Raw genomic sequence first — 72,089 nt, forward strand, 5'->3', positions numbered from 1 at the left:
TTCTGACATTTCTCCTCTTGATCCTTCTCGCACTGACACTTCGGCTTCATCAGATCCCACAATTCTTTCATTGCATTCAAGATTCACATTCATTGGTGTGGGGGTCAGATCAGATATTAATAGAGAAGCATCATGGACTTTCACAGGTATGTCCATATGATTTTCAGTGCTCATAATCGGTATATCAATCAGTGCCGTCCCTTCAGCTCTTTCATCAAAAAGCTCATTATCCATAAGAGATGTATTACCTGGATAATGGTGTGTGTCATATACTGACCTTTGTAGAGCTAACTGAAGTGATATCTCATTTTGTCTTTCTTGTTCGGCTAAACTGTTTTGAGCCGTACCTCCTTCTCTGATTGGTGCTTTCCCTCTGCGTCTGACTGCCTTTTCATGTAGCTTCAAGTGATAGACTTGATTTAAATCCATGTTGAGTGCTTCAAGCATCACATTTGTTCCGCACCATTCCAAAGAGAAATCTTCACTCTGTATCAACTCTGGGGTGATTTTTGACATGAAAGAGTGATATCTTTCAAGCTTCCATTCTCTCCAAGTTTGCACTTGCATTAACTCCTTTAACAATTCTGGATCATCTTGAATAAGTTCTGAGTCAAACATCATCGGTCCTGCACTTCCTTCGGCAGAGTGACTTGAGAGTCTTCTTTGTAGATTATTTGAGATTTGTACATCAACTCCTGCAAACTCCATTCTTATTGTATCATCAACTTCTTCAGGTAACATGTCTGGTTCGGCATGTTTGATTGGAGTTACTGCCATAGCCGTACTAATGGCTTCTTGATCTCTTCCTGATCGATTGCTTGATCCGACTTGATTACTTGAGGCGGAGATTGCTCTGCTATTTCTCGGTCTGGAACTCTGAGGTGTTCTTGAACTTGTAGAGCTGCCACCTTCTCTTCTTTGACTCGATCTTTTTCCAAAATTCGGACTGAATTTTCTGAACAAAAATCTGTAGATTCCAACATTCTTGTGCTTTCTCATTGGAATTTTCTTCTGTCTCAGTAATTCTCCAATGATGAGACCATAACCAACATTTTGATAGAATCGATCCACCACTGCAGGTTTGTTCTTCGGTTTGGCAGATTCCACAAACAACATCATCTTCCTGTAAATGAATCTCGCCCATTTGAATTTGATTCCCTTCATAATTCCGTCCATCAGACATACGGTTGATGCAGTCAAATCTTCAGTACTTCCCAATCTATTTTCAAGAATTTTGTAGATCATGTCCACCAACATCTCATATTCAAACTTCAAAATATTTTTGTGGCCGGATACATCAGAAAATATCGGAGCTGTAGGGCCACGAATCTCATTCCAAAAATTTTGAACAACATAGCTGTGAGATTCTGGCATTAACTGAGATTCAGGAAAGTTGAAGCACTTGTGAATATCATTCTCAGTTATTGAAACTTCCGATTCTCCAACTCTAGATTTGATTGAGTCCTTTTCCACGACTGCATGTAGATAAAATTCAGCAACATCTTCTTCAAAAGTTCCAAAATAATTGAAGGTGAAGAAATCATATAGTCCGCAGTCCCTTAGAGCTTGAAGAATTTTCTCGGCCGTGACTTTGTTGGTAGAACCCAGCTTGAAGAACTCGGGATTGAGTACCATCCCATTAGATATCTGTTGTGAGAGTGACAGAATGGGGTCGACTTGCTTTCTTCCAGATTGCGCCATGATGATCAGATCGGTTTAGAAGGGGGATAATTTTCAGGAGAGGGTTTTCTGATATTCTGAAAGTCTTGAAAGAATTTTTGAGAAATAAGAGTGGGGTTTATATGAGGAGGGTGACTCGAAGGGGTTTTTCGATTTTAAGAGAGATGAGAATTCTCAATTGTATCCTTTGGTTGAGGTGTGTCGATTGGGTGAGCTTAGGATAGATGAGTCATCTTTTTAGATGGTGTTACAAGGAAAGAGAAGATGTCATCATTATCAGACAAGAGCATTTAATGCTCACACTTCTTTAGAAATACCCTATGCACGTAAGGTGTAGAGGGTGGAGATTTGAAGAGACACTTAGAGATTAAGAAGGGATTTGGGTTCTGATCTCCTTGAGATTTGTTTATGGGGATCAATTGATATGATTTTACTGACAGGTGAGATGTGGGTGTCGATTGAGAGAGAGGGGGTAAATCTATTTGGAAAGATTTGATCTAGGAGAGGATTATGGGGGGAGGTTTTAGGTTGGGTGGAGGTTTAGAAAGGGTAGGAGTTTATGGGTGGAGGTTTGATACCCAATTAAACTCTTAATTTTCCTCCTTTATCTCCTGATTTCCTTCTCAAATTCGTGTACCACAGATATAACAACACTCAAACATCTCGTTAGAAGCAAAAATTACTCCACAAATAATTAACACTCATACCAAAATATTAAACACATATACACGGCATATACCATATAAAACACATAAATTTTGGAAAATAACACAATTAAAACACATATTCCTAATTTAAATTTAGAAACAACTTTATATAAAATAAACATGCAAAATTAGATTCTAAAAATTTTAGAAACTAACAAAAAGCATTTTAACAAATTATATCATATATATGTACGAAAAACATATAAACATATTGAATCACATTAAGCACATATATAATTAAACAAACACGGTAAATCATTTTTAGAGCAAATTGTTCATGCAAAAAGGTTAGTTTATTTACAGAAACATGAACACATGCTTAAAAATTGATTAACACATCAAAACATGAAATTTAAAGCATATTAGCAAATAAATCACGAATTGCACATTTCATCAAAATAATTTGCATGGCATATGATCTTACGTTAAATAACACATGCAAATACACAAATAGATTCCTAACACATATTGCAATTTTATCACATAAAAATTTTGAATAAAAACATGCATAAAAACACATAAAACAATTTATTCACATAAAACAATTTACTTTGAGCACAAGTATCAATTTAAATTGAGAAATTAAGATCAGTGATACTTAGCTCATTTCGATCATTCCCAACTCGTGCCTTAAGGTTGAAAATCTCGTTTCGCATAAAGGCTTCGTGAGAATATCAGCAACTTGGTTCTCCGTAGGGATATATTCGATCTTCAGATTTTTCTTTTCAACGTGATCCCTTATGAAATGGTGTCGAATGTCGATATGTTTGGTTCTTGAGTGAAGCACCGGATTGTGAGTGATAGCGATTGCACTAGTATTATCACAATAAATACTAACGTCATCACAATTAACTCCGTAATCCTTCAATTGTTGCTTCATCCACAGAATTTGCGCACAACAACTTCCTGCAGCAATATATTCGGCCTCGGCGGTACTAGTTGCGATGGAATTTTGCTTTTTGCTGAACCAAGAAACAAGCCTTCCCCCCAAGAACTGGCATGTCCCGGAAGTGCTTTTTCTGTCTATTTTGCAACCTGCAAAATCCGCATCTGAAAAACCAGTTAGTGTAAAATCTGTACCTTTTGGATACCACAATCCAACATTGATTGTGCCTTTCAGATATCGTATGATCTTCTTCGTTGCGGTGAGGTGGCTTTCTTTAGGATTTGCTTGGAATCTTGCACACACTCCCACAGCATAAGAAATGTCCGGCCTGCTTGCAGTAAGATATAGAAGAGAACCAATCATTCCTCTATATTTTGTTTGATCGACAACCTTTCCATCTTCATCTTTGTCTAGCCTTGTTGATGTGCTCATTGGAATTTTGATCGATGATTTTCCTTCAAGGCCAAACTTCTTTATCAAGTCGCGAGTGTACTTTGCTTGATTGATGAATACTCCTTCTTTCAGTTGTTTGACTTGTAAGCCCAAGAAGTAATTTAATTCACCCATCATGCTCATTTCGAATTTGTTCTGCATAAGCTTCGAAAATTTCTCACACAAAGAATTGTTAGTGCTTCCAAAAATAATATCATCAACATAAATTTGCACTAATAAAATATGATCACCATCTTGAATTCTAAATAAAGTTTTGTCAACAAGGCCTTTGGTGAATCCACAGCTTATCAAGAACATTGACAAAGTATCATACCAAGCTCTAGGTGCTTGTTTCAACCCATACAATGCCTTTTTAAGTTTGTAGACTTTGTCACCTTCGCCTTTTACCTCAAAACCTGTGGGTTGTTCGACATAAACTTCTTCTTCGAGTAGTCCATTCAAGAATGCGCTTTTCACGTCCATTTGATAAACAGTGAAATCTTTGTGTGCGGCGTAGGCTAGGAAAATTCTGATTGCTTCAAGTCGGGCCACCGGTGCAAAAGTTTCATCAAAATCTATTCCTTCTTCTTGAGAGTATCCTTTTGCAACGAGCCTTGCTTTATTCCTAACAATCACGCCTTCTTCGTTTACTTTGTGCCGGAAGACCCATTTGGTTCCTACAATGTTGTGGTTCGCCGGTCTTGGAACAAGTTCCCAAACATCATTTCTTTTGAATTGATCGAGCTCTTCTTGCATAGCATTTATCCAATCCGGATCATTAAGAGCTTCTTCCACTTCTTTCAGTTCAATCTGGGATAAATAACACGTGAACAATGCTTCCATGGTAGATGATCTTGTTTTCACGCCTTCATGGACATTCCCAATAATTAATTCTGGAGGGTGATTTTTGAGCCATCTTAAATCTGGTTGAAATGGGTGCATGGTACTGGGTGGATCCACTTGTTGTGAATTTGCAGTGTTGGTTCAAATTTCATCAATTAAATTGTCTTGAAATTGATTACCAACATCACATGCAATTTGATCATTAATTGGATCACCAACTTGTACTGCATCCTCATTCCCACGTGAGGCATCACTCCCAAAATTATTATTTAAAGAATTTCCAACTTCTTCTAGATGAGGGATGGGATTTTCTAGAGAATTAATTTCCAACTCATCCATTCCCTGCAAAACATCATCTTCACACGTATCATTAGTATCACAAAAATCAATATGACACTTGTTACCATTTTGTGCAATTTCTTCGTCCAGTGCATCATTCTTGATCTGTGATTTTTCATCAAATACCACGTGTATGGATTCTTCAACCACCATTGATCTTTTATTCAGAACTCTGTACGCCTTGCTGGTAGCTGAATATCCTAGAAAAATTCCTTCATCTGCACGCTCATCAAAAGCTTTTAGATGCAATTTATCATTAATATGAATAAAACATTTGCATCCAAAAATATGAAAATAACCAATATTTGGTTTTCTCCCTTTATAAAGCTCATATGGCGTCTTCTTGTACTGCTTATGGATCATGCTTCGATTTTGCGTGTAGCAAGCAGTGTTGATAGCTTCCGCCCAATAGCGTTTCGGGAGACTGGCAGCACTAATCATCACTCGTGCGGCTTCTTTGAGTGTCCGGTTTCTTCTTTCGGCAACACCGCTTTGTTGCGGTGTTCTTGCGGCAGATAATTGATGAGAAATTCCATGTGAATTGCAAAAAGCTTGTATAACTCCATTCACGAACTCGGTTCCGCGATCCGTTCGAATTTTTGATATTTGCAATTCTTTCTCATTTTGTAGTTGCTTCAACAGCTTCGGTAGAACTTGCTCAATTTCATTTTTCTTCTTGATGAACACGGTCCAAGTGTACCTGGAAAAATCATCAACAACAACGAGAGTATATTTCTTACCACTTACACTTATTGGATCAACCGGTCCAAATAAGTCCATATGTAGCAAGCTTAGCGGTCTTGACGTTGACTCGTGTGTCTTTGATTTGAATGACGATTTGATTTGCTTTCCGCGTTGGCATGCGTCACACACTTGGTCCTTCTTGAAGATAATATCTGGCAAGCCATCAACTAGATTCTTCTTTGCAAGTTGATTGATAGTCTTGAAGTTTAAGTGGTTGAGCTTTCTGTGCCATTCCCAATTTGCTTCATTCGAATTTCTGGCCATTAAGCATACTGAATCTTTGCTTGTGCTCCAATCCACAATATACATATTCTTTTGCCGTTTTCCAGATAAAACAATCTCATTTGTGAGCTCATTTTTTATTAGGCAATTATCTTTAGAAAATTCTACAAGATAGCCTTTATCCCAAAATTGACTAGTGCTCAACAAATTAAATTTTAATCCTTCAACGAAAGAAACATCTTCAATCTTCAAACCATTTTTCTTGATCGTGCCAACTCCTTTTGTAATTCCATAATTTTGATTTCCACAGAAAATAACTTTTGGTCCATCGATTTCTTTGAAATTCACTAGATATGATTTATTTCTAGTCATGTGGCGTGAGCAACCACTATCGATGTACCAAACATCCTGCAAAAAAGATTAATTAACTTTAGGTACCCATACTTGCTTGGGTCCTTTATTGTTAGTGATTTTTGGTAACCAAACCCACCTAGATCTTATTGAATTAAGATTGGGTGATTTGTAACCATTTGAAACATGATAATCATAACTCACTTTCGAAAACATTTTCGGTGCCGGGTTTTGAAAAACATTTTTATATTTTGGCACTTGGGAAGAGGATTGTTGCTTTGGTCTATAAAAAGCATTACATCTATTGCACAATCAATCCTTTTGAGTGGGATAAAATCTCCCAACTTTATTTCTAGAAAAGCTTCCCTCTTTTCTATGAAATCTTTTTGCACTTGACTCTTTGGCATATCTTTGCTTGTAGAATTTTTGTTGCTTAGCCGTATAATTGAATTGTTTCGGCTTTTCAACATTCAACTTTGCATTTGTTTGATAGCCAAGTCCTTGTCTCATCGTGCTATTCTGACTCTTAACAAATTTTACCACTTGAACTTTATTATTTAAAGTAGTAGTAGAATTAGTCAGATTTTGAGGGGTTTGAGAACATGTGGAGTCATAACCGATTCCGGTTCTATCTCCTGATGGCTTTTGCATGCTCACCATCTTATCCATAATTTTGGATGAGTTAGTGAACGTAGCAATGGTTGCTCGAAGATTATGTTCTCTAACCTCTCTTGCTTTACACTCTTCTTGAAGATGAATATTTTCATTCTTCAACGTACTCACTTCAAGTAAAGCATCTTGCAATTTTTTATTCATTTCTTCTTTTTCAAGAATTAGAATATTATTGCGCTCCTTGAGTTGAGGATGAGTGAGCATAATCTCTTGACAATCTCGCATTAGATTATCAACAGATTCACGAGAAAAAGAGGAATTAACAGAATTGAAAGAATTAGAAGTTACCTCTTCTTCCTCTGCTTCAAGAGCCATAAGACAATCTTCACTTGTACTCAACTCCATTAGCTTACATAATAGCGCCGTATCATCGTCCGAACTTGAACTTTCATCGCTTGATGATGATTCCTCCGAATCACCATTTTCATTTGGTTCATTGCTAACGAGAGCTTTTCTTTTGTCGCGCTTGAACCTTTTGCTTTCAGATTTGTTCGGTGTAGAATCAACATTCTTGCCTTGATACTTGCTAACGATCGGATATGGACAATTTATTTTAAAATGTCCGGGTTTGCGGCAATTGTAGCACAGATTGTTGTTTTCTTCGACTTTTTCATCTTGTGGTATGCGAGAGATGAATTTTCCACGAGCAGAATTTTTGTTGTCTCCTTTTCGCATAAACCTTTTAAATCTTTTCACAAAAAGAGCAAACTGTTCGTCAGTCATAAAATCAACATTATTTTCTACTGACCTGGAGGTTGACGGTTGTTCGGCCATTAGAGCAGAATTTCGAGCTTCATGAACATCATCATCTTTGGCCTTCATTTCGAACTCATATGCTTTTAGATCACTAAATAATTTGTCTGTTGACAACATTCTTAGATCTCGGTGATCGCGCATAGCCGTAACCTTCATATCCCATGCAGATGGTAAGCCTCGTAGGATTTTGAGATTAATTTCTTTTTGGCTAATATTTTTGCCAAGATCACTAATCTCTCCAAGAACTTTGATCATTCGAGCTTCCATGTCTGCAACACTTTCATTTGAGAGCATCTTGAAATCTTCAAATTTCTACATGGCGATTGTGAGCTTATTATCCTTTTCTTGTTCATCTCCTTCGCCAATCTTGATGAGAGTTTCCCATATATCTTTTGCTGTAGCACACTTTCGGATCTTCGGAAATATTGTATCATCTACGGCTTTGAATAGAATATCCTTGGCAATATTGTCAAGATTATTCCGCGTTCTATCATCCGATGTCCATTCCGGTTTAGGCTTTTGTACGTACTGTGGAGCATCCGGGGATAGGACAAATGCCGTATTGACTTTTAATATTTCGATAGGGCCAGTGGAAATAACTTCCCACATTTCATCGTGTAAAGCCGATAAGTGTACCTGCATACGAACTTTCCAATCATCAAATTTATCAAGTGAGAATAATAGATTTTGAGCTAAATCTTTCTTCATCATCATCACGTGAGATATGAATGATTAATCCAGTTCACACACTTTGTAGACTTTCAAACTTTTTCGCACAGCACAACAATGGCTAAGACAGAGATAAACCAAAACTCATAACTAGATTGTTAGAGTATGGTGCACAGCGGAAATTAAATAACGATAAAGTGTGTGTGAGATCGTGTGATGATATATCTTCGTGAGAGCGAATATGTAAAGAGCAGTAAGTAAAGAAAGCAGTAAAGAACACAAGACAATTATAGTGGTTCGCGAGGTGGTGTAATCCTCCTACTCCACTTGTTCTTCTCTCCAAGAGCCAATTCACTATATCTACCACTTCTTGGTTCCAAGATACAATGAATATCCGTGATCTAGTGCTTTGATCACAAAGCCCGTACTAATCACGCCCAGTGACACCACACTGCTGCTTCGGGTTTCACGTTGCCGCGCTACTATCCCAGGATTTCACGACTCCGCGTTACTTTCCCCCCGTCTTCCACACTCCGGTAGAAACGTATTCGTGATCTGGTGCTTTGATCACCAAGCCCACACCAATCACGCCCAGTGCCTCGGACACTGCTGCTTCGGATCTCACAGCTCCGTGTGACAATCCAGGATTTCATAGCTCCGTGCTACTTTCCTCCCTTCTCTTGTTTTGCTCCAAAACAAGTGTTGTCTTGCTTCCAATTTCTGAGACTCTGTAGATGATCTTCAATGATGTGCAGGTCTCTTTGATGAAGATAAACACTCTGGAATGATTTCTCTTGATAGATCTGAGTGTTTTCTCTCTTTTGATGAATCAAGTAAAGCACTTGATTTCTATGCTCTGTTTTGCTCTGTTTAAGAACTCTCAGAATATTTTTCTCTTTGAAGCTCTCTGAGTTCTTTTTCTCACTTCTCACTTGAAGATTTTTGGTATGCTCTGTACCAAATGGGATTTTTGCTCTATGCTCTTTGATGAGTTCGTATTGATCCGTTTTTCTTCAAGTCTTCACATCTTCATCATTTTATAGCCGGTGATGGGAATTTGTCCGTTGGATAGAGACGCTCCCATGTCAGAGATCTTATCTTATCTTCTGCAAAAATGTCAGAAAGAGATAAGCTAGCCGTTTGAAAAGATCTTCATCTCCATTGTAAATGAGCTTCCAAACTTCATCTGATATTCCTCTGTTTTAACGTTGAGTGGAGATATCTGGGTTTCTGTTTTGGTGTAGAACGGCTTCTCTGATCAGCTTTGAAATGGTCCTTGTACCTTTGGGATTCAAAAATAATCTTTATTTTAATCCCATACTAGTTAAACTAGTATTTTCCTTGTGAGAATATTTTTCACTGTAAGTTCATCTTCATCTTCTTCATTCTCACGTCTGGGTGTTCTCAGATATCAAATTGGCTTTGAACTTCCACCCAATTTGAATTTCTCCTTTGTAATTGACACCCAATGTTAATTGACTTGTAATTGGCACCCAATTTGAATTTCTCCTTTGTAATTGGCTCCCAATTGACTTTAACTTGCAATTGGCTCCCAACATCTCCTGGTGCTTCAATTACTTCTTCAATGTTGACTTCGAAATTGGACTTCTCTTGAATTTTATCTCAATTCAATTGCTCCTCAATGTCTTCCTTTAATTGGTCCCCAATCTGAATTGCATCCCATACTACAACTTGAATTGGCTCCCAATTTCAATTCTACATTGCATCCCATACTACAACTTGAATTGGCTCCCAATTTCAATTCTACATTGGCTCCCAACTTGAATTGATTCCATTTGAAACTTGCTCCCAACTTCAATTTCTCTGAACTAGCTCCCAATTCCAATTGATTTCAATTTCCCTGAAACTGGCTCCCAACTTCAATTGCCTCCCAATTTCGATTGAATTGGCTCCCAAGTGAAATTGCTTCTCAATTGCCACTTGCATCGGCGCCCATAGGTAGACTAGCGCCCAACTCCATCTGATTAAATTAATTTGGCTTCCCAAATTTTACCTTGTAAAATTGTTGATGGTGAGTTTTGAACTTGAGCCATTTCGCATAATATATCAAGCATCATCCACTTTGTCCGTACACCTCATTGAGTAAATCTCCAATCTTCTTTGATGTACTCCTTTCTTTCCATAGATGCTTGATCTCCAAGTTAATTTCATGCATTCTTCAATTCGTAATTTTCTTCACGAAAATTCTTCTGGGATATCTTCTTTAGCAGCTTTGACGTGAATATTACACCATTAATCTTCTTCTTCAATTTGCCATTTTCTCCAGACAAATTCTTGATTTTAGGCTTGATATCCTCTTCTTCCATTTTCATGCATCTTCCTCTGTTTTTCTCTTTTGCAACTTAAATAATTTCCCGATCATGGTCTAAGACTCTACTAGACCTATAAAATAAAATTGGGGGATCTACAAATACATATTTGGCATATCAAAACCATTACACTTTATTCCTAACATAGTGGCTTATATGATGTGAGTGTGTTAAATCTCACTGAAATAAGTCAAGATCAAAATGCCATGCAAGCCAGCCAACACACGGAGGAAATTCAGTCTATTAATGCAGAAAGTGCACATGGTGACACGCACGTGTTACACACTCCGGAAAGGGAAGGAAATCTAGTGAAAAATCAAGCTCAATCTCACATGCTTGAAGCCAATTTTGCTCAAGAAGGAGCAAGATGCTTTCCCTCATCCCAAGAAAAGCAAGACCTTGATGGCACACCTACAAATGAGAAATTAAAAAATCTGGAGAATGTTGTCTTAAGCCTTGTTGACCGAATGGAGAGCATGTTCCAAGGGATCTACACTCATGTGGATCAAGTTGTCAACACTCAAGGTGGAAAATTCGAAGCATCCTTTGATGAAAATCGGAGAAGTCAACAACATTTGATTGATACTCACCAAGCACTTGAAAGACAAGTTGGAGGATTAAATAACAATGTAGAGGGGCAACTCAATGGGTTCTACATCCAACTTTCTCAAATCCTCAAGAATTCTTGAAAGGCAAATGAAGCAATTGACGTGAATCAAAGCCAAGGTATTCTCAATGTTTTTCATCAACATGAAAAGCAGATTAGTGATGTCCACACGGATCTCATTTCAGTTAACACCAAAGTGGGCTGTCTTCGGGGTTCTTATGAGAATATTTCTGAATCCATTTCATCTCTTCGTGAATCGGTTCATACACTTCTTGATTACGCCAAAAAGGGGGAAGAGAGATTCAGTCATTTGGAGAGCATGATTGAGATGATGATGACTGCCATGGCTAGCAGAAATGTTGGCACAAGCAGTAGTAGAGGTGGAGGAGGCAGATCTGCTGGAAGAAATGTTTCAAGAAGAGGAGGATTAGAGTATTGGTTCGGTGGTGGTGAAGCTGGCAGTCCAGGAGGATTAAGCAGTGCAAATACCACTAACCGTTCTTTTCGTGACATTGTTTGTGCAGGAGGAAACATTGAGCAAATAAATTGGTACAACCGTGCAGCTCTTTATTTGGAATCCACACCAAGAGATGGTAGAGTTGAAATGCCAAAGTTGGTGACTTTGAATGATCTACCAAAAGGAATGAAGAAGAGTGGTCCTAGTGATCAAAACATGTGGGTTTCAAGTGAGAATTTCATAAGAATTCAAAGCTATGCTAGAGCTTTGATGATTATGGTTCTAAGGGACTATATCAAGGTCAATGATGCCGAGCTACAAGATGGAAAAAGTCTAGAAGATTGCATCATATGGTATGAAGAAGGTATACTGCCCGGAAGCAACATCACTGAAGCTTTCAACTATTATTCAGTTGGGCAGGTATGCAACAACTATGCCATTTGTGACAATTTCGTTGATGTTCAGAACCATATTAACAATGTGCTTAAAGAGAAGAGAAACAAAGTCATTAGATGATTTGTATGATTGTTACAATTTTTTTGTGGTCCACGGGTACATGAACCCATGAACAATTTGGAATGATTTGAATTATCTGTTTATGATGCTATTAAGTTGTTTCTTAATTTTATTATTTTTCTTGAAAGGTAACATTTTTAGCTTAGAGTGTATCAAATCGCATGAATTGGAAAAATGCAAAAATTCATTATCATTAAATTCCAAAAATGCGAAATAGGAATATAGTGGCTAAAAATACCTTTCCTAGAGTCAAAATCATTTGTTAAACTCATCTTGGCTATGTCAATGATAATAAAATCTTTTGAAAAATAATTGTTTTAAAAGACAAGCTAAATGACTGAGTATAGGTTTTGGCGTCATCAAAAAGGGAGAAAATTGATAGGAATATTTTTGTAAGTTTTGATGAGCCAAATGTACTTTAGATCCCCTTAGTTTTTAGGTCTTTTAGTACAAGCATCATAAATCAGAATATTGAAATAAGAAGGAATCTACCATAGGAAGAACAAAATTAATTTGGGAAATTAATTTTGGTCCTACGAGTATTCATCCGTGAAAGAAGCATAAAGCAATGGCGTTGCAAGGAAAGATCGGATGAGCCTAACGGTGAAATGGTAGAGGACCTTACTCTAAATGATCACACCTGAGATCGATTCCCCTCAAGGACCTATTTTTTATAAGGCAGATTTTCGAAGGAGCACGATGTGTCTAAAAGAGCACAATGTGGTCTAAGGAGCACGATGCTTACTAAAGAGCACAATGTGACCAAATCTGAACTGGAGCACAATGTTGTCAAAAGAGCACAATGTTCAAAGTCAAGGAGCACGATGTTCAAGTCAAAGGAGCACAATGTGGCAAAAGAGCAAGATGATCAAAAATTGGATAAATTCGAAGGAATTTATTCTAAGTCTACCCACATGCCACAAGACTCCAAAATTGCCTGAAAGACATTTGATCAGAACGGAAAAATATTTATGAAGGCATGAATATAAAAACTTATCCTAGAAATAAATTCTATCAGATGAATTTATTTCAAAGATTCGTTGGATATTCAAATTGACAATTAAAGTAATATTTTTTAGAAACAACTAGAAAATCAAAGTTGTGATAAAAAAAAATTTACTTTGTCAGGCAAGTTGACAAATCAAATCAAAATTGAAGATCTACTACTGTCAACAATATCAGGCTATGAAGATTCAAATTTCAAAATATCAAATTATCCTACTCCAACGGATATATTTGATTAACTATAAAAAGCCATGAAGACTTGAAGACAAAAAAAGAAGAAGAGATAGAAGTGAACGAGATACAAGTGCAAAATTCAAAAGTGCTAGTGCTCAAAATATTCTAAGAGACTTAGTCTGAATAGTCTCAAATCTAGTTGGAGAGAGAAATACAAATCCTTGTATTTGTAAATTGTAGAAAGAGTATAGCTGTGTGCAAAATACTCTAGTGAGTGTAGCTGTGTGCAAAATACTCGTAGTTGCTAAGTGTAGCTATGTGCAAAATACTCGTAGTTGCTAAGTGTAGCTGTGTGCAAGACACTTAGTTGGCGTTGAGTATAGCTGTGTGCGAAATACTCGGAGTTGAGTGTAGCTGTGTGCGAGACACTTGGAGCAGAGTGTAGCTGTGTGCAAGACATCCGGAAGAAGTGTCTGTGTAGCACTTGTTCACTATTGTAACTGTGTGTGGAAAATAGTGAATTTCTCCTAGACGTGAAAGGAGAAAAGTGTACTAGGAAGATTACGCCACTTCCGAACCACTATAAATTGCCTCTCTCATTTACATACCGCACTTACATTATTTGCTATATCTATCTATCTCATCCGACTAACCCGTTTACTATTTACAGTTAATCTTAATCATCCGGGTTTAGTTTGTGTTCACGTATGCATGTGACTCAAACTTCTCGAGCTTAAATATTGATTTATTCTAAGCAAGTTTGACGTGTTGCATGTAACATTCGTCACACGGACGAAGTGATACGATATTTATTTACAATCTTGAATATTGTTATTATATATTGAGTGCACCATCTCCTTTATATATATTCAAGATATCTCTGACACTTTACATATCACCTGTACCTATCTTACTTATACATGCACATTTAATTTACTAGTTGGGCGTAACTCTTTACTATTATTCCGCTGTGCAGTTCTAACTTACTCTATTTACTTGCTACTTAGAGTTAAAGTTACCAAAGAGTTATTTAATTTGAAAAGGCTTGAAAGTCTATTCACCCCCCCCCCCCCTCTAGACTTTCACCACCCTATCGGGAGCAACACATTCCTTCATTGTGTCCTTAAGCTCCCATGTTGCTTCTTCGGTCCCGTGGTTGGTCCAGAGGACTTTCACCATTTCTATGGTTCGATTCCGAGTGTTCTTTGTCTTGGTGTCCAGGATTCTCACGGGTTCCTCTTCGTACACTAGTGACTCGTCGAGGTCTACGGCCTTGGGTTGGAGTACGTGGCTTGGGTCGTACACGTATTTCTTTAGCTGGGATACGTGGAACACGTTGTGTACTCGTTCTAGTTCGATGGGTAAGGCGAGGCGGTAGGCCAAGTCCCCGATTCTTTCTACGATTTCGTAAGGGCCGATGAATCGGGGGCTGAGTTTCCCTTTCCTTCCGAAACTTATTACCCCTCGTGTGGGCGAGATCCTTAACCAGATCTTGTCCCCGAGGCTGAATTCGGCTTGTTTCCTCTTTAGGTCGGCGTAAGACTTCTGGCGGTCTTGGGCGGCCTTCATCCTTTCCTGGATGTGTTTGACCTTGGCTATGGTGTCTTGTAGGTATTGGGGGCCCAGTGTTACTGGGTTGACCATTTCTTCCCAACATAAGGGGGTTCTACACTTTTGACCGTATAATGCTTCGTAGGGCGCCATGCGAATGCTTGCGTGGTAGCTGTTGTTGTATGAGAATTCAATGAGATCTAGGTGTTCTTCCCACGTCCCTCGAAAGTCTAGCACGCAGGCTCTTAGCATGTCTTCGAGGGTTTGGATGGTTCTCTCGGTTTGGCCGTCCGTGGTGGGGTGGAAGGAAGTGCCTAGTTTTAGTTGCGTCCCCAAGGCCGATTGTAACGATTTGTAGAATTGTGAGAGGAACCTGGAATCCCTATCGGACACAATGTTTCGGGGGACTCCGTGGTATTTCACTACCCGGTTTATGTAGGCTTGGGCCAGTTGCGTCATTGTCCATGTTTCCTTCATGCCAATGAATCGTGCCGTTTTGGTTAGCCGGTCCACTATGACCCAGATTTTATCCTTGCCGGTCTTTGTTGGGGGTAATCCTCCGACGAAGTCCATGGATATGGAATCCCACTTTCCTTGTGGTATCTCAAGGGGTTGTATGAACCCCTTGGGCTTGCATCGTTCGGCCTTCACCCTTTGGCAATTTAGGCATTTGGCCACGAAATCTGCGATTTCCTTCTTCATGTTTGGCCACCAAAACGATCTCTTTACGTCTTGGTATAGTTTGTCACCCCCTGGATGAACCGAGTACGGGGAGTTGTGCCCTTCCTTCAAGATCCGTTGTTTCAAGTGGGGGTGCGTGGAGGATACACACCACCTCCCTTTGTAACGGAGGCTGTCGTCCCAGTGTATTTCGAAGGAACCTTCCTTTCCTTGGGTTAGGTCGTGGCGAATCTTATCTAGTTCTGGATCCTGTTGTTGCCCCGTCTTGATTTCCTCGAAGAGGGTGGGTACGGCCCGCGTGTTAAGTAAGTAGACATCGGAGTGGGTTTGTCCTTGCTCTATTATTTCTAAGTGCAGTTTTTGGAAGTCCCTATACAGTTGGTCCGGTAGGACCCAGGTGGTGTTGAGGGAATGGTTAGTCTTTCGACTTAGGGCGTCTGCCACGACGTTAGCTTTTCCCTCTTGGTATTGAATGTCTAGGTCGTAGTCCTTTATGAGTTCTAGCCACCTTCGTTGTCTCATGTTTAGGTCTTTCTGGGTGAAGATGTACCTTAGGCTCATATGGTCGGTGTAGATCTTGCATTGTACCCCATACAAGTAGTGCCTCCAGATTTTCAGTGGGAACACGATAGCGGCTAGTTCGAGGTCATGGGTTGGGTAATTCTCTTCGTGGGTTTTGAGTTGCCTGGACGCGTATGCTATTACCCTGCCCTTTTGCATTAGCACGCATCCCAACCCTTTCTTGGATGCGTCGCTGTAGACTTCGAATCCTTTCGACCCGGAGGGGATGGCTAGTACGGGTGCCGTGGTTAGTTTGTCTTTTAGTTCTTGGAAGGCAGAGATGCAGTCGTTGTCCCATCGGAAGGGGGTTTCCTTTTTCATGAGCTTAATGAGGGGTTGGGCTATCTTGGTGAAGTCGGGTACAAACCTCTTGTAGTAGCCGGCCAAGCCCAGGAAGCTTCGGACTTCTGAAAGTGAGCTCGGCGTGGTCCATTCTCTAACGGCGCGAATCTTAGCGGGGTCCACCCTAATCCCCTCTTTGGTTATCACGTGGCCCAAGAAGGCTACGCTGTCTTGCCAAAATTCGCACTTGGAGAATTTGGCGTAAAGTTGGTGTTCTCTGAGAGTTTGCAAGGTTATGCGAAGGTGCTTTTCATGTTCTTCTTTATTTCGGGAGTAGACTAGGATGTCGTGAATGAACACAATGACGAAGTCATCCAGGTGGGGTCGGAATACTCGGTTCATGAGGTCCATGAATATGGCGGGCGCGTTGGTGAGACCGAAGGGCATTACGGTAAACTCGTAGCGGCCGTAACGTGTTCGGAAGGCCGTCTTCTGAATGTTTGGTTTGGCCACTTGGATTTGATGATACCCGGATCTTAGGTCGATCTTCGAGAATACCCCTGCCCCTTTAAGATGGTCGAATAAGTTATCTATTCGGGGAAGGGGGTACCTATTCTTTATTGTAACTTGGTTGAGTTCCCTGTAGTCGATGCACAGGAGCATGCTTCCATCCTTTTTCTTAACGAATAGTACCGGCGCTCCCCATGGGGAGGTGCTGGGTCGGATGTAACCCTTATCTAGTAATTCCTGAAGTTGTGTTTTCAGTTCTTTCATTTCTTTTGGTGCCAGTCTGTAGGGTGGTTTAGAGATCGGGGCGGCGCCAGGTATGAGGTCTATGGTGAACTCGACCTCTCTAGCCGGGGGTGCCCCGGGGATTTCATCTGGGAAGACGTCGGTGAACTCGTTTACCACTGGGATGGTTTGTGGCTCGAGTGTTTTGGCGTTGAGGTCTTCGACTGAGCATAAGAAGGCCTCGTTTCCTTGGTTTAGGTACTTCTTAATTTTCATCATGTTCACAAGCTTGATCCCCGGATCCTGGCGGGTACCGCGGTACGACACCCTTTTACCGTTTGGTCCTCGTAGGACCACTTTCTGCTCTCCGCACAGGATTTGTGCTTGGAATTTCCCTAGCCAGTCCATGCCCAAGATTACTTGCACCCTATCCAGTTGGAACTGAATCAGGTTGCTGGGAAATTCCACTCCTTGAATGGTGATCATTATGCTCTCGTACATGCGATCGCATTTTATGATCTCGGCAGAGGCCACCTTGACTTGGAGTCGGACCTTGGTGCTGGTGTTAAGGCCGAGCTGGGCGGCAAACTCGGTTGCTATAAACGAGTTGGTAGCCCCTGAGTCGAATAGTATGGTGGCTGGGGTGGCGTGCACTAGGAAGGTGCCGCAGACTATGTTGTTGTATCCGATCCTGGCTTTGCTTAGGGTAAGGATCCTTCCCTGAGCAGTTTGCGTGATGGCCTAGTCAAGTGAGACGGTCTTGGGGTTTTTAGGCTCTCTGATGGGAATTGGGTGATTTCCTTCGGATTTCCTTTTGTACCCCAGTTGTGTCTCTTGGGGTGGGTTCGTTACCTGTTGTAGTTGAGACGCCTTGGCATAGGCTTCCCCGAGGGTCTTTGGTTCTTGTGTGGCCAAGGCCCTCTGGTGTTCGGGGTTAAGGCCTGCTAAGAACTTCCCGACTTTGATCCCCTCGGTGGATACTAGTTCGGGGGTGAGGCGAGCCAGTTGACAGAATTGTTGGTTGTATTCCGAGACTGGGGCTGCCCCTTGTCTTAGGTGGAGGAATTCTTCGTATGTGGCGGCTTTCAGGTGGTTGGGGTAGAATTGTTCTCGTAGCCGTGTTTTTAGGCATTCCCAGTTGAATCCGGGACTCTGTTCGCACGTGGGTCCCTAACGGGCCCACCAGATGTCGGCCTCATGTCTGAAGTAGAAGGAGGCTATCCTGACTTGGTGATGTTCGGGGCATTTGGTTGCCCTGAATACCTCGTCGAAGGTCCCGATCCACTCTTCGAGGGTCGTGGGGTCTTCGCCCCCCGAGAAGGTGGGTGGTTGGTGTGCCGAGACCTGGTGGTGGATTTCCAAGTTCTCGTTCGTTGGTAAAGGTTGGGGGGTGGCAGTACTTAGTGCCTGGGCAATTTGGGCCAGGCGTTGTAAATTCTGAGTCAGGAATTCCTGAGTGGGGCGTTTCGGGTTCCTGTCTGCTTTCTCTTGGGTGCCATCCTGGTGGTTAAAGGTCGATATTACTTTGTGTTTTCACCATGATGCAATAAGCGAAGGGGAGTTTCTTAATGTTAAAGAGGGATAAAGTGAGGGGAGGTTATGTGTAGGTTTCACAATCTCACCGCGCGTCCTAAGATTCCTAAGTCCTACGTCCCTAAGTCCCTAGAGTTCAAGCCTATCGTCTTAAGGTCTGGTCTTAACGGTCTTATCCTAGGGTCAAACTTAGGCTCTGATACCAACTGTAACACCCCAGATTTTCAAGACATTTAAAACTTATGTAATAAAGATAACATCTCATTAAATCCCAAAGTATAACACATGCGTACGGGGTGCTATGCCACACCTGGGCTAGAGAACCCAGGTGCACAGGCTAACTAGCTAATATCCTCAGAAATATAAATACATAACATGGCACGCAGGCCGAAAGGGAACTACTCTACTTCTACGCTCCAGTTCTAGCGCGCTCCAGTGCTCTAATCCTCTGTGCCTGAAAGCCAAATATATCTGTTCAGCGAGAGGTGCTGGTAACCCACTCCAACGCGTTGAAATACAATACATCATATAGAGATATATATAGATATACGAAAACCATTTTGAGCATGAAGATATATCCTACGAACTCTAGCTTTTAAAACCGGGAATGACTCGACAGATAAGGCCAGACACAAGCAACAGTCATAACAAGCATATTCAGTTCACAATAGGCCAGGCAGATAAGCTAAGCACAATTAATAATCACAACGCAACATAGCAATCCCCAACATAAATCCCGTAGTCACAACCCCAAGATACTCATAACCACAACTCATCCATATCTCATCACACAGGACCAATCGCATACCCATACATGAGGGTCAGCGCATATAGCTCTGACACGGCCCCGCAGCACCCTGCCCCGTATCGCAACACGGAGGGGTCGATCGCAACCGACCGATGAATCGCGGCTCATCATAGTTTGATCGCAACCAAACAGTGGACCGCAGCCCAAGAGAATGTCATCTGACCGCAGCCAGGAAATATGAACCGCAGCTCATGTAGAAACGTTTGATCGCAACCAAACGGTGGACCGCAGCCCAAGAGTATCAATCTGACCGCAGCCAGCTTCTGAACCGCAGCTCAGGAATAACCAATCCGATCGCAACCGAATTGGGGTAACACACACACATAACACATAGCAAGTACATGCAACCCACATTACACATTGGGAAGGGGGAGAAAACGTATAACAAAACCTATGCGTGATCCTTCACATACTAAGAATAGTCCTAAGGGGTTCATACTTCTTCCACCTAGGTCAACGGGATACCAATTCAACTAGCATGCAATATAATAGACTCATAAACCTACGAACGGTACCCTAAACATCAAACTATACATAGGCACGATAAACGGAGTCCGTTGGGACACCACGGGGGTCGGGGGAACATCAAACGGGGAAGCCGGGATCCCGAAGTGGGGAATTTTCCAGCGGGTAGCCGGTGGGTGGGGGGCCACCCGCCGGCTGCCCGCCGGTTTTACTATTCCGGGCAGCGGGTCGCCGGCGGGCAGCTGCCCGCTGCCGGAAGTGTTGTTTCGGCCGTGGGTAGTTGGCGGGTCCCCTACCCCCCACTGACTCTTTCATCACAAAAATGCCCCGGGAACCTTTGTGGAACCCGAAACCATGCTTAGACATTTTTAAACGTAATTGATAACAACCCGTAGACAATTAATGGGTCAAATACGAGAAACGTACGACACATAGCCTATCATGCTTTCCTAAACATAATCAACACCCAAACATGCGATTTCCCCACCCGATACACCAAGAATAATATCATACGATACAACCTAGGGTTCTAATCACTTTTATACCAACAAGAATACGATTCGTCTTCTAATTACAAGATTCGGTAAGAATAACATATAGGAATCAAGAACATTACACAATTATCAAGAACGTCAACAAGAACATCAACCTAGGGTTCTAATTACTTTTACATCAACAAGAATACGGTTCGTCTTCTAATTACAAGATTCGGTAAGAATAACATATAAGCATCAAGAACATCACACAACTATCAAGAACATCATATAATTATCAAGAACTCCATATAATCATCAAGAACACCATAATTATCAAGAATCTCCCAATATCAAGATTATCAATATCCCCCATGAGATCATCACATCAATCATCAATAATAACACCACAATTCATCAATACGCAATAATATGGGGAAACCCTAAGGGGGAATCATAACTATGAAAATAGGTTTTGTTGAGACATGGGTTACCTCTTAGCCTTAATTAATTCCTTGGCTATAAAGGGTCTTTCTTTAAGCTTTCTTGATTTCTTGATTTCTCCTAAGGGAATTCTTGGAACTCTTTGGGTGGTGAGAGATTATTGTGGTGGGGATTCTAGATGCCTTCTAAGTTCCCTATTTATATACTATGGGGTCTAATTCTTCTAGGATTGGGGATTGGGCTTAGAGATGGGGGGCCCATGGACCATGGTGGGCTCAATGCTAATTAATTATTGTGATTTATTTCTTTCTTTTTGGGTAAATTGTTAATTAATTAATTGGCTTTAGGGATCGTAACACGGGGTGTTACAAGTATAAATTATAATTTTATCATTATTAAAATATATATAAAATTTAGTATTTAAAAAAAAATTATGTGGCGATTCGTAACCTGGTAGTAAAGGGTTTTATCAAAAATTAGACGAATTACACGAAATTGGTTAATTTAAGAATTCAATTGTATTTTTTTAAGGTTCAGTGAGACATAACAATTGCATTACAATATGCAATTCGGTGGACAATTTGAAAATGATTTTTATAGTAATAAATAACAATTTATTATATTATATTATACTCCATCTGACTCATTTTGCATGTCCAATTTGCTATTTTATTGGTCAAATCAATTCTTTCTTCATTGCTTATTCTCTTTAGTAATTTTAATTATTTTTAAATTTGGCCTTTGGCGTTTTATATTATTTTTAATGTAATTTTTAAATATATATAAATTTTATATTATAATACTGAACTTAATAGTTAAGGACTATGTGATACAAATTGAATAGTCATGTACCTAATTTGAGAATGATAATTGTCAATGACGAAATGTGATACAAATTAAATAGTCATGCACCTAATTTAAAAATGTTAATTGTCAAGAACCAAATGTGATACAAATTGAATAGTCCTACACCTAATTTGTAAATTTTAATAGTCAAGGACTAAAATTTATATATGTATTATAGTCGAGTGACTAAAAATGATATTTTCTTGCTTCTAATCTAATAAATTAAGTCTTTTTATTTAAAAAAAAATAAGAAAAAAGATATTTTCTCCATATATAATATATATGCAAACAACTTGTTAAATTGTTTATCTCATATAATTGGGTAATCCTGCATTTTTCTATAAAAGTATCAAAAAGAAAATGTAATTTATTCAATATTACTTCTTTTTAAATATATATATATATATATGCAAATATGCAACTGCATATAGGCAACAAATCTGTGAAACCGTCTTACGGGTCTCAATCTGTGAGACATGTCAGATCTTTTATTAATGAGTCAAATCCTTTATTCAATGTATATATTAATAAGAACCAAACATGAAACCTTTGCTTTTCATTTACACGATTGTAAATCACCATTACAAAAACAATTTAAACATTATACAATTGAAATATATTCATTGCAGGGATATTTTAAAGGAGCTTTGAATCCGATTAATTATCAATTGTCAATGACATTGATATTCAAAAATTAAACTCCTGACGACTTGTTTCTTAACTAAACATGTATTCCAGCTCTTCTTCTGAAATACTCAAACAAAAAGAATAAACTTTACTCTTAAAAATTGGTTAACATGCTGAAATATTATTATTATTATTATTATTTTTTGACTTCTAACCCTAATTGTGGGTAGTTTATTTTTTTTTTTTTTTGTTTTTGTTTTCAAATCATATCTTCCATGTATGTACGCCCGACATACTCTTCACTGTATGCGCAATATAATTAGGATTAAAGGTGTTGGTTTTCACAACTTCGATGGTTGCTCGGCAGGCCAACACTACTGGATAAGGGAATAAGAATGTTTATGCGAGATTATGAAAATAAAGATAAAGCAATAGAGAGAGAATAATGCGATACTATTTCTCTAGGGTTTGACCCTGATAAGTGCATTTTTGTATATATTTTTACCCCTTCTTTAACCCATTTTATTTGTAAATTGCTTAAAAACTTGTGTGAATTGTGACTAAGTTATGTTGGTTTTATTTCAAGGTGCAATCATTCACAACAAGTGAGAAATTTCAATGATTTTTAGAAAGATCCTAACAATTCTTGGACTAAGAGATCAATCAAAGAGTTTGGAATGCATTTAGGAATTTCAGGAGTACCGTACTGCCTCCCTTACGCCCATCCATCAGCCCATCCAAGATCTGAAAAAAGAAGCAGGTGGCGTACGCCCTGCCGTACGCCCGTACGCATCTCTTCTCCCTGATCCAGTTTTCACTGGAAATGCACCAAAAATCGTACCCCCTGGCATACGCCCATCCCTGAGGGCGTCCCACTGTGCTCTGCTCTATTTAGGCGCGTTTTTGTGTCATTTCAACTCGGTTTTGACCCATGGTTGAGCCCTAGCTTCTCTCTTTCACTTCCTTTCATATTGTAGTGTTAGATTAGGTTTAGATTTAGGTTTCTTAACATTTTTCAAGCTTGTAATCAAGGATTCAACACTTGGATTCCAAGATTTACCATCCATTTCTTAGTGAAGTTTTCTTCTCCCTTTTATCTCTTTATCTTGCAATGTTTATGCTTTACATTTATGTTTTTGTATTCTTTATGCTATTGAATCATGAGTAGTTAGTTTATGGACTTGAGTTAGGGTTGTATTATCTATCTTGATGCTTGATTTGTGATTATTGTAAAAAAGGGGAAGAACTCCAACCTAGGGTTCATGTGTTTGTGAAAGTTTTGTATTTATATCTTGTTAATGTTTGATGTACACATTCATTAGCTTGTTTTTGGAGGATTCCTTGCCTCAACGAGAGTTGGGTGATGAATCCAAGCCACCCCTTGCATAGACCCGATTTCTTCCTACGAAAATAAGGGAAATTGGGGGCTTTAGATGCTTTGTGTGCTTGATGGACTTGGAATTGATTCACCACGAAAGTGGGGCAATTCTTTGTTCTAATCCTTGTTTATTAATCACGAGAATGGTTCGTAGACTAGGATACCTACGTGTATTCCACTTGTTTCCTTGGGTACTTGTTCTCCCTAATCCCTTAGGTTGTTAAAGCATCTAGATGATAATGCTCCCTAACTTGAGTCTTATTTCTTTATTTTGTGTTTATCTTTGTGTATATGTGTTAGTCTTATCATTTCCTTAAACTTGTAGTTTGCTTAGCTTCTTGTTGATTTCCTTATGCTAGTGCCTAGTTTATTGTGATTGCATATTGCGTGACATATCCCCCAATCCCCTTAGGATGATATTTCACACCTGAGCTCACATCTTATTTTTGCTACATCAAAAATTGGCGCCGTTGCCGGGGATTGGCAATTTGGTGGTTTTATGTGATTGCTTGTTTTACTAGCATTAGAGTTTAGGGAATCTTAGGAGACTAAGCTTTTTCTTTCTTTTTGTTTGTTTTTGTTGTTCAAGAGCTTATTGTCTTACCTTGATTGAGATTTGGTTGAAGGATCTTTTCTTTGTGCATTCACTCTTAATTGAAAAGGAAGAGTTTTCACCACTAAATCAAGAACTTTGAATTATGGAGGGGTATGATTTCCAAGAGCAAAGAATGTAGGTTTCATAGATGGTAAGTAGGGCTGGCGTGCAACCAAGCTTAAGGGGGAATAGGGCTGACTTAAGGGCTAACGTGCTGTCAAATTACTGCCTTTTCCGTATGAACTAATTAAGGAAGCTGCCTAATGAGCGAAGATCGCTTCTGTAGAATCCGCTGAATGCGTTTCTGGGTGTGTGCCCGGTCAGGAATGGTCTCGGCTACGCGGGGCGCCCTCCTAAGTCCTTGTTTTCATATAATGACATCCCGTCTGTAGAGCTTGGTCGCCCAACCGGGTCCAGAAAAAGCATATGATCAGGGACGCACCGCCCGTGTGGCCTAGTCGCCCGCCCGAACCCCATGGGTATTCAATCGGGGACACGCCGACCGCCGTGACTGGTCGTCCAACCGTAATACATCCAAGAGCCAGCCCGGGGACGCGCCGGCTAGCGGGCTGGCCGCTTTAGGAGTGCTTGCCGGCCATTGTGAGGCGCCTCTCATCGTGGCTGAGGGGTCCCTGGCGATCCTCCCCTTGTTAAGTAATGAGTCATCTCTTGGTCTGGCTGCCTTGTCTGACCTCCCATCCAGGGGGCTGATTTGGGATATCTATCACCAATCCTTCACTTTTTTAGGCTTTAGCTGAACATTAACCTAAAAAAGTAAAGAAAGAGAAAAGAACACAAGTTCCCCACGCACCCTGGCCGCCTGCCATCTTGATTTGCCCTGATTCGTCCGCAACCCGAGCAGGTTCCTGGCTAATTCCGCTTCTCCCAACTGGTCTCGTTGTTCCTGACTGGTTCTGCGGAGCAGTACGGTCGCGGTAGGCTTAATCATGACTTTTCCACTAATTCCGCCGATTACGTCTTCAAAACGTGTCTCTTCATAACCATCATCTCAAATGTAACATCAGCGCCCCCCGTCCGTCCGATCTAAGACACGCGTCACAATCTCATTGCCCGTTTAACCTTATAAATACCTTTTTTCCTCCTTACATTTTCCTCCTCATGCTTCTCAACTTTATCCCGTCCTTCCACCTTCTCTTCTCCAACACTACGGGGTAATGGCCAGTTGGCTGGCGCCCAATGCTTGCTGCTCGCCGGCCACCTTCCTCACCTACTGTCATCGCCTTAGGGTGGAGGATTCCCTGTCCTTATTCCAATAGCTTTCCCAGATTACAAAAGTAGGCCAAGTCTCCTCGGGTTTGGTACAGCCACTGCCGCGTCGAGAATGCAACCCACCATAAGGATCAACGACAGCCAGGCTGGTCTTTTAAGTACGTACAGGGGAGTTAAGCAGAGAGAAAGGATCCCTTATGCTGGTGTAAAATCTGATGGGCGCTTCACTAGTGGAGCAAGTGCAGATTCAAAAGAAAGAAAATTTTTCTCGCCTGTAACTACCCATCGAAGGGATGGTAAACATCCAAGAAGTTGACATCTTCTTCGCAGATATAGTACATGTCCGTGAAGGATTTCGATTTCCAAAAACCTTTCGGTATATCTTCGGAGCAAATTTAAGCTTGAACAGGACTGTGTCGTGCTCCTTATTACAATAAGGAGAGTGCCTACATGTCTCCGCAACATCCCCAAACCAAAGTTCGAGCCTGCCAAGAGAACGCTCCAGCTGGGCAGGGGTGAACTTTAGAGTTGACTAATCGTCAATTTTCTCTCTCTTTTCGCTTCTTTTTCGAATGTGATATGGCCTTTAGGACTTTTGAATGCAAAACTTGCCCGGCGGGATTTTTGTTTATCGACTGCTTTCTTTTCCTTTCGGCCTGTTTATTTTCTGAGTACAGTTGTCCGTCCGCGTGGCATGGACGGGCTCTAGAGTTGCCACATCCTTCGAGGGGTGAGGCTGGCTGCCTACGAGCCCCCGAGGACTACTTCAGAAGGTCGAGTGTAACACCCCAAATTTTGAGATATTTAAAACTTATAAAATATAGGCGAATCTATTATTAATTCCCCAAACAGAGCATAAACTAAGCATGATAGTCAGGGAGCTATGCCACACCTGAGCTAGAGAACTTAGATGCACAGGCTAAACTAACTAACAAGGCGTAATCAGTACTAATATGTAAATCAAGGCACGCCGGCCATCTCATTAATGTTAGGGCTATCTAACTAAGTCCACGAGTCCACTAGCGTGCTCCGAAGCTACTCAACTGTTCCTGAAAAACATTCGGTGTAACAATCGTCAGCGAATAATGCTGGTAACCCACTCAAACGAGTTAAGTACAATATAGGTAGATATAAAAAACTCATTTTGAAACTGGAATACATATATACTTACGAGACGCTAATTTAAATCCAAGATCCAGACTCAAGACATAATAACAGACTCAACAGTTTAAAATAATCATAAGGACTAACATGCTTCCTAAGAACGCAATACAAGACATAACAGACATATAAGCATATGAATAACAATTAGAGGCATCGAAGGCATTCAAGACAATCAATTAGCAAGCAGTCATCAAAGCACACAATTCATCCTCCAACCTTATAGCAAGTTCCAATCTTGTAGCTCCCATCCGTCCTTATATCAGTTCCAACCTATACCTCCAGGCCACCCTTATATCACCACCCCTTATTCCTCAGGGCAACTACATGCCCCCAACGACAAACGACCTATCAACCACCAACATATCAAGATGGTGCTGCAGTGCCATTCACATGATCCGCACCTCTAGTGCCAATATCAAGGGGTTAGCGCATATAGCCCTAACATGACACCACAGCACTTATAACCTGACCCATGCTCAACGGCAAGCTAGTCGAAGGTGGGTGTGTGCCTTCAGCACAGCCACCGCTATGGCATGTACCTTTAGTACAATGACCGGGCGCAAGTGGTGCCAATCTCAAAAAATTCATTTCCACCAATCACAATCTCATCATCATTAGTCACACTTGCCATTGCGCAATGACCACGATACTCATCACCATTCAATCAATCAACATATAAGCAGATAGCAATTAAGACACAACAACAACGATACATATTACACATAAGTTCCTAGGACGATACCCAAAACACCAAATGAGACTCATACACGATAAACGGGGTACAACGGGACACAACGGGACACGAGGAAACATCAAATGGGGAAAGGCACCACGAACCACATCGGGTTTCCAGCGGGTGGAGGACCACCCGCCGGCGGCGACATACTATTCAAGCGGGTGCCCGGCGAGCAGTTGCCTGCCCGCCGGCTGGAATAGTAACCACGGGCAGTGGGTAGGTGGCGGGCACCCCTACCCCACCTGCCCCCCACTAACTCTCAGGCAACTTTCGGTCCCGGGATCTCTCGTTGAACCCGAAACCATGTCTAAACACATTCAAACACATAATGACAACACCACGTATTCAATTAACGGGATTAAATGAAGAATCATACCAAATATGTTCTAACACGACTTCTAAACATACAAGACTCCACATTAATCATATAAGGGTTCAGGAGAATCCGGAACCATAGGAATATCAAGAAATCTATATGCAAGGTCCTAAACACAAGTCCTAGGCTAGACTCAACACCTGATCATGCATAATCCCACCCAAATATACCAAGATCATCATAATACGAAATTCACAATGTAAACGCTAAGGCTCTAGACATAATGAAAATACAAGATCATTCACATAATCAATTACAATGTCAAGAGCATCATGATTATCACAAAAACACAATATAAACCCTAGGCAAAGCTCTATCAAGACTCAAACACAGAATCATATATCAAAGGATCGAATGAATAAGATATAGCAAGGAAAATGGGTTTTGTAAGACATGGGTTACCTCTTAGCCCTAACCAATATCCCTGGCTACTAAGGTTCTTCCCTAAGATTCTCCTTCCAATTGATCTTCCTAGGCTTGTTGGTGGGGGATTTCCTCGGTTGGAGTTCCTGCGAGTAATTTCGAGTGAGGGAATGGAGAGGAAGGGTTCCATCTGTTTCCTAATCTCCTATTTATATGTTTAGGGGAAACCTATTCAAGGTCTGAATAATAAGGCTCGCTTACCTTATTCCCTGTGAGCTTAAGGTTCCTGGTTCAGGTAAAGGTTCACGATTCATCATGGACCACCTGGGTTAATTAAGGGAATTATAATTAGATTAAATCACTTTTTAATTATTTTAATTAGCAGAATTAATTTAATAATTAATTCGGACTTGAAGGTCGTAACACGGGGTGTCATACCCTCCCCGTAACAGAAAGCTTTGTCCCCGAAGCTTAGACGTGATGGGGTCGAACATCCTTTCTTAGCCTAAGGTTCAGTCTAAGTTACCTTGTGCGAATAGTTCGGGATAGCGTTCTCACATGGCGCTTTCGAGCTCCCATGTCGCTTCATCGGTCCCGTGATTGGACCAGAGGACCTTAACCATCTCTATGGTCTTCCGACGAGTTGCTTTTATCTTCGTGTCCAGGATTTTTACAGGGTTTTCCTCGTAGGACATGCGTCATCCAAACACACGACTTCGAGTTGTAGTACGTGGGCTGCGTAGTGTATATATATATCTTTAGTTGTGACATGTGGAATATGTTATGTATTCGTTCTAGTTCGGCTGGCAATGTGAGGCGGTAAGCTAGGTTCCCGACATTTTCCAGGATTTCGTAGGGACCAATGAATCTAGGGCTTAGCTTTCCATTCTTTCCGAACCTCATCACTCCTCGAGTTGGTGATATTTTAAGCCAAACTTTCTCTCCTGTAGAGAATTCGGCTTACTTCCTCCCTAGATCGGCGTAGGACTTCTGTCGATCCTGGGCAGCCTTCATTCTCTCTTGTATGTTGATGTAGCAAAAATAAGATGTGAGCTCGGGTGTTTTATGTCGTCCTCAGGGGATTGGGATTTATGGCACGCAATACGCAATCACAAGCAACTAGGCACTAACATAAGGAAATCAACAAGAAGCTAAGCAAATAACAACAAGTTTCAAGGTTACGGTAACTAAACAAAGTAACCAAACACATATTAATAAGATATAAACACGGAATAATAAAATGGGACTCAAGCTAGGGAACATTATCTTCTAGATGCATAGCACACCCTAAAGATTGGGGAAAATCACACTACCGAGAAATAGAGGGGATGCACGTAGGAACCCTAGTCTATAAGTCACTCACGTGAGCAAATTAACAAGGATTAGAACAAGGAATTGTCCCACTCTCGTGGTGAATCAACTCCAAGTTCTTCAAGCACACAAAGCACCAATAACCCCCAATTTCCCCTATTTTCATAGGAAGAGATTGGGTTTATGCAAGGAGTGGCTTGGAATCTTTACCCAACTCTCATTGAGGCCAAGAATCCTCCCAAACATGTTAATGAATGTTTTACACCAAGCATTAACAAAATACAAACACAAAACCTTCATAAACTCAAGAACCCTAGGTTAGTGTTCTTCCCCTTTTTGCAATAATTACAAATCAAGCATCAAGAAAGATAATACAACCCTAACTCAAGTCCATAAACTAACTAATCATGATTCAATAGCATAAAGAACACAAAAAACATAAATGTAAAGCATAAACATTGCAAGATGAAGAGATAAAAGGGAGAAGAAAACTTTACTAAGAAATGGATAGTAAATCTTGGAATCCAAGTGTTGAATCCTTGATTACAAGCTTGAAAAATGTTAAGAAACCTAAATCTAAACCTAATCTAACACTACAATATGAAAGGGAGTGAAAGAGAGAAGCTAGGGCTCAACCATGGGTCAAAACCGAGTTGAAATGACCCAAAAACGCGCATAAATAGAGCAGAGCACAGTGGGATGGCCTCAGGGATGGGCATACGCCAGGGCGTACCATTTTTGGTGCATTTCCAGTGAACACTGGGTTTTGGGCAGAAATATCGTACGCCCTGTGGGATGGGCGTACGCCACCTGCTTCGTTTTTCAAATCTCGGATGGGCTGATGGATGGGCGTACGGGAGGGGGTACGAGGCTGCTGAAAATTCCTAAATGCATTCCAAACTCTTTGATTGATCTCTTGATCCAAAAATTGCTCGTATCTTCCAAAAATCATTGAATTTCTCACTTGTTGTGAATGATTGCACCTTGAAATAAAACCAACATAACTTAGTCACAATTCACACAAGTTTTTAAGCAATTCACAAATAAAATGGGTTCAAGAAGGGGTAAAAAATATAGACAAAAATGCACTTATCAACTCCCCCACACTTAAACTTTTGCTTGTCCTCAAGCAAAGACAAGAAATAAATCACTATCCTAGCAAAGAAATTGATCATACTCCCAATTTGCACAACCAATCAAACCACAATCCAACTTGCTACAAAACAACTTGTTTCAAGAATCACCTTAGCTTGGCACACAAGTTTCATTCTCAAGCCAATAACCAAGCACCAAAACCATTAAAGTACGTGAGGATCAAGTGTGCACAAATGCTAAGTTTAGATTATGCAAAACTTGGCTTTGAATGAGATTCCATAGGCTTGCCCTTCATACTCCCACTAGTTCAACTCCAAGATTGCATGCTAAGATCAAGTAGGACTTTTATTTGGCTTGTAATGGGGCTAAGGGTGAAAGGTTAACAAAGAAGGGGTAAGGAAAATAAACAAAGGAGAGAACTTCACATTTTTTCACAATTAGAGCTCGAAGAGATATACCTTCTATGGACAAAGGAGCAATTTACAATTGACACAAAGCAATACTCGAAAGAGGTGGGGGTTGAGTACAACTTTCAACACAAACTAGAATCAAACTTAAGCTTTTATTCTTCTTATTTTCTTTTCATTTTTTCTCTTTTCATCTCTTTTTCATGACTTTTTTTTTTCTCAATTTTCTCATCATCATTTTTTCATTTTTTTTTTCAAATCAACCAACAAACTTATTCAACGAATCAAGACCCCCACACTTAGACAAAATTATCAAGAGGATTTCTTACAAAACATGCTCCAATAAAGATCTCTTCAAAGAAAAAGAATAAATGCTCTATTCTCTCAAGGGTGGAGGGAAACATTTTGGCACGGGGTTAAGGGTTAAATGATGAGGGTTAACACAAGGAAAAACAATCACAATGAAGGGACAAGTGCTTAGCACTTATTAAACAAACACAAAAGGCTCAACGGGGACAACTAGTGGTAAAGACATGTGTAAAGGGTAGGCTTGAAAGGCTCGGGCTAAACAAAAATGGCCTAAATCATTTCTAAACATGCAAATCTTAGACTTCACACGAGGAGTAATAAGACAAGTTCTAGCAAAACAACCATGACCGGAATCTCACATAAGCCTTCACTAGCAATGCATAACACACAAGATCAAGAATTGATTCAATTATTAAGTGGTTAACAAGGCTATTGGCAAGATAATAGATCAATCATGTATTACCCCTTGGCTCATCAATCACAAGTTGAATTGCAACAAGTTCCACCAAAACAAACCACAAACCAACAAAGAGGGAGTAATCACAACTTCAAGCAAGGAAAAGCAATTTACCAAACACTAAGCACAATGAGTCATCCAAGCAAAGTTTCAAAATTTTCAATTTTTTTAGAAAAAAAACCCAAATTATCCCCTCCCCCACACTTAAAGGATACATCGTCCTCGATGTGAAAGATAACAAAGAACAAGGGGGAAGGATATCACAATAAGTACAAGGAGCTCAATCTCTACTATCTACACCGAGTAAAGCACTATACACAATTAAAGAAAGTAGAGAAGGTAGATGAGACTCCCTTAATGAATCTTCTTGTGTCAAAGAATCACCGTGAAACCTTCTTGGAATTGAGCATACTCCTTAGTGTCATTCCTAGAATCAAGAGCATATATACATGAAAGCACAAGTGGAAGCATGATATATCAAAAATAAAAGTGTTAAGAAAAATAAAGAAGAAAGTAAAGTGCAATAAAATGAAAGATAACATGGGGTGCCTCCCATGAAGCGCTAAATTTAATGTCGCTAGCTCGACTCAACCTCCCAAGTAAACCATAAAAGGAATTGAGAATGAAGATCTCATTCTTTACATCGACCTTTTCTTCCAAAAAGCACTTCAAGTGGTAGCCATCAATAAATTCTCTTAAGCTCATCTTCACCACTTCAAAGTTAAAGAAACTATGCTCATCAAAATCAAACTTCAAACATATCCCTTCCTCAAAGCCATTTTTAATCCATAAGTCAAACAAGGATTTCTTCCTAAACATTGCTTCTTGGTAGTAGAGATGAGATTGACCAATCCCAAAGTCTCCATTCTCATTCTCCTCTTGATTTCCCTTTTCTTGAGCAAGTAATGGAAACCTTGGGTCTTCGTCATGCACCAATAGGAAGTAAGAATCCTTGGATATGAATATAGGCCAATGAGGACCTCCACTTTCATAAACATTGACACCTCCCGGTTCCCAAGTTATTCTAAAGTTCTCGTCCAAGAGAGTGTCATCCAATAGAGGGCATTCCTTGTTTGTGCCACACATTCCATCAACTTCATCATTCTTTAGCATTTCTTCCATTGACTCATTCTCAAGTTGCTCCTTATCACCATTATCTTGCAACTCTACACTTTCTCCCCAACTTGGTGTCTCCATCTCAATGCATTCATCATAGCCCTCATCATCTTCATCTTCACCATCAATGTCCTCACCTTGCTTTTTATTTTCTTCAACCACATATCCTTCATTTGGCAAGAGCAACTCTTGTAGAACATCTACATTGGAAGACAATTCTTGAACGGGTTCTTGAGTTGTCAAACCTTGTATTCGAGCCATCATGTTGTCTAGTAGAACTTGTTGCTCATTCATTTGCTTAAGCATGTTGGCCATCATAATCTTCATCTCCGGATCTTGATCAAATGGGTTGAATTCTTGTTGAGGTTGATGATAGAGTGGTTCTTGAGGTTCCCATTGATTATTGGCATATTCATCCTCACTTGGTTGCATTGGATAGCCCTCATCCTCAATGTCATCATCGGGTACAATAGTGACTCCCTAACGCCTAGCCAATGCCAATGTCTCCCCATCTACTACATACCTCCCAACACTTGGTGAATGAGTGTGATGATCATATGGAGGTTGAGTGTCTTGGGGGTGTGGAGTGTAATGAATGGGTGATGGATATGGATTTGGAGAGTAATCTTGTGGTGGGAAAGGATGTTGAGGTGGATTGTAGTCTTGTGAACATTGAGGGTATTGATCATTAAAAGCATATTGGGGATCTTGGTATTGTTGAGGATAGAGATTATGGTATGGAGGTTGGGAATGACAAGGAAAGTCTTGGTAGGATTGTGGTGGGTAAGGATTTTGGAAGTTTGGAGTGTATTGAGAGTATGAGTTTTGGGGGTGAAATTGTGGTGGACAAAAATATTGAGATTGAGCATCATAGTAATGGTTAGGAGGTGGGGGTTGAGTGGTGCAAGGATCTCCATATCCATCATGTTGGTTAACCCCATAAGATTGAGAATCATAATATCCTCCTTGGAATGCATACTCATCCATGGTGAAAGTTCTTGATTGAGTGGTAAAAGCTCCTCCTTTTGAATCTAGAGTGTATGAACAAACTATGGATCTTTCAACCGAAACTCAAACAAGGTAAACAATTAGCTCTTGAACAATAAAAAGAAACAAAAAGAAAGAAAAAACTTAGTCTCCTAAGATTCCCTAAACTCTAATGCTAGTAAAACAAGTAATCACATAGAACCACCAAATTTCCCATCCCCGGCAACGGCGCCAATTTTTGATGTAGCAAAAATAAGATGTGAGCTCGGGTGTTTTATGTCGTCCTCAGGGGATTGGGATTTATGGCACGCAATACGCAATCACAAGCAACTAGGCACTAACATAAGGAAATCAACAAGAAGCTAAGCAAATAACAACAAGTTTCAAGGTTACGGTAACTAAACAAAGTAACCAAACACATATTAATAAGATATAAACATGGAATAATAAAATGGGACTCAAGCTAGGGAACATTATCTTCTAGATGCATAGCACACCCTAAAGATTGGGGAAAATCACACTACCGAGAAATAGAGGGGATGCACGTAGGAACCCTAGTCTATAAGTCACTCACGTGAGCAAATTAACAAGGATTAGAACAAGGAATTGTCCCACTCTCGTGGTGAATCAACTCCAAGTTCTTCAAGCACACAAAGCACCAATAACCCCCAATTTCCCCTATTTTCATAGGAAGAGATTGGGTTTATGCAAGGAGTGGCTTGGAATCTTTACCCAACTCTCATTGAGGCCAAGAATCCTCCCAAACATGTTAATGAATGTTGTACACCAAGCATTAACAAAATACAAACACAAAACCTTCATAAACTCAAGAACCCTAGGTTAGTGTTCTTCCCCTTTTTGCAATAATTACAAATCAAGCATCAAGAAAGATAATACAACCCTAACTCAAGTCCATAAACTAACTAATCATGATTCAATAGCATAAAGAACACAAAAAACATAAATGTAAAGCATAAACATTGCAAGATGAAGAGATAAAAGGGAGAAGAAAACTTTACTAAGAAATGGATAGTAAATCTTGGAATCCAAGTGTTGAATCCTTGATTACAAGCTTGAAAAATGTTAAGAAACCTAAATCTAAACCTAATCTAACACTACAATATGAAAGGGAGTGAAAGAGAGAAGCTAGGGCTCAACCATGGGTCAAAACCGAGTTGAAATGACCCAAAAACGCGCATAAATAGAGCAGAGCACAGTGGGATGGCCTCAGGGATGGGCATACGCCAGGGCATACCATTTTTGGTGCATTTCCAGTGAACACTGGGTTTTGGGCAGAAATATCGTACGCCCTGTGGGATGAGCGTACGACAGGGCGTGCGCCACCTGCTTCGTTTTTCAAATCTCGGATGGGCTGATGGATGGGCGTACGGGAGGGGGTACGAGGCTGCTGAAAATTCCTAAATGCATTCCAAACTCTTTGATTGATCTCTTGATCCAAAAATTGCTCGTATCTTCCAAAAATCATTGAATTTCTCACTTGTTGTGAATGATTGCACCTTGAAATAAAACCAACATAACTTAGTCACAATTCACACAAGTTTTTAAGCAATTCACAAATAAAATGGGTTCAAGAAGGGGTAAAAAATATAGACAAAAACGCACTTATCATATGTGCTTGACCTTTGTTATGGTGTCTTGTAGATACTGGGGTCTCAGGGTCACTGGATTGACCATGTCCTCCCAACATATGGGGGTCCTACATTTCTGGCCGTATAGTGCTTCGTAGAGTGCCATGCAGATGCTTGCGTGATAACTATTGTTGTAGGAGAATTCGATCAGATCTAGATGTTCCTCCCATGTTCCTTGGAAGTCTAACATACAAGCTCTCAGTCTGACCGTCGGTAGTGGGGTGGAAGGCGGTGCTCAATTTTAGTCTTGTCCCCAGGGCCGATTGTAATGCCCTCCAGAATTGCGCGAGAAACCTGGGATCCCTTTCAGAAATAATATTTTGCGGAACCTCGTGATATTTGACTACTTGACTTATGTAGGCTTTGGCTAGTCATGTCACTGTCCAAGTCTCTTTTATGGCAATAAACCGCGCTGTCTTAGTTAGCCGATCCACTATCACCCAGATTTTGTCTTTTCCTATTGGTGTTGTGGGTAAACCTCCTACGAAGTCCATCGAGATAGAATCCCACTTCCCGTGGGGTATCTCGAGGGGCTGTACGAGTCCCTTGGGTTTGCATCGTTCGGCTTTCACTTTTTGGCAGTTCAAGCATCTGCTCACAAAGTCTGCTACTTCCTTCTTCATGTTGGGCCACCAAAATAACTTCTTCACATCTTGGTATAATTTATCACCTCCGGGGTGCACTGAGTAAGGTGTACCGTGCCCCTCTTCTAGGATTTGTCTCTTCAAGTGGGGGTGTGTTGTAGGTACGCACCATCTTCCCTTGTAGTGGATGCTGCTGTCATCATATAGTTTGAACGGCTCATCCTTTCCTTTGGCCATGCCGAGATGGATCTTCCCCAGCTCAGGATCTTGTTGCTGTCCGGCTTTGATTTCTTCGAACAGTGTGGGTATGATACTGAGATTAAATAGTTGGATTTCGGAATCTGTTTGTCCTTGCTCCACTATTTCCATATTTAACTTCTGGAATTCTCTACATAGCTCGCCTGACAGTACCCACGTGGTGTTGATGGAGTGGCTTATTTTTCGACTTAGTGCGTCTGCCACAATGTTAGCCCTTTCTTCGTGGTATTGGATATCCATGTCATAGTATTTTATGAGTTCTAACCATCGCGGCTGTCGCATATCCAGATCCTTTTGAGTGAAGATATATTTCAAGCTTTTATGGTCTGTGTAGATCTTGCATTGTGCCCCATATAGATAATGCCTCAAGATTTTTAGAGCGAACACAATGGTAGCTAGTTCCAGATTGTGTGTGGGGTAGTTTTCCTCGTGAGTCTTGAGTTGCCTGGATGCGTATGCTATTACCTTGCCGTTTTGCATTAGCACGCATCCCAGTCCCTATTTAGAAGCGTCGTTGAAAACTTCGAATCCTTTTATTCTTGAGGGTAGCGCTAATACTGGGGCTGTGGTTAGCCTCTCTTTCAGTTCCTGAAAGGCCGAAGCACAATTGACATCTCATTGAAAGGGAATTTCCTTCATCATGAGCCTCGTCAAGGGTTGGGCTATTTTGGTGAAATCGGGTACAAATCTTCGATAGTAACCGGCCAACCCAAGAAAGCTCCTAACCTCTGGAACTGCCTTTGGTGTGGGACATTCATTGACTGCGCGGATCTTGGTCGGATCTACCCTGATTCCCTCCTTGGTTATCACATGGTCTAAGAATGACACACTGTCCTTCCAAAATTCGCATTTTGGGAGTTTGGCATATAGCTGATTTTCCGTCAGGGTTTGTAAGGTTGTGCGGATGTGTTTCTCGTGTTCCTCCTTGTCTTGTGAGTAGACCAAGATGTCGTTGATAAATACAATGTTAGTGTTTTTAATTGTTCGATAAAAACCCCCACCTTATAATTTGCAATATTATTATGGCCTACTAAGATAGCTTTAGCTTGAGTCTGTCCATCTTTACAGACACTGATCAATCAGAAGCAACAACAGAAGGACTGACACTAAAGATTTGTTTTAGGAAGCAGATTTCTATAAGGTTGTACGCGGTTTACTAAAGGCAGTTTTGGAAAGAAGATCAGCGAATATTTTCGGGAAAGGTATGGACCTAATCTACAAAGATTACATTCCTATATTGCAATCATACCTTCTACAATCAAAGATATCTATGGAGAGTGTTTATTGGTGGAACTATAAGTACTCTTATTCATCAAGAATTAGGGTTACGACTTTGAGACAGAAGAAACACTGCATACAGTTTTTATGAGAACTCATCTTTGATTTGATTACTCCTTCTCAACACAATATGTGTATGGTGATTATGACGATGAACAAGAGAAGGACACTGGTTGCTTAAACGAAAGGACACTACGATCACAAGTTGTGGGAACAACTAAGTAGAGCGTCACTGAAGTGGACTGCATCAGAGTTGGCTCTCCAAGTGAAGGGATTTCCTTGGACTTCTAGATGCGTGGCTCTCCATCTTCAACAATCCACTAGATCTGTGTAGACTGGGTACGTACCTTGTGTGGGGCACTTGGGTGAGATTATTGTTTCTCTAGCGTTGTACACTTGATTATGTTATAGTGGATTGGACGCCTAAGTGATCATCCCCCAGACGTAGATACACACTGTATCGAACTGGGAAAACATCTTGTGTGTTGATTTGTTATGATGTCTCTCTCGTTTACTCGCACTGTGATCTATCTTACTGATTGATCTTATCAACAAATCAGTCACTCTAATTCAACAGTCCCACTACATTAAAATTGACTAAGAGTGAGAGAATGCAAAATTACATGTGGTATCAGAACTTTTAAGTCTACATAGTGACTTGATCCTTACGGGAATTTATTTTTTGCATTTAGTCTCTCTCTTTTGGCTGTCTCTCTGTGTTCTTGTTGGCTGGTCCCCTGTGTTTAGGATGGATGCAAATATGAAACCTCCTGAACTAGATGGTCACAACTACTCATTCTGGAAGGCTCGCATGGAAATCTACCTTCAAGCACAAGGTACTAGGGTGTATCAAACTGTTTTGTCTGGTTGGAGCAAACCAACAACTCAGAATCTTGATGGAACTACTGGTGAGAAACCCATTGAAACCTGGACAGAAGATGAAATAAATGCCTCTGATCTGAACAACAAAGCCTTGAACTCAATTGTTGGATCTCTGCATGAATCTTTTTTTACTCTATTACGGGAGTAAAAGAAGCCAAGCGTGTATGGGAAATACTGGAAACAAGATTTGAGGGTACTAGTGATGTCAAACAGTCAAAACTGCAGATGGTTCTATCAGAATTTGAAGCTCTCAGAATGAACGAAGAGGAAACTATTTCAACTTTCCACAGCCGGGTACAGAATCTTATGAATAGAGCTACTATTTTGGGTGAACCCTTCACTGATGAGAGAGTTGTCAAAAAAATCCTTCGATCCTTACCAAAACGCTTTCGAATGAAAGTAACAGCCATTTAGGAACATACGGGATGGGAAAAGAAGAGTGTGGGAAAACTTATGGGAAGTTTACACACATACGAACTTGAAGTTCTGGCTGATGATGATTGTAACACCCCAGATTTTCAAGACTTTTTTAAAACTTATAATAAAGGTAGAATCTTATTAAATCCCAAGATATAATACAAGCGTTCGGGGTGCTATGCCACACCTGGGCTAGAGAACCCAAGTGCACAGGCTAACTAACTAATATCCTTAAAGCGTGATTACATAAACGTGGCACGCAGGCCGAAAGGGAAACTATCTACTTCTACACTCCAAGTTCTAGCGCGCTCCAGTGACTTAATCTTCTGTGCCTGAAAGCCAAATATATCTGTTCAGCGAGAGATGCTGGTAACCCACTCCAACGCGATGAAATACAATACATATAGAGATATATATAGATATACGAAAACCATTTTGAGAATGAAGATATATCCTACGAACTCTAGCTTTAAAACCGGGGATGACTCGACAGATAAGGCTAGACCCAAGCAACAGTTATAACAAGCATATGCAGTTCACAACAGATAAGGCAGATAAGGCAAGGCATAAACAATAATCGTAACCCAACATAAACAGTCCCCAACATAAACCCCATAGTCACATCCCCCAAGACGCTCATAATCACAACTCATCAATATCACAACACATAGCACACTTTGTTGGCGCCACAGGACCAATCGCATTCCCATACATGAGGGTCAGCGCATATAGCTCTGACACGGCCCCGCAGCACCATGCCCCGTATCGCAACACGGGGAGGTCGATCGCAACCGATCGATGAACCGCAGCTCATCATAATGTTTGATCGCAACCAAACAGTGGACCGCAGCCCAAGAGAGTGTCATCTGACCGCAGCCAGGAAAAAGGACGAACCGCAGCTCGTATAGAAACGTTTGATCGCAACCAAACGGTGGACCGCAGCCCAAGAGAATGTCATCTGACCGCAGCCAGGAATACCAATCTGACCGCAGCCAGCTTCTGAACCGCAGCTCAGGATAACCAATCCGATCACAACCGAATTGGGGTAACACACACACATAACACATAGCAAGCACACGCAACCCACATTACACATTGGGAAGGGGTATAAAACGTATAACAAAACTATGCGTGATCCATCACATACTAGGAATAGTCTTAAGGGATTCATACTTTTTCCACCTAGGTCAACGGGATACCAATTCAACTAGCATGCAATATATTAGACTCGTAAACCTACGAACGGTACCCGAAACATCAAACTAGACATAGGCACGACAAACGAGGTCCGTTGGGACACCACGGGGAACGGGGAATCATCAAACGGGGAAGCCGGGAACCCGAGGTAGGGTGTAAACCAGCGGGTAGCCGGTGGGTGAGAGTTCACCCGCCGGCTGCCCGCCGGCGGCCACTGTTCCGGGCAGCGGGTGCCCGGCGGGCAGCTGCCCGCCCGCCCGCCGGCTGCCCGCTGCCGGCGTTGCCCAAGAAGGCCGCGGGTAGGTGGCGGGTGGCCTACCCCCCACTGACTCTTAACACACAATTTCGCCCCGGGAACCGTTGTGGAACCCGAAACCATGCTTAGACACTTTACAACGTAATTCACCACACCACATAGACAATTAACGGATCAGATACGATAAACGAACAACACATAACCTATCATGCTTATCTAAACATAAACAACACCCAAACATGCGATTACCCCACCCGATAATCCAAGAATAATATCATACGATACAACCTAGGGTTCTAATTACTTTTATACCAACCAAGAATACGATTCGTCTTCTAATTGCAAGATTCGGTAAGAACAACACATAAGCATCAAGAACAACATACAACTATCAAGAACAACACATAATCATCAAGTATTCCATATAATCATCGAGATCCCCATGTAATCATCAAGAACACCATAATTATCAAGAATCTCCCAATATCAAGATTATCAAGATCCCCCATGGGATCATCACACCAACCATTAATAACAACATCATAATCATCAATACACAATAATATGGGGAAACCCTAAGGGGGAATCATAGCTATGAAAATAGGTTTTGTTGAGACATGGGTTACCTCTTAGCCTTAATTAATTCCTTGGCTATGAATGGTCTTTCTTTAAGCTTTCTTGATTTCTTGATTTCTCCTAGGGGAATTCTTGGAACTCTTTGGGTGGTGAGAGATTATTGTGGTGGGGATTCTAGGTGCCTCCTAAGTTCCCTATTTATATATTTAAGACTCCTAATTAGGTCCTGAATGGTATGGGTTTACTAATTCTATTCCTTATAGGGCTAGGGCTTGTTTTAGGGATAAGGGTCCATGGTCCATAGTGGACCATATTAATTAAAGAGAATCCTAATCATAATCTGAATAGTAAAAGGCCTACTTCCTTTATTCCTAATAGGCTTAAGACTCTTATTCGGGCAAGGGTCCACGGTTCATGGTGGACCTCACTAATTAATTAAAGGTAAACCTAACATAATTAAATCATATTTAATTATTATTAACGGGATTAATTAAATAATTAATCCGGGATTGAAGGCCGTAACACGGGGTGTTACACTCTCCCCCCCTTACGAGAAGCTTCGTCCCCGAAGCTTGGAAATCATTGCAGGGTTAACAAGTCAAGAGGAGAACCGTGGTCCTATAGAGAAGGTATTCCACGGGGAAACTGTATACCTGCACGCCTATGTGTGTTGGGTTTTTGGGAACGATTAGGTTTACAGGGCTAAGAGAGTGGGTTTCAAACTTGAGGACACGGTGAATTCAGGAATTAGGATCAAGATTTCAAGGTTGTGAGGTTGCCACCTTGTATGGAATCGTTAAAACATGGAATTAAGAATGGGGTATGAAGGGTAGAAAGGATTTTGAAATAAGGAGGGGGCCGATTTTCCGAGGGAGGGAAAGGAATTCGGCTAGGATGGTTTAAGGTTTCTTGATCCCAAGTGAATAATCTGGTTAGATGCTTTGATCACGATGCGTCGACGAGCTGGTGATCCTCCTTCCTTGGTGTTGGCACTTGCTTGACTCTAAGATCCTTGTTAGACCTTGCTTCCCAGGCTAAGGTTCCATCCTTCTCTTCTGTCTTGAGGGAATTTCCCGAGGTGATTTAACACTTACTTCTTTGATGCGCCCAAGGTCTTGACCAAGTTAGGTCAACCAAGCCAATTTCTTAGGGCGCACTTCCCAAATTCTTCCCAAAGTCTCTTGGGAGTCGATGGACTTTGGGTTGAATTTCTCTTCTTATTGAATTTCATCTCCTCTTTAGTGGATGAAATTCTTAGTAAGACTTCATGTCTTACCCGGGGTTTGGCTTGTTGTGCCCTTTTTGTGTTATTTTTAATGATGAAGGTGTCCTTGCGTGCCCTTTTCCTTTTTAAAGCACAGTCGGTTACCAAATCTCGTTGTGGGATGACTCGGTGACTTTACGAGTCATCTCATTTCCTTGTGGGTCCTTAATGACCCTTGGAGTCTTGGCGCGAACGTGCTCTTTACCCTTTTGCTTAGCACCATGGACTACGTAGTTCTCGATTCCATACAACTTGTAGGGAGTCCTCTGATTTGCTCGAACGACATCCATGGTTTGGAGGAGCCCTGGTTCACCCTTAGCATTTTGACTTTTAAGGTCTTCATGGGTTCTTAGCACGAGTTCCCAACTTGCCTCCTTGGTTTGCGCAATCCTTTACGCCAAACATCCCTAGTCAGTTGTATCGTAGGATCCAACTTCAATTACTCGTGCAAGGTAATTGATTGTGATTTCCCGATGGTGCCTCGTGCATGAAGGTCTTTTACGTAGGACACTATGTTTGGGTGGTCCATGGTTTCTTATCCGAGACTCACATTCATCAATCGAGGCACACAAGTGCGCCTCAAACCAATAAAATGAGGGGTTAAGAAATCAGCACATTGTACCAGTGGGTGCGAGGTGGGCGGTCGTCCACCTGCCACGCTCCTGCCAAGGACCCGCCAAGGTCCCGTCAAGGACCCGTTGGGGACACGCGGGAAAGTGACTAGGAAGAGTCAATTCCTTCGGGAAAGACCCCAAAAGTGCACAGATTCATGTCCTGACAAGTCCCATTCCCTTGTGCACAATAAAAGGGACTTGGATACATAGGATGACCCATCGTACAATGTTTATTGATCCTTAAGCACGAGTTCTAGAGGTAGATATACATATATATATCTATGTTTTCTTGGTCTGGGTTAAAGGGGTGTAAGAAGTGCAAGGGCTAGGTTTCAAAGTCGAGGGACGGATAGGGTCGATATTTCCAAGGTCGTAATACAGGAAGGAAGGTTGCTACCTAGTACGGGATTGTTTGTAATGAGGGATCACGAGCGAGGTTTGGAGTGATAGGACGGATTCTTTAACGAAATGGTACTTGATCGGCAAGGGGAGGGAAAGGGGCTAAGGACTCTTGGCTTCGAGTGATTATGCCTGTCTGGGGCTTGGTTGTGGCGTACAGTCGAACTGGTGATCCCTTTTCCTTGGCTTTGTTTGATTCCAAGATTTTCGTTTGATCTTCTCTTCCCGTGTTGAAGTCCCCTTCGTCTCTATAGCTTCCAAGGGAATTCTCGTGATGGTTTCCGTGCACGTTCCCCTCGGATGTTCAGAAGTCTGGACCCATTCGGTTAGTGGGTCAAATCCCTAGGTCTTGACTCCTAATCCTTGCCGAGGGTTTTTAAGGGTCAAGGGGGTTTCAGGTTAGTCCTTCTTGTTCTATTGGGTTTCATCCCTTCCTTAGTGGATGAAATTCTTAGCAAGGCTTTATGTCCTCCTTGAGGTTCGGCATGTTGCACCTACTTGACGATGTTTTCTGTAGCGAGGGCCCCTGACACATTGTTCTCTTTGGGACGTATTTGTTTGCCCGCTCTTGTCAACGCATGGCGTTCTTCGGTGGCGTATGTACCGGTTATGGTTTCTTGTAAAGCCTTCATGGTTTTCGTGCAAGGGTGGGATGGTACGTATTCGTAACTTCCGCCTACTTCGCCGATTCCTATCTAACAACTTATTTTAATGTCGAATCAACGAACGCCGGTTCTTCACGCCCCTGGGCGGGGTAAGGGCTTTATACTGCTCTACGGTTTTTAACAGGGTTTCCAAAGGAGGGAGAATATAAACTTAGAGTAATGGCGATGATTCCAATGCTCATAACAATATAGGGTTTCCGAGGGTTTGGGTTAGGCGCAACCAAGGGTGAGCAAGGTCACGACGGTTGTGAATTTGCTCTTAAGGTAATTAAGGATTCGGGGTGGGAGTTTTCAACAAATAGGGATATCTAGATGCTGGGGTTTCAGGGCGGATGATATTTTAAACTGGGGTGGTAGGGTCGCAAGGTGTCGCGATATACTTACCTTGCACCCAAGGATTTAACTAATGGTGTCGTTCATTCGCTACTTTAATCAGCGTCCTAGTTCTCTTTCCTGTTTGTTGTAGCTGCAACCTGGGTTTGCCGAGATAAAGCAACTTGTCGGAAGGTGCATGTCATTTGTCTGGATCGGGGGTTATCGTGGTTAACCCTGGTTTGGTGAGTATTGCAGTCTGTCCCTTTTAGTAGTCCTGACGTCTTGGTGCAACGTCTTTTCACCGCCTCTTCTTAGTAGTCATCCAAATCTTCCTTTTCTTTGGTCACAGTCCTTCTCAAGTCCTTTGACGGGAGTTAGGACGAGGTGATTTATCGGGTAAGTGTACGTTACCCAGTTGTGGTAGTAAACTTATCTATTCGCACCCTTACCTGGCGTGGTAAGCGTAGGGGGAGGTTCCTTTAAGTTAGAGAGGGATGAAGAGGGGAGGTTATGTGTAGGTTTCACAATCTCACTGCGCGTCCTAAGATTCCTGAATCCTATGTTCCTAGATACCTAGAGTTCAAGCCTAATGTCCTAAAGTCCGGTCTTAAGAGTCTTATCCTAGGGTCAAACTTAGGCTCTGATACCAACTGTAACACCCCAGATTTTCAAGACTTTTTTAAAACTTATAATAAAGGTAGAATCTTATTAAATCCCAAAATATAATACAAGCGTTCGGGGTGCTATGCCACACCTGGGCTAGAGAACCCAAGTGCACAGGCTAACTAACTAATATCCTCAAAGCGTGATTACATAAACGTGACACGCAGGCCGAAAGGGAAACTATCTACTTCTACACTCCAAGTTCTAGCGCGCTCCAGTGACTTAATCTTCTGTGCCTGAAAGCCAAATATATCTGTTCAGCGAGAGATGCTGGTAACCCACTCCAACGCGTTGAAATACAATACATATAGAGATATATATATAGTTATACGAAAACCATTTTGAGCATGAAGATATATCCTAGAACTCTAGCTTTAAAACCGGGGATGACTCGACAGATAAGGCTAGACCCAAGCAACAGTTATAACAAGCATATGCAGTTCACAACAGATAAGGCAGATAAGGCAAGGCATAAACAATAATCGTAACCCAACATAAACAGTCCCCAACATAAACCCCATAGTCACATCCCCCAAGACGCTCATAATCACAACTCATCCATATCACAACACATAGCACACTTTGTTGGCGCCACAGGACCAATCGCATGCCCATACATGAGGGTCAGCGCATATAGCTCTGACACGGCCCCGCAACACCATGCCCCGTATCGCAACACGGGGAAGTCGATCGCAACCGACCGATGAACCGCAGCTCATCATAATGTTTGATCGCAACCAAACAGTGGACCGCAGCCCAAGAGAGTGTCATCTGACCGCAGCCAGGAAAAAGGACGAACCGCAGCTCGTATAGAAACGTTTGATCGCAACCAAACGGTGGACCGCAGCCCAAGAGAATGTCATCTGACCGCAGCCAGGAATACCAATCTGACCGCAGCCAGCTTCTGAACCGCAGCTCAGGATAACCAATCCGATCGCAACCGAATTGGGGTAACACACACACATAACACATAGCAAGCACACGCAACCCACATTACACATTGGGAAGGGGAATAAAACGTATAACAAAACTATGGGTGATCCATCACATACTAGGAATAGTCTTAAGGGATTCATACTTCTTCCACCTAGGTCAACGGGATACGAATTCAACTAGCATGCAATATATTAGACTCGTAAACCTACGAACGGTACCCGAAACATCAAACTAGACATAGGCACGACAAACGGGGTCCGTTGGGACACCACGGGGAACGGGGAAACATCAAACGGGGAAGCCGGGAACCCGAGGTAGGGTGTAAACCAGCGGGTAGCCGGTGGGTGAGAGTTCACCCGCCGGCTGCCCGCCGGCGGCCACTGTTCCGGGCAGCGGGTGCCCAGCGGGCAGCTGCCCGCCCGCCCGCCGGCTGCCCGCTGCCGGCGTTGCCCAAGAAGGCCGCGGGTAGGTGGCGGGTGGCCTACCCCCCACTGACTCTTAACACACAATTTCGCCCCGGGAACCGTTGTGGAACCCGAAACCATGCTTAGACACTTTACAACGTAATTCACCACACCACATAGACAATTAACGGATCAGATACGATAAACGAACAACACATAACCTATCATGCTTATCTAAACATAAACAACACCCAAACATGCGATTACCCCACCCGATAATCCAAGAATAATATCATACGATACAACTTAGGGTTCTAATTACTTTTATACCAACCAAGAATACGATTCGTCTTCTAATTGCAAGATTCGGTAAGAACAACACATAAGCATCAAGAACAACATACAACTATCAAGAACAACACATAATCATCAAGTATTCCATATAATCATCGAGATCCCCATGTAATCATCAAGAACACCATAATTATCAAGAATCTCCCAATATCAAGATTATCAAGATCCCCCATGGGATCATCACACCAACCATTAATAACAACATCATAATCATCAATACACAATAATATGGGGAAACCCTAAGGGGGAATCATAGCTATGAAAATAGGTTTTGTTGAGACATGGGTTACCTCTTAGCCTTAATTAATTCCTTGGCTATGAATGGTCTTTCTGTAAGCTTTCTTGATTTCTTGATTTCTCCTAGGGGAATTCTTGGAACTCTTTGGGTGGTGAGAGATTATTGTGGTGGGGATTCTAGGTGCCTCCTAAGTTCCGTATTTATATATTTAAGACCTACTTCCTTTATTCCTAACAGGCTTAAGACTCTAATTCGGGCAAGGGTCCACGGTTCATGGTGGACCTCACTAATTAATTAAAGGTAAACCTAACATAATTAAATCATATTTAATTATTATTAACGGGATTAATTAAATAATTAATCCGGGATTGAAGGCCGTAACACGGGGTGTTACAATGATCCTGTCTCTAACAGAAGAGGAAAGCCAGTTGCTTCTGTGGCCGAAGCTGATCAAGAATCTGACACAGATGACATAGATGATGAAACATTGGCTCTTCTGACCAAGAACTTTAAGAAAATTCTGAAAGGTTTCAACAAAAAGGGTCAAGGACAATTTACCAGGTCACAATACAAAGGTGGTAACTCCTCATATCAGAAAACCGAAACCACACCAGTCTCTCAGAACACTCAACCTCAAACTGTTCGGACAAGGCAAAACAGAAACAGTACCACTGATACAGGCAGATCTCTCAACCGATCAGTGCAATGCAGAGAATGTGAAGGTTTTGGGCACATACAGGCTGAATGTGCAACGTACCTTAAAAGTAAGAAAGCTATGTCCGTCGCTAGACTAAGTGATGATGAGGAGGAACCTACAAATGATCAGTCAGACGACAATGTAGGAAATTTTGTAGCTTTCTTTACAGCCACGGATGAACAGTCAGAGAATAATGAATCCGATGAAGAGTCCTACATCTCGACTGATGATTTTGAGGAGAGGCACACTCAGTTGGAAGGAGAATTTTCCAAACTTGTTGCAAGTTGGGAACAACTGGTGAAAGTCAACAAAAATCTGAACGAAGAACTGAGACTGAAGGATGATCTTCTGAAGAAACTAAACACAGATCTTATCCTAAAAGAAGACCAGATAACTCAAACCAGATCCAGAGAAGGTAAACTGATAAAAGAACTGGAAGATTTGAAGAAGAATATTAAGATGATGGATACCACATCAACCTTAGACAAAATACTGGATTCAGGCAGAAATCCGAATGACAAAAAAGGTCTTGGGTTTGAGCGTGGAGAGTCTTCAAAGAGTGCCCCTATGTTCATCAAAGAAGGATTATCAAGTCTGTCAGCTCCGAAATCTGGTTACAGTTATGATAAACGACAGTCTGATAAATCAGCTCAGGAAGAATTCGAGAGGAATAGATACAGTCAATCTTCAGGACATGACATTGGTAGAACTACTTCTCAATCTCAGTACTTAAAACATAAAAATAAGTTCATCCGTGTTAAACAATATACATCTACCTGCCATTACTGTCAAACAAAAGGGCATACCAGACCAGAGTGTTATTTCTTCTATAGAGATCAACGAAAAGAGAAATACAAGAACAAGACTATTGCTCCGTTCAGAAAGCAGGTATGGGTTAGAAAGTCAGAAGTGATATGCTAACCCACGATAGTTCTAACCGCATCAATGACTGAAGCAAGATGGTACTTCGACAGTGGTTGTTCTAGACATATGACAGGGAATGTGAAGTGTCTCATGTCCATTCAACCAAGCAGTGGGTCTGTTACATATGGAGATGGTCAGAAAGGTAAAATAATTGGGAAAGGAACACTGAATGTACCTGGTTTACCTCACTTGGAAGAAGTTCTGTTGGTCAGTGGATTGAAAGCTAATTTGATCAGTATAAGTCAGTTGTGTGATCAAAACTGGAATGTGTATTTCAACCACAACTGTTGCAGAGTTAGTGACAACTCAGATCATTTAGTTATGAAAGGAACCCGATCTTCAGACAACTATTATGTGTTGATTGACAGAGAACAAAGAGGAAAATTTGAATTCAAAAGTGATGAGAGCATCTTTCTTGATTACTCACCAAACAGTCGGGCATACAGAATATACAACAAGAGAACTCAGTCTGTGATGGAATCAGTAAATATGGTGATAGTAGACAACCCAGATGAGTCTGTGGAAACATCAGTATTTGCGTCTAAGACAGTCCCTTCTATCAGTGCCGTAAGAACTACTGACGACAATTATCAGCTCAAGACTTTAGAATCTTCAGATGATGATCAAGAAAGATCTGATCAAGAAAGCACCCATCCTGCAGATACAGGCAAAGACAACCATACAAGAACTCAGAAAAACCATCCATCTGATAACATCATTGGAGATCTGACATATGTAATGAAGACCAGAAGCAGAATAAGAAATAACCTTAAAGAGATATCTGATTCTGCTTGTTATACTTCATAAACTGAACCTAAGGACGTTAAAGAAGCTTTACAAGGTGAAGCAGGAAGTATTGCAAGGAACAAAGCTCGGTTAGTGGCGCAAGGGTACACCCAGATTGAAGGAATTGACTATGTTGAGAAGTTTGTTCCTGTAGCAAGACTCGAGTCAATCAGGATTCTGTTGGCTGTCACATGTATTCTGGGATTCACACTGTTTCAGATAAATGTTAAGACAACATTTTTGAATGGCTATCTGCATGAAGATATGTATGTGGATCAACCTAAAGGATTCAAAGATCCAGACCATCCATCATATGTTTATAATCTTCGAAAGGCGCTCTATGGTCTCAAACATGCTCCACGGGCGTGGTATAAACGACTGACTCAGTACTTACATCAGCATGAACATAAACGAGGACTGCAAGTCACGCAAAGCTCTAAAGGATACTTCATCTCACAAGAAAATTATGTTAAGAACCTAGTCAAGAAGGTTGATCTGGAATCAAGTAAACCATCCAGGACACCTATCTCTACATCCACAAAAGTGTCAAAAGATGAAACAGGTGTATCAGTGGATAACACAGTCTATCGAAGTCAGATCGGGAGTCTGTTGTATATAATTGTCAATCGTCCAGACATAATTCTCAGTGTTGGAATATGTGCAAGTGATGACTGTAAAAGCACATTTGATGGTTGCTTCTTGGTTGGTAAGAACTTGGTGTCATGGCTGAGTAAGAAACAGAACTCGATTTCATTAAGTACTGCAGAGGCAGGATACATAGCTGTTGGTGTATGCTGTGCTCAATCAGTGTGGATGAAACAGATGTTATTAAACTATGATCTTAGTCAAGGGATTATGATACTCTATTGTGACAATGTCACTGCTATCAATATCTCTAAGAATCCAGTTCAATATTTCAGAACAATGCATATTGACATCAGGCATCATTACATCCGAGACCTGGTTGAATCCAAGGAGATTGAAATGGAGTATATTCAGACTGACAACCAACTGTCTAACATTGTGACTAAGCCATTAGGCACAAATCGTTTTGATGTGCTCAGGTCTGCTATGAGAATTTGCAGAATTGACTAATTCAGCCGATGGTCATTCAGAGAGGAGTAAAGTTTTAATGATACAGGTCAGACTTATGGTTTGATTTCTTTCTCAGTCTCCTCTCTATTTTGTTAAGAGGATTCTAATATCCTAATTTATCGTAATGATATTTTTAAAAGATCGTAATCTCTTTTCAAAATTTGAATTGCCTTGGGGTCCGTTTCCATCCTAAAAAGGAGATGTATCGTTGCGTCAATCACATCATGTCTGCATGATATCTGACTAGCTGCATTTATTGGGGCTCTTCTCCCTTGGTTTTTATAATCACGTATCAAGGAAGTCTTGAGAAAAACGATCAAGAGACTCTCTTTCTACATACAGGCAGTATTCTTCTTAATCACCTATCTAGGGTTTGCTTCTTCGTCCTCTCGAATCTCTCATCAATGGCGGATGCAGTTCGTAATATGATCATCAAGCTTGGAAGAAAAGTGCATTCACAAGAAACAGCAACCAAACATGTCAAAACCTTGCTTCTGTTGGCTATGAAGAAAAAATTGGAACTTGATCCTCTTCTCCGCGACGAAATCATTATCACTGTACTGTCCGATTATCCTGAGTTTTATGCCGATTGGTCCGACGATGACACCGGTGAGCTTTTGCTGCTGACCTCTGAAGCAGGTGATGATATTGTTCCGGCATCTATTCCAGAGCCCTTGGATGGAAATCGTGCTGGGGCGTTCCTACATTACTTTGCTCAAAGAGCCCTTGAGTCTGAAGATTTCTCCCGTCGACAAGAAATTGCTCAACCTTTGTATCGTCAGGCTGCGAAGAATGAAGCTAGTCACCGCATTGAGACTCTGCAAAACAGGTCAAATTCCTCTGACTCTCCTATAGGTATTTCACCTTATAAGCTTGAGACTCTGGTGTCTAAGGCTACCCCATCTATTGTTCATGTTGATTCTGAGAATGTGTTGCACTAGTACAAAAAATATCAATAAAATCGACTAATTCGCATCCAAAGTTAGAACTTTGGACGCCTAAAGTGTAATGCGGTGGCATTTTTGTAATTAAAATGCCACTATATAAATAATTTTCTTTTTTTTTTTTAATTTTAAAACAGTATTGGCGACCAAAGCTCTGTACTTTGGACGCCAATAATAAAAGTCTTCTATTATTCGCGTCCAAAGCTCAATACATTGGACGCGAATAATAGAATCTCATCCATCACTCGCGTGCAAAGCTCAATACTTTGGACGCGAATAATAGAATCTCATTCATCACTCGCGTCCAAAGTGGCAAACTTTGGACGCGAATTATTTTTTTAATCCAAACCCTAACAACCCAGTAGCTACGCATAAACCATCTCCATCCGCTCTAATCTTCATCCACTCCGACCTTTCTCTCTCTCTATGGCGTCTTCCTGTTTCTGCCCACCCAATCCCGCCTTCTCCCCACACTCCCACCGCAAAGCCACCCTACGTGACTTCGTCGTGCGCCTCCCTGCCTCTGCTACTCTTCCTTCTCGGTGCCGTTTGGACTCTAATGCTCCCAACCGACTAAAGGTGTTTGCAAGCTCCGCTGGAACCTGAAGCTTTTAGTGGAAGGTGACTGCTGGCCAGATCCATATATTCGCATAAAATCCAGCATATATAATGTATGAAATTCATTTTAATTTTAATATGTAAAAATTTACCTTGAGGGAGTGGAGTTGCAGTCGCTGAGTCCCGTACGGTCGCCGGTGAGTCGCTGACCGTCTGAGGATGTGAGGAGCGACCGAGCAAGGGCGAAGGGCGTGAGGCGGTGAGAGACGAGAGACGACTGACGAGGGCGGACTGCCGGAGTGCGGAGGGAGAGACAGAGTGGCACGGAAGAGCTTGAATCTTGAGATGTAGAAGCGCAGATTGCGTAGCTGCAGAAGGTTGAAGATGATGAGGAGCTGGAACTCACGCTATCAATATGGAAAATAAAAAAAATAAAAAATTATATATATACAACCCCCACAGCTGCAGCATGCAGATCCGCCAATGTATTTGGGAGAAAATTAAGATTTGCAAGGATAAACCTGTTAAGAATTGAGAAAGCTAACCTGATGGAGAAACTTAATGCCGCGTGAAGCAATAGAGAGCCGCCCCTTCCGTTCTAGAGTACTCAGATTTTCTATCTGTTCAGATTTTCTCTTTCTCATTTCGTCTTCTTCTTTTGACAAGTTGATCTCGCTGGGTTTGAATATTCCAAGAACTATAGTGGAAGGTGACTGTTGGCCAGATGTTTGATCCATATACAGCAGCAACCTGAAGCTTTTAGTGGAAGGTGACTGCTGGCCAGATGTTTGATCCCTTCCTGGGAAAGGATAGCTCTGGTTTTCTTGAGGTTCTGCAGATTAGATGTATGAGATGGAGGAATAAGGAGGTCCACCCTGTTGGGTGGACTCTTTGTGATAAGATTGAAGATCTGATCTGAGTCTGAGTGCTTGCAGCTACAATTCGAAGCTTTTAAGTGGAGTTTTGTAGCTGCCAAGTGGTTGATCCTGTTATGGGAGATGAGACCCTTGTTATGCAAAATCTGAGAATAGAGTTGCAGGTGGCTTATCTAGAAGCTGGTTTGCTGCTGCAGTGTACTAATGAGGTAACTTTGGCTGATTCACAGGCTGTGATCTGTGAAGATGAAGCCACACCCTTAGCATTCTTTATTTGGCTTGCAGGTGTTAATTGATCTGAGCTGAAATGTAATTTGGAAGAAGAAAGCTAAAAGGGAGGAATAAGGAGGGTCCATCATGCTTAATGGACCTCTGAAACCTTGGTAGAATTTTGAACAAATCTTGATGGAATCTGGTTTGAAAGTTGCTACATGGTTTAAGCTACAAGATTGGCTATCTACTGGCTACTGAGATTGAAGGTCTGACCTGAGACAATGCTTGTTTTAATTTTAAGAGTGGTCTAGTTTGAGTTGGTTTTGGTTTTCTAAGTGATACCCTGAACAGAAGCAGAATCTGAGATGAAGAAAATGTTTGGTTAAGTGATTATTTTGAGTCTTGAACTGATTTGCTATATGAGATCTTGATGATAGAGGAGTTTGAACCTGGGACTAAAAATCCCTAGTCTGATCTGCAATTTGCAGCAGATATCATGGCAGAGCATCAGAATGAGGTTTATAGAGATCAGCAAATATGGAAGTGTCCCAACTTCTGTGAGCATGTCTATCTCTAATTGGTGTGCTTTGTTTAACATCATCTATGGAAACACTTATTTTCTAGGGATAATGGACTAAAGCTCAACATGGTCAGCATGCATGATCTAAAGAGCCTACCTATTTATTAATTGTTGTATTATATATGTGTATATGTAAGTCAATAATATTGTTTTTCGGATCTTGCTTTTTTAGGGAGAGCTACAATACTTCATTGGTGTCCAATTAGATGGAAGTCAGCATGTAGAACCATTAAGGAACCGCCTCTCAGATAAAACGGAGCAAGAAAGTGCTAAGTTGGTATGTATTCTGCTACTATCTCTGTTTCTTAGTTACATACATCTCTTTTTTTGATTTAAAAAAAATTGATTCTTATAATACTCCTGAACTTTAAAGCTTTGCTATGAGGTATTTTTTTTTTTTTTTTTTTTTTTGTTTAAGGTTGCCAAGTTATTTCTCAAATATGATTGCATTCCTTTGACACACAAGAACATAGTGTTCTAGTAAATCTATGCACATTTTGTTTTCCAGCTCAAGGCTACTGCGGAAAACGTTGATGAAGCTGTTAGAGAACTTCCTGATGCAAACATGGTAAGGTATTCATTTAGCTCTAAATTGGATCAAAAGAAATCTTATATGTGATGTCTAATTCATTTTGGTTGATGCAAATTCTCTACTGGGGAACTTTCAGAAACCAGAAGACTTGTGGGCTTTACACTCTCTCCCCGTCTTTCCCAGGCCTCATAAGAAGGGCAGTGCTTCATGGGGAGCCATACAAAAGGTACAAATCTTGTGAAATCCACGGTAAATGAGACTATGTTGGTTAAACTATCTTCAAGAATTTCTAGATAAAATCTAAAAACGAGTCTAGCAGATTAGCATAGTTTAGTATTGTTGGGATTTTCAATACTGATGAGTGATGGTTAATGTTAGTTTACATTAGTATTCTTAAGTTTCTAACTTTTGTGCAATTATATTTAGGAGGGCTAATGTTACCAATTTATGAGTTAATTGGATATTTTAAAGTAGACTAATATGTTTTTGTTTAAATTTAGTTATGAATTGCAGTTTTTCCCATTGCTGTTGAAGCTGCTAAGCTTGGAATGCAGAGAAGTAAGTCATTTATATAATATGAAGAATTTGCAATTTTTTTATTATATATAGAGATAAGACTTTAGTACTGAACTCATGAATGTATATATATTTTATTTTTTAGTGATAAGACTTTAGTATTGACTTGCCTAGTGAGTTGTACTTTCTACATTTTGTTTATTTTATTTTTTCATATTAATTTCTTTTCAATGAAATTGCTTGGCATTGGGTCCTTACTATTACTAGTGTGAAATTTTCTTAAATGGTTGTAGCATTGGAAAAGATAGAGATTAATTTTTAACATTAGGTAAATTTTGGTTTTGTTTTCACCAGTATTGGTTGTAGCATTGGAAAAGATAGAGAAGAGTTCAAGCTGTTAATTTTTTTCTTAAATATTTTTCTTTTTGTTTATGTTATAATGAAAGATGAAATTGTATACTCCTTGCATAGTGTAGATATATGTTGAGAAGTAGTTGATAGAATTGGTGTGTAATATACATCTTAAATTGATTAATGTTGAAATATATTATTTGGTAGTTATGTTGGGATGTACAGGAAAATATTGGTAGTTTTATAAAAAAAGGTGTTTTTTTTAATTTCTTTTCACTATACGCGTCCAAAGTTCAGAAACTTTGGACGCGTATAGTATTTTTTTTAAAAATAAATAAACACTATACGCACGAACTTTGGACGCGAATTATCATTTTTCGCGTCCAAAGTTCTTCAACTTTGGACGCGAATAATCATTTTGCGCGTCCAAAGCTACTTTGAACGCTGATTGTTTATACAATCAGCGTCCCCGCCATCTGCGTCCCAGCTACTTTGGACGCGAATTAGCCTTAACTTTGGACGCGAATGACTGTTTCTGTACTAGTGTTGGCTTTAGACTCTGAAAAACCATCTGTATCTGTTGATCCTACTTACTTATCGGTTGAAAAGTCTGATACCTTGCATAATGAGTCTCCTAGAGCTTCTGTAGAAAAGTTCAAGCCAACTGCAGAACAATCTAAGTATTGTCGTTTTTTATACTGATAATATTGCTCTGCCTCCTGATGTTGTTGTTGATGTCCCACAAGAAATCGATGTTTCTGTTAATCCCTCTGATGTGCCTACGGTGATTGAGAATGTGAAATCTTCTAGCCCCCATGAACCCACAAATATGGTTAGTATTCCGGTCTACACCTCCTCATCTTTGACAGAGGATCTTGAACAAGTTAGGCACGTTGCTGGTGTACCTAAAGCCTCCATTCCAGAACCCTACAGAGTGATTCACCCTTCGGAATCCTCGAGTGAAGATGACAAGATCCTCACTGAAGTGTATGGTACCCAAGCTCATGCATCTACGGATCCGACAGTTGAGGCCACAGCTCATCCTGACTCCACCACCTTTAAAATTCGAGAGATTACAAATCTTATTGGGAACTCATCTGCTAATGTCTCTGATTCCAGTTTTTCTGCATCTCCTGCTCAATCCCCATCCAAAGAAATGAGAAGGTCTAAAAGAAAGAATGTATCAGTGAAAGTTGTTGTAGAGACCGATGGTGACAGTGCTGATGTGAGCCAGCCTGAGAAGAGAATGAAGTATAGTGAAACCGTCAAAACTGAAGCTAATCTACCTATTCAACGAGTGTTCAAGACTCTGAGATCATCTGTCAAACAAAAGGGTCCTACGGAGATTCAATATGCTACTGTACCGTCGTCGTCTACCAAAAAGGGGAAACCATCCACACGTTCCAGAGGCCGAAGCATCACTCCTGAAGTTCTACCTGTTGAAGAATCTGATACATCTGTTTACCAGCCTCAGTTTGTATCTCCTGCTGCACAGGGAAAATGGTCTACTATGGTCAGACGAGACCTTATTGTGCAACGGTCTGTGGATGAGAACTAGCTGAACTCTGTATGTGATATTCTACCTCTGCTGAATGAAGTAGGATGGCTGAAGACTGTAACTGCCATCTGCCCATACTCAAAGTTCTTCACGTATGAATTCTACTGCAATCTCAATGATGAAATGGACATCCTAATCGGGCCACGAACAATGCAGATTTTCATCAGAGGGAAGTGGTACTTGTTTGGGCCTGACATGATCAATAAATACTATGGACTGACTACTGTGCAAGAAGAGGCAATCTCAGACTGGAACGTGGTAGCCAAAACCCTTACAGGTGGTCAAATTGAATCTTGGCCTACGGGTGACAAAGATTATCTGCAGAGCTCTCAACTCACTTCCAGATATGTTATTCTGCATCGCCTAGCTCTTCATAACTAGCTCCCATCGGCTCACTTTCATACTGTTGGCAAGCATCTGGCAGGTTTCTTGTTTCGAATTGGAATAAGGATGCAGATTGATATGGGAAACCGGATTTACTACCACATCCTCACCTTGATTCATCCACGAGAACAGAAGGTAAGGCTACCCTTTCCGAATATGATTTATGGCATTCTTACAACTCAGGGTCTTGAGCCTATGCCGAGTGAAGTGATCAGTTCAATCCTGCTCTATACTGTTGATAAGCATCTTCTGACTGGAGATCACATTTGCGATGTTATTCCGGTGACTGCTTCTTCCAACCCTGAACCTGATACTGTGGCTGATGACTCGCCCCACGCAAAGGATCTTCAACTCTCCATTCAGTTGAAAGCAAGAGTCTCTGACCTTGAGACTGTTCACAGCATTATTGCTAAACAACTGACAGGGGCCCGTTCTGAACTTGCAACCGTCCTTCGTTTCAGCCTATCAGAATCTGCGGCGACTGCACCTGCGACGTCCGACAGTGACGCTCCCTCCAATGCTTGACCTTTGGCTCTCATTGGCAAAAATGGGGAGTATATATTGAACTCAGGGGGAGTTTGTTTTTTTGGTTGTCTGTGTTTACCTTCTGGCCCTGGCTAGGCGTTTGTTTTTATCGTTTGTTTTGATGGCACCGCTGCATCTTTGAAGAATGATCTTAAATTGTGTTTTGATATTTGTTTTTGTTTTCTCTCTGCTATGTAATCAGATCAGACTCATGGGCTGTTTCTTTATAATAACCTATCTTAGTTCTTTATGTCTATCTACTTAGTCGAGTTGTTTTGCTAAATAATAGCCAAAGGGGGAGTTTGTTAGTGTTTTTAATTGTTCGATAAAAAACCCCACCTTATAATTGGCAATATTATTATGGCATACTAAGATAGGTTTAGCTTGACTCTGTCTATCTTTACAGATGACTGATCAATCAGAAGCAACAACAGAAGGACTGACACTGAAGATCTGTTTTAGGAAGCAGATTTCTATAAGGCTGTACGCGGTTTACTAAAGGCAGTTTTGGAAAGAAGATCAGCGAATATTTTTGGGAAAAGTATGGACCTAATCTTCAAAGATTACATTCCTATATTGCAGTCCTACATTCTAGAATCAATGATATCTATGGAGAGTGTTTATTGGTGGAACTATAAGTACTCTTATTCATCAAGAATTAGGGTTACGACTTTGAGACAGAAGAAACACTCCATACAGATTTTATGAGAACTCATCTTTGATTTGATTACTCCTTCTCAACACAATATGTGTATGGTGATTATGACGATGAACATGGGAAGGACACTGGTTGCTTAAATGAAAGGACACTACGATCACAAGTTGTGGGAACAACTAAATAGAACGTCACTGAAGTGGACTGCATCAGAGTTGGCTCTCCAAGTGAAGGGATTTCCTTGGACTTCTAGATGCGTGGCTCTCCATCTTCAACAATCCACTAGATCTGTGTAGACTGGGTACGTACCTTGTGTGGGGCACTTGGGTGAGATTATTGTTTCTCTAGCGTTGTACACTTGATTATGTTATAGTGGATTGGACGCCTAAGTGATCGTCCCCCAGACGTAGATACACACTATATCGAATTGGGAAAACATCTTGTGTGTTGATTTGTTATGCTGTCTCTCTCGTTTACTCGCACTGTGATCTATCTTACTGATTGATCTTATCTACAAATCAGTCACTCTAATTCGACAGTCCAACTACATTAAAATTGACTAAGAGTGAGAGAATGCAAAATTACATACAATCACGAAGTCATCAAGGTAGTGTCGAAATACACGGTTCATGAGATCCATGAATACTGCGGGCGCATTGGTTAGCCCGAATGGCATTACTGTGAACTCATAGTGGCCGTAGCGGGTTCGGAAGGTTGTCTTTGGGATGTCTGGGATGGCCACTTTTATTTGATGGTATTCGGATCTCAGATCGATTTTCGAGAACACCCCTGCTCCCTTGAGTTGGTCTAACAAGTCGTCTATCTGAGGGAGGGAATGCTTGTTCTTTATGGTAACCTGATTTAATTCCCTTTAATCAATGCATAATCGCATGCTTCCATCTTTCTTTTTGACGAATAGTACCGGTGCTCCCAATGGTGAGGTGTTAGGGCGTATGTACCCTTTATCTAACAAGTCTTGTAGCTGTGCTTTCAGTTCTTGCATTTCTCTTGGTGCCAACCTATAGGGTGGTTTTGAGATAGGGGCAGCGCCTGACATCAAATCCACAGTGAATTCCACTTCTCTGGGCGGAGGTACTCCGGGGATTTCTTTTGGGAAAACGTCCGCGAATTCGTCCACTACCGGAATTATCCGCGGTTCGTTATTTTCGGCATCCAAATCATCAATTGAGCAAAGAAAGGCTTCGTGCCCTCTTGTTAAGTACTTCTTCATTTTCATCCTGTTCACTAGTTTGATTTCTGAATTCTTGGCGAATCCGCGATAGGACACCTGTTTCCCGTTTGGTCCCCTTAAGACCACTTTTTGTTCACCGCATAGGATCTGTGCCTTGAATTTCCCCAGCCTGTTCATTCCCAAGATTACCTGTATTCCGTCCAACTTGAACTGGATTATATTGCAAGGGAATTCTATTCAAGATCTCCACCTATTCGGCGTACTAAGTCAAGATCTCCACCTATTGAGGCTAGATCATTATTGGTTGTTAAGGCGTGGTTCAGTGGTTGAACGATCTGGGTCAATCGTTGCAGGTTCTGAGTCAGGAGATCATGCGTGTGGGGTTCTAGTTGTTCTCCTGATGGTGTCATCCCAGTTGTCTATAGATTTAATACCAGGCATGGGCGTGAGTTAGAGGTTTGCGTCCTTGTCTGCAAGAATTTCCTATGCTAAGCACAGAGTATATATTTGTAGATACAAGCTAAAGTGAGTTGAGCATAAGACGGTAAATAAACACACTGCCTCACCGCACTTCCTAAGTTTCCTAGATCCTATGTACTTAAGCACCTAGAGTCCGAACTTAATGTCATAAAGTTTCGTCTTAGGGGTTTTATCCTAGGGTCAAAGCTAGGCTTTGATACACACTGTAACAACCCTAAATTTAGAGATATTTAAAACTTATAAATAAAGGCGAATCTATTATTAATTCCCCAATCAGAACATAAACTAAACATGATAGTCGGGGTGCTATGCCACACCTGAGCTAGAGAACTCAGATGCACAGGCTAAACTAACTAATAAGGCGTAATCAGTACTTAAATGTAAATCAAGGCACGCAGGCCATCTCATTAATGCTAGGGCTATCTAACTAAGTCCACTACCGCGCTCCGACGCTACTCAACTGTTCTTGAAAAACATTCGGTGTAACAACCGTCAGCAAATAATGCTAGTAACCCACGCAAATGCGTTAAGTACAATATAGGTAGATATAAGAAACTCATTTTGAAAATGGAATACATATATACTTACGAGACTCTAATTTAAATCCAAGATAAAGACTTAAGACATAATAACAGACTCAACAATATAGAATAATCATAAGGACTAACATGCTTCCTAAGAACGCAATACAAGACATAACAGACAGATAAGCATATGAATAACAATTAGAGGCATCGAAGGCATTCAAGGCAATCAATTAGCAAGCAGTGAACGCAATACAAGACATAACAGACAGATAAGCATATGAATAACAATTAGAGGCATCGAAGGCATTCAAGGCAATCAATTAGCAAGCAGTCATCAAAGCACACAATTCATCCTCCAACCTTATACCAAGTTCCAACCTTGTAGCTCCCATCCGTCCTTATATCTGTTCCAACCTATACCCTCCAGGCCACCCTTATATCACCACCCCTTATTCCTCCGGGCAACTACACGCCCCCACCGACAAACCACATATCAACCACCAACATATCAAGTTGGTGACGCAGTTCCATTCACATAAGCTGCACCTCTAGTGCCAATATCAAGGGGTTAGCGCATATAGCTCTAACATGACACTACAGCACTTATAACCTGACCCATGCTCAACGGCAAGCTAGTCGAAGGTGGGTGTGTGCCTTCAGCATAGTCACCGCCATGGCCTGTACCTTTAGTATAATGACCGGGCACAAGTGGTTCCAATCTCCAACAATTCATTTCCACCAATCACAATCTCATCATCATCATCATCATCATCAGTCACACCAGCCATTGCGCAATGACCACGATACTCATCACCATTCAATCAATCAACACATAAGCATATAACAATCAAGGCACAACAATAACGACACATATTACACATAAGTTCCTAGGACGATACCCGGGGTAAAATGGGACAATAGGAAACATCAAACGTGAAAAAACACCATGAACCACGCCGGGTTTCCAGCAGGTGGGTGGCGGATGGAGGACCACCCGCCGGCGGTGACATACTATTCCAGCGGGCAGTCGCCTGCCCGCCGGCTGCCCGCTGGAATAGTAACCATGGGCAGCGGGTAGGTGGCGGGCACCCCTACCCCCCACTGACTCTCAGGCAACTTTCGGTCCCAGGATCTCTCGTGGAACCCGAAACCATGTCCAAACACATTCAAACACATAATGACAACACCACATAGTAAATTAACGGGATTAAACCAAGAATCATACCAAATATTTTCTAACACGATTCCTAAACATACCAAGACTCAACATTAATTATATAGGGTTCAGGAGCATCCGGAACCAAAGGAATATCAAGAAATCTATATGCAAGGTCCTAAACACAAGTCCTAGGATAGACTCAACACTTGATCATGCATAATCCCACCCAAATATACCAAGATCATCATAATACGAAATTCACGATATAAACCCTAGGGCTCTAGACATAATCAAAATACAAGATCATTCACATAATTAATTACAATGTCAAGAACATCAAGATTATCATATAAACACAATATAAACCCTAAACAAAGCTCTATCAAGACTCAAACACAGAATCATATATCAAAGGAGCCAATGAATAAGATATAGCAAGGAAAATGGGTTTTGTAAGACATGGGTTACCTCTTAGCCCTAACCAATATCCCTGGCTACTAAGGTTCTTCCCTAAGATTCTCCTTCCAATTGATCTTCCTAGGCCTGTTGGTGGGGGATTTCCTCGGCTGGAGTTCCTGCGAGTAATTTCGAGTGAGGGAGGGGAGAGGAAGGGTTCTATCTGTTTCATAATCTCCTATTTATATGTTTAGGGGAAACCTATTCAAGGTCTGAAACTCTGAATAATAATGCCAGCTTACCTTATTCCCTGTGGGCTTAAGGTTCCTGGTTCAGGTAAATGTTCACAATTCATCCTGGACCACCTGAGTTAATTAAGGGAATTATAATTGGATTAAATCCCATTTTAATTATTTTAATTAGTGAAATTAATTTAGTAATTTATTCGGACTTGAAGGTCGTAACACGGGGTGTTACACCGAGTCCCTCATTCGAAGTCGTTGCTTGCTGCACCATGTTAACACTGGGTGTTCGCCAAGCCATGATTATGGCTCTGATACCATTTCACGAAATGAAGAAGAAGCTAGAAAGAATGTGGAGAAACAGAAAAAGTATTTCATTCAAGAAGTTCAACAATGTAACAGTGAAGCTATATATACAGAGACTACTAACAGAAAGTTGGTTAATTACTTAGTCTGTTAGGTTAGTTACAATAAGTATTGTCTAAGCTTTGTCTATTGTATGAGCTGATAAATTGTGCAAGTCTGCCTTCCGCTTTATAAAAGGCAAGGTGAACTGCTAGACAAAAATATTAACACCTGTACTGATGTTCTCCAACGAAAGGCCACCCCTTAATCTTTTCACTCAATTTTGCCTGCAATTATCTTCTTCCTCGTATACTCCTCCTCCATGTCGTCTCTTTTCTCTTAGTGGGCGTGGCCTGATTTTCTTTAAGCTAGATCTGTAAAAAAATTTATGGCTACAAAAATGGAGTGTTGCGTTGTGTTCTGTTTCTCTTGTAGTGCGTATGAATGAATGATGATAGTCGTAGATATCATGCTTGAGCTTGTATGTCGAGTTCTTGATGAAAGCACCATTGATGGAACTAGCTAATTGACTCGGGGTGTGTACGAATCAATCAATTGTCGACGCTGAAAAAAATGAACTTTGGTCGACTATTGCCATGATTTGCAACAAGGTGTGGTGTGATGGTTTTGGTGATGGTGGTGTTGGTTGTGGTGATAGTGTGGTTGTGTTGTAGTACAATGGTAATTGTGGTGGTAGTGGTAATAATAATAGTAAAAAAACTAACTTAAAAAAAAGAAGATAGGAAAGATAGATGGAAAATAAAGAATCAGAAAAAAAAAATTTAAAAATTAAGAAGACATTTTTTGCTAAATTCAGCTTTTTTGTTGACTAAAATGAATATTTTTCGTTGACTTCATTTTTTTAAGTATCCCAACACTGAAAAATTTAAGAAATTATTTTTGGAGTTTCCAAAGAGACCCTAAGAGTAGAACATTAATCATTTTTCGATACATGAATAATTTTGGTATGTTCACTTGAAAATGCACATAAATGAACACAATAGAGCTGATTGTAATAATTATGAAATGGATAAGAGCAGACTTGATCGAATCATGTCAGCTCCAGCAATATTTCTTTATTATTATATTATATAGTATACAGCATGCGGTAAATTAAGTTCAATCCAAATACACAGCGCAGCCTTAATTTTGTGAGCTCAAGCAACCATGATCTAGACATGTGATCTCCTTCTTGTGCTTACTTATGACTGTGTACGTGGATGACATTTGACCTGTTGAACAAAAGAGTAGTATGTTCTGTAGGAATCGTTGGTAGAAAAACAAATAATAATCAAAAATAAAATTATTATTTTTTGAAAAACAAAGGGAATGAAAGATGGAGAAATATGGCTAGTGTTTGGTGTTGGGTTTTTACAAGAGTCAAGTGAGCACTCTTTCCTTAAAATCTTATTTGTCACCTCGCGTAGATGCTAGGAGCGTTGTGGCCTAGGCTTCCCAGGATAAAACTTGCTAGTGATTCAATGTTTGAGCACTCAAACAAGGAATCCGGCGAGCAAGACAGGCTAAGAACAAAGTATGGCTAAGAAGGAGTAGAAGCAGAGATTTTTGAAGCTGAAAACTATACTCTCGTGTTGTGTGATTCTGTGTATAAAACTCTACTACCCAACTCCTATTTATATAGGGGTGAAGGATTTAATAGCATTTAATATGGCACTTAAGGGCACCCCTTCACCTTCCTGTAACAGCAGCCTTAAACCTGGGTTTCAATTCGAAAAATAAAATTGGAATTAACTCAAAATTAATTCCGTAATAGTAGAATTGAACACCCAACGGTCACAGAACTGCACAGGTTCGTGTAGGCCGAAACTTCCAGTTTCGACCCCAGGCCGAAACTTGGAAGGAAGTTTCGACCCTAGGCCGAAACCATCTAGGCAGCTAGGCCGAAACCTCCGTGGTTTCGGCCACCTCCAGTGGCGTATGTTGGAAAATGATTCTGTCGTTTGGCATAACTTAGCCCGCAAGGCCAGCCAAAATTCGTGCCCGCAAGGCCAGCCAAAATTCGTGCCCGCGAGGCCAGCCAAAATTCGTGCCCGCGCACGCGAGCTCGGGCTTGAATCAAGCCTTTTGAACTCTTCTAGAAGGATTTTGATTTGCACCACCATACGTCCCTCCGCCCCTGTTTTTAAACAAAAAATAAAAATAAAAATTGTTGAATGGTAGATTGTGACCGGATATGGACACAACATGATCAAGCCTTGGCATCTTTACTCTAGAGTTTCACATAATTTGATGGGGTCGTTCTTATAGACACTAAGCACTAGTCCTCTCACCTAATTTTTCTTATTTATATTATCAATAACAAAACATATATTATAACTTTATTAAATATGCAATTCTACTAAATTAGTCAATATACAAATTTTAAGAAAATTTATCGTACTTATCAATATCATGCGAATTTACATCAACTAGTGTAAAGACAAATATATACACGATATTTACACAATTCAAACAAACTTTTAAATTATATTGAACACAAATCAATACAATATCAATCCGCACTTTACAAATTTTCGTGGCATTTTTGTAACACATTAATGATGGCGTTTCACACCAATGGAAAGCCAGAGTGCAAGTGAGGGAGTGACGTGAAGTCCAATTCTTATACTTGGGCGGGTTAGGAAAATGTGAGTTGTGAGATTGATGAGGAAGAATTAAGAGTGTATTTGGTTCATTGGTTTATATATATACTAGGAATGAGAATCAAAATCATAGTTATTATTTGGTTGATAACTTTTTTAAAACACAACCCTAACTATGAGATTTGATTAACCTTTCAATTAAAAATCTCATTCCCTAATTAAAAAAGTGGTATCATTTCAATCTTATTGGTCATCCAATTTTTATTTTTGGATTAGTACTTTTAGATTTTTGTTTTAATTTTTTTTTTTGGTTCATTTTGATGCATTGGATGTCATTATATTACGATCAATTGCCTTGATTTTTTATTTTTGTATTTTTTAAATATTTATTCCCATTATAGGATCATACACAACCAAACATCAATATTGGTAATCATTCCAATTCCACACACCCTACTACCAAACATGCAAAATACTTTCACCGAAATTCATGTCAAATTGCTACCCCTCTTTGGTGGGGTAAAGCTAAGAGGTGTTGGATAGGAGGAGTGGGGATAGAGAGGTAAGGAGTTTGAGAGAAAGGAAGGTGTTCATGAGAAAAAAAATGGGTCCTTACTTCAAACCAATGAGAATTATATCAACAATTACAAGAACTTGTTCAAGGTAAAAACTATATAGTGATTTGAAAAATAAAAAATTAAGCTAGTGTTTAACTGTTTAAACTTCTCACAAGTTAATACCATATGAGGTCTTCCGAGTATAGTGATTTTGCCATGTTTAGTCCTAAACTTTCAAATTGACCATTTGTGATCCTTCAACTTTCAAATTTAACAATTCGTCGTCCAAGTTAATCACTCATGGTCCTTTCAAGAGGATCACAGGTGGTTAAATTTTGAAAGTTGAAGGCTCGTTAATGGTTAACTTGAACCACGAATGGTTAAATTTGAAAGCCGAAGAACCACATATAGTCAATTTGAAAGTTTAGGACTAAACGTAGCAAAACCAGTATATTCGGAGGATCCCATGTGACATTAACTCAACTTCTCACTGTCTCAATTTATTTATGTACGATTATGTTCATTACTGTAATTTAATTTTTCTAGCTGGACTGCAATTTATAACAAATGATTACTCTAATTTAATTTTCTGATAACAACAAACATATGTATAAGTATTAGATTTCAAACTATTAATTAACAACTAAAGTCTAACAAAACAATAGTCAGTTGTCCTGGAATGAGTATATATTCGGGTAAGTGGATTATGATTATATTGATAATATCATAATAATGAGTTTAGTTCTTTAATTTTTATACTAATCAACTTCACCTAGTAAGCTAGTAAAGTATAATTTATGTATAATGAGTTTATTTATTTTGATTCAATTATTTCCAAAAGCAATTACTTTTTTTCTTTAACACAAATTGTCTGCCACTACCTAAAAGCAATGACTTCTTTCTTTAATTTTCCAAAAGCAATAATCCATCATATATCTTTCCAAAAGCAAATTTGTCCACTAGTATCACCCACCAATAGTTATACTATAGGCGCGGTCCATCTTCGATTTAAAATATACAATTTACATATTGAATGTTCAAAATTTATATACATATTTACATAATATTCAAAATTTACATACTAAATATTCACAATTTACTTTTTATAAAATTGTGAACATTCAGTGTGTAAATTTAGTATACAAAATGGATCCGAAACCACCAAATAATTTTCCATCGCCCACATTGACCGATGAAGCTACATGCAATTAGGTTAAAGGTAGGAGAACGGGAAAAAGTATTATTGGAATTAAAGTTGTAGTTACATCTGGGAGGAAGAGACTGTTCTAATATACAGAGAGGGAATGACAGTTATAACTAGTCCAAGAAGGTAAAAGTACATTAATGCCCTTCAATTATTTATGGTCATCAGCAGCTTCGTCGTTGTCTTCTCGCTCGTGTGAGTTATCCACTTGTCCTCCAATACACATCATACTTCCATTCAAACCAAAATATAGTTATCATAGAGGGGATGTGGTTATTCCGTGCACACCTTAAAAGCTTAAATGGTGAGTTGGTGACAGATTTTCCTCATCAGTCAAAAATAATATACCTATTTTAAATCAATAATAAAATTTTGAGTAAAAGACATTTTTGGTTAGACTTATAAGGGCACGGATAATTTTAGTCCTTCATAAAAAAATTAGACAATTTATGTATACACTTATTATGACGAGGACAATTTTGGTCATCTATCTATTAATTTTGTTAGTTGACCGTCAAATGAGGAACATTTTGTTGGAAAAAATAGCTTAAAATGGCATAAAACGGCATGTTAAGTGGCTATTACTTGTTAGAGTACGATTCGGGTTCTAACTTGTTTATTAGAAAACGAACCCGATTTTCTATATTGTTTGATAGAGAACGAGCCTTGAACGTATGTAGAAGCTGCAACTTCTACGGAAGGACCAATGTGGAACGAGGCTACAAAAAGTGAAGTAAGTTCTATTCTACAGAATCACACTTGGGAACTTGTTAATCTTCCTCCGGGTAGTAAACCCTTAGGATTCAAGTGGGTCTTTAAAAGGAAGATGAAACCGGATGGTTCCATCGAGAAGTATAAGGATAGGCTTGTAATCAAGGGTTACAGGCAACGCGAGGGCCTCGATTACTTCGACACGTATTCTCCCGTGACGAGAATAAACTCCATTAGAATGATACTTGCCATAGCCGCGTTGCGGAACTTGGAAGTTCATCAAATGGATGTGAAAACTGCTTTCCTAAATGGCGAATTAGATGAGGAAATCTATATGGAACAACCCAAAGGGTTTATGGTTTCGGGCCAAGAAAGGAAATTGTGTAAGTTGGTTAAATCGGTCTATGGTTTAAAACAAGCGCCTAAGCAGTGGCACGAGAAGTTTGACCATGCGGTGTTAACTAACGGGTTTAAAATAAACGAAAGTGACAAATGCGTCTACGTTAAGGAAACGATAGACGGCTACGTCATTCTTTGTTTATATGTCGATGATATTCTCATCGTTGGTAGTAATGATCGGATGATCAAGTCTACCAAAAACATGTTAAATGCGAGATTTGACATGAAAGATATGGGTTTGGCCGATTTAATCATCGGGATTAGAATCATTAGAAGACCTGATGGTCTTGTGTTGAGCCAATCACATTATATTGACAAAATCCTTGAGAAATTTAACAAGGATGATAGTCAAGTGGCTAGGACACCATTTGATACAAACATTCATCTAACCAAGAACCACAAATAAGGTATTTCACAAGTGGAATATGCTCAGTGTAACACTCCCTAAAACACATGCTATAAAAAGCCTTAACACATGCAGGTAACACAATTAAACAACTAACACAGCGGAAGACTAAAAGATAACTGGATAAACATAAATCCAAGTCATGGGGTGTTTTGCCACGTTCACCAACAAGGATGAACGCTACGGCAATATCTGCATTGTTTACAACTATCCAAAGTCTAAAAATCTACAACTAGATCGGCACACAAGCCATAAAACCAACGGGAGAAGCTATGCTAATGATGAGCATATTTTATACCTTAATTTAAATAAGCTTTTATATGTTAGTTTTACTATTTATATTATATATTTCATTAGTTTTAGTTTATTTTGCTATGTTGGGATTAAGGAACTTATTAAATAAATAATAGGATAAATAAGTTAATAATAAGCTTAAGAGTTAATCAACGATTTGGTCCCTCAATTATTGCCAAACTGTGAATGTAGTCCTTTAATTCCTTAATCATCAATTTAGTCCCCGAAAATAATTGTTTTTAGTCGATTTAGTCCCTCCGTCTTCCGTCAACAAACCGGCGAGAACTCCGATTTAGCAGGGGCATTTTGGTCGTTTCTTGTCTTCAACCCTCTTCTTGGTCCGATCAGATCGCCGGAATCATGGAGAGCGAAAACCGATGGTGTTTCTTCGCCGGAAACTCTAGGAATTACTTACGGTGTAAAGATCCAACTAAGAATTAGGAGCAGAAGGATTTACCGGAAAATCAAGAAACAGAGGATCGCCGATAAGGGAAAGATGAAGAGGAAGATGAAGATGGTGAAGAAAAAGGAAGCTGGTGTAATTGCAGTAGTATTTTTTCAATATTCTCTTCACACATTTTGTGTCGTATTTTTCTTCTTTCGTGTATAATTGACATAGTTTTAACAGGTCCTAGACCGTTGCCAGATCATGCTGTTTTCTGATTCTGAGCTCCAATCCATCCTTGCATTCGACGCTAGCACCCAACGCTATCGCAGATTGCAGCATTTCAAACAGCGATCTGCAAGAAATCAGCCCTTTCTCATCAGGTAACAGTCTCTGAATTGTTTCAATCACTTCTCTCTCGGAGCTCTTTTTGTACATTGTTGAGTTGTTAATGTTATCTCCTCGTTTTCCATATGAAAAAATCCAGTTTGTAACGTACTGACAGAGCGATGCAGCCACGTATTCCGGTGAAAATAATGGGTTCATAAAGCCTGATAGCTAGCACTGTCAAGTCCTCGGATTTCCATTCAATATCAAACAGCTTCCTCCTCGCACTCGGCTTAACCCCATTTTCTTCTCCACCGCAACCATCTATCATGACCAGTTCGCCAAGAAGGCGGGGAGCGTCAAGTTCTTGAGCGACGAGGGACTCTGCACAACCATCAACCAGCCCAATCTCAATAGTTTTATTCATCTTCATCTTCATCTTTCCCTTCTCGTCGATCCTCTGTTGCTTGATTTTCCGGTGAATCCTTCCGCTCCTAATTCTTAGTTGGATCTTTACACTGTAAGTTATTCCTAGAGTTTCCGGCGAAGAAACACCATCGGTTTTCGCTCTCCATGATTCTAGCGATCTGATCGGACCAAGAAGAGGGTTGAAGACAAGAAAAGACCAAAATGCCCTTGCCAAATCGGAGTTCTCGCCGGTTTGTTGACGGAAGACGATAGGATGGAGTAAATCGACTAAAAACAATTATTTTCGGGATGAATAAAGAATTAAAGGACTACATTCACAGTTTGGCAATAATTGAGGGACCAAATCGTTGATTAACTCTAAGCTTAATATTAATAGTGGGCCCATTTGTTAATTAGTCTATCTTAATTATTGCTTAACCTATGTTTTCTTTTTCCCAAGTTATTCTTTAACTTATGCGGCAGTACAGCTGCATAGTTTCATTTATTTGTTTTGTTTATTTTTGTTCTTTTTCTTTGACGCTACGCACGAATAGGAAGACAGCGGAACGAACGGAGGGAACACAGAAAAGGCTTCGGCCAGCGACGCTTTAAGCGGTTCGCTCGTGGAAGAGTTTTGGAGGAAATTAAACAAGCTATTTGAAGATGAAACTAGTAGAGAAAGATGCGGTAAGAGCAGTAATTTTAGGGAAGATTGTTTATTTGAAACCCTATAAAAGGAGAGCTATTCTGATGTAATTTTAGGGAAGATGCGGGGCTAGATTTTATTAATCTGATTCAAGGGATTGAAGTTTTAGTTGTGAATTTAGGGAGACTTTATTTCAATTAATTTGTTGGATTCATGTACTTCCTGCTCTTTCAAAGTTAATTTTTCAAGAATACTGATAATAAATTAAATTGACGACTTAGTTTATTATTATTTTTATCCTATTGCTATCTATGAGTTTATGATCCGTAATTGTCATAAACGATTGGACCGAGTAGCTTGTATTAATTATATTGTTGTGATTACTACACAAAGGGCATAAAGACTAAGTTGCAGGTTGTAGCTATCTCAATCTGTGATTTAAGCTTAGTTATTTTTCATTAAAGTGTAATGATATTATTGGGTGAATATGGAACGCTATCGTCCCCAGTTTATTCAATAACAAATGTTGGTTTGAATGCTTGGTTTGAATCAATTAATTTAGGGAAATCAAAGGCTAATTATGGCTATCCTATTTAGTCTTTGGCTAAGTACTTGAATCTGAACTTTACTTGTAAGAGGCCGATGATCTGAATCACATCTTTGACATTCATTCTTCCTTGAATCAGAATTCAATATCTCTGAACTCGTTATTAATTATTGTCTATTTTATTTATTCTTCTCAAATCCCCCAATTTTCCCTACTTTGAGTCATTTTATTTTAATTTAAGAAACGAAGTTCATTAGTTCTCTTGGGATTCGACCTGGTCTTGCCACTACTACAAATTAGTGGAGTGAGCCAGTATTAAATTTGTAAGGCTTCGACAACCCTGCCAGCTAACAGGCACTAGACTGCGCACTCGCCTTGACATCACCTGAAAGAACACAATAAAACATGGGACGACGCCCGGTCAGCGAATGATGCTGGTAACCCACCAATACATGTGAAATAACATACATAAGTAAGGTATAAGTTGTAAAACCATTTTCAAAACGGAATACATATATATAAGTGTAAAACCAAGAGTAATAGCCAACACAAGACTCAACACTCTCAACAATAGCACGTGAACACATCCCAAGACTACAAAGGACAACAACAACTCAAGGATAAAGACAAGACCGTGGAAACACATGCCTTTGTGACTACACACGTCACAAGAAGAGAACACACAACCACGGCTACACAAGCCCTCGTGACATCACTCATCCCGAGTTGATATGCCTTCCTTATGCCCGATTCCAACCTTATGGCTACCCCCAACCTTATGTCTAGTTCCAACCTTATTCCTCCGAGGACCGTCGTCCCCTCTCCAACAGAACCACCGATTTCATAGTACACGAGGGTACCGATCACACACACGGCAACACATGCCACCCAAGAATCACGTGAACCTTACACAAAGGTCACAACTCCATAATCACGTCACAGCCACCACGAGGACCGCTGCAATACCTTGGTGACTAGTGTCCCACACCACTAATCGTGCAATCCAGGTAAAGCCACACACACCACACTTCAACAGGAATCAATCAACGGATCACAAAAAGATATGAAATATACTCGATCAAGGAATGGGTCACAGCCCAACAACAACAATGATGAATAACACAAGTTATCATCAACCAATCGGAAGGTACAAACAACACACACGCTAGCATTCAAACACCAAACTAGCATGCTCATCAAAC

At 40.5% G+C, this 72,089-nt stretch overlaps 1 protein-coding gene and 2 long non-coding RNA genes across 6 annotated transcripts in view; 2 read left to right on the forward strand and 1 right to left on the reverse strand.

Moving 5' to 3' along the window:
• Positions 1–23,183: 23,183 nt before the first annotated feature.
• Positions 23,184–32,546, reverse strand: LOC109188725. Its single transcript, XR_002055484.1, has 3 exons — positions 32,463–32,546; positions 23,641–23,646; positions 23,184–23,195 (listed from the first exon to the last, which is right to left on the reverse strand). It is a non-coding gene; the product is annotated as an uncharacterized LOC109188725 (long non-coding RNA).
• Positions 32,547–53,137: 20,591 nt separating this feature from the next.
• Positions 53,138–57,829, forward strand: LOC109188682 (phototropin-2-like). 4 transcript variants are annotated; one of them, XM_019339310.1, is made up of 7 exons: positions 53,138–53,224; positions 53,450–53,515; positions 53,711–53,815; positions 54,047–54,106; positions 54,207–54,296; positions 54,571–54,628; positions 54,941–55,037. In XM_019339310.1, the coding sequence occupies exons 2-6, from the start codon at positions 53,471–53,473 to the stop codon at positions 54,574–54,576; spliced, it is 306 nt and encodes a 101-aa protein (XP_019194855.1). In that variant the 5' UTR covers positions 53,138–53,224; positions 53,450–53,470; the 3' UTR covers positions 54,577–54,628; positions 54,941–55,037. The 4 variants fall into 4 exon arrangements, with proteins under 4 accessions (XP_019194855.1, XP_019194854.1, XP_019194853.1 ...); XM_019339309.1 differs by lacking the exon at positions 54,941–55,037 and adding an exon at positions 57,811–57,829 and having other exon boundaries at positions 53,153–53,224; positions 53,447–53,515; XM_019339308.1 differs by having other exon boundaries at positions 53,153–53,224; positions 53,447–53,515.
• Positions 57,830–66,130: 8,301 nt separating this feature from the next.
• Positions 66,131–72,089, forward strand: part of LOC109188683 — a 13,772-nt gene continuing 7,813 nt past the window's right edge. The window contains exon 1 of the long non-coding RNA XR_002055476.1: positions 66,131–66,174. This is a non-coding gene — a long non-coding RNA (uncharacterized LOC109188683). The remainder of the gene's footprint in view (positions 66,175–72,089) is intronic.

The sequence above is a fragment of the Ipomoea nil genome, unplaced genomic scaffold (assembly GCF_001879475.1).
Source record: "Ipomoea nil cultivar Tokyo-kokei standard unplaced genomic scaffold, Asagao_1.1 scaffold1474, whole genome shotgun sequence".
Classification (NCBI taxonomy): Eukaryota; Viridiplantae; Streptophyta; class Magnoliopsida; order Solanales; family Convolvulaceae; genus Ipomoea; species Ipomoea nil.

Bases quoted from the DNA above. Each gene is read 5' to 3' on its own strand.
- LOC109188682 (XM_019339310.1), top strand. From the start codon at position 53,471: ATGAGGTTTATAGAGATCAGCAAATATGGAAGTGTCCCAACTTCT. The intron at 53,816-54,046 runs GTATGTATTCTG...TTTGTTTTCCAG, and splicing joins AGCAAGAAAGTGCTAAGTTG to CTCAAGGCTACTGCGGAAAA. The intron at 54,107-54,206 runs GTAAGGTATTCA...GGGAACTTTCAG, and splicing joins AACTTCCTGATGCAAACATG to AAACCAGAAGACTTGTGGGC.